Genomic DNA, 69,112 nt, shown 5'->3' with positions numbered 1-69,112 from the left:
TCAGCAGCTGTTCTTTCTGCTGAACAGTCTCTCCTCTCGCCTTCATCTCTCTCTGCAGCTGTTCTTCAAGAGCCTTGTTCTTTTTCTCCCACTCCTCTTGACTGAGCTGCATCTTGGTCTCCGTCTTGGTCTGGTTTGTCCGGCTGTCCAGGTTGGTCTGCGTGAACGCTGCCTTCTGGGCCTTGAGGCTGGTGGCTGCAGCATCCCTCTCGGCTTTGAGAAGCCTCAGCTCCTCTTTGTGTTTCTTCCGCAGAGCAGACATTTCCTCAGCCGCCCGCTTCTCTTGAGCGGCCTGGCGGTCCTCCCACTCCCTGGTGGACTCCTTCAAAGAGTTCCTCATGGACTCTATTTCTTGCTTGAGGTTCTCTGTGGTCCTCTCATATGTCCGTCGTAGAGCATCACTCTGTTCATTCATCTCCTCATTTTTTGTGGCCATCGCTGCCTTCTGGGCCTTGAGGCTGGTGGCTGCAGCATCTCTATCTGCTGTGAGGAGCCTCAGCTCGTCCTGGTGTTTCTGCCTCAGAGCAGAGATTTCCTCAGCAGCCCTCTTCTCTTGAGCAGCCTGACGGTCCTCCCACTCCCTGGTGGACTCTTTCAGGCGCATCCGCAGAGAGGCAATTTCCTGCGTGAGGTTCTCTGTGGTCCTCTCATATGTCCGTCGAAGAGCATCGCTCTGTTCATTCATCTCCTCATGCTTCGTGGCCATCGCTGCCTTCTGGGCCTTGAGGCTGGTGGCTGCAGCATCCCTGTCTGCTTTGAGGAGCCTCAGCTCGGCCTGGTGTTTCTGCCTCAGAGCAGACATTTCCTCAGCCGCCTTCTTCTGCTGTGCGGCCTGATGGTCCTCCCACTCCCTGGTGGACTCTTTCAGGCGCGTCTGCAGAGAGGCTATTTCCTGCTTGAGGTGCTGCGTGGTCTTGTCATGTCTCTGCTGGAGAGCATCTGTCTGTGCATTCGTCTCCTTGTGTTTAGTGGCGAACACTTCCTCCAGGTCAGCCTTGGATTTGTCAATCTGCCGGTTCAGTGCCTCCTTTTCATCCTGCAGCTTGTGTTTCTCCTCCTCAAGGCTCTTGAAGCGGTGCTGGAGGTCAATGTACTGCTCGACCTTCTCATTACTTAAGGTGCGGTAGTACCGTAAGGCCTCACGCAGCTCCTGTTTGATTTTAAACATGAAAAATAAAAATAAAACAATGAATAAAATGGAACTGGAAAGTTTACATGTTTGAAAAGCATAAGCTTATTACTTTCTGGTTTTCTATGAGTTTGTGTGGTCTACTACTAAATATTTTTCTTGGAATGTTTTTAAAACTGTTGCAGTAAAGAAATTACCTTAACTCCTGGGGAACTATGGCCGGTCGCCTTCATCTTTCTGTCCTCAGCTGCCCGCTTCTCCTCTGCGGCCCGGAGGTCCTCCAGCTCCCTGGTGGACTCCTTCAGGGTCATCTTCAGAGAGGCGATTTCCTGCTGGAGGTTCTCTGTGGTCGTCTCATATGTCCGTTGGAGGGCGTCTCTCAGTGCGATCAGCTCCTCATTTTTAGTGACCAACGCTGCCTTCTGGGCCGTGAAGCTGGTGGCTGCAGCATCCCTACCTGCTTTGAGGAGTCTCAGCTCCTCCTGGTGCGTCTGCTGCAGAGCATAGATTTCCTCAGCCACCCGCTTCTCTTTTGCGACCTCGCGGTCCACCCACATCCTGCTGGAGTCTTTCATGGACGTCCCCAGGGAGGCGATTTCCAGCTGGAGGTGCTCTATGGTCCTCTCATATCTCTCTTGAAGAGAACCTGTCTGTGCAATCAGCTCCTCGTTTTTGGTGACCAGCGCTGCCTTCTGGGCCATGAAGCTTGTGGCTGCAGCATCTCTCTCTGCTGTGAGGAGCTTCAGCTCGTCCTGGTGCTTCTCCTGCAGAGCAGAGATTTCTGCAGCAGCCCTCCTCTGTTCTGCAGCCTGGCGGTCCTCCCACTGCCTGGTGGACTCCTTCAGAGTCATCTTCAAGGAGGCTATTTCCTGCTTGAGGTGCTCTGTGCTCCTCTCATATCTCTGTTGGAGAGCGACCCTCTGTGCGTTCAGCTCCTCATGCTTTGTGGCTAACACTTCCTCCAGGTCAGCCTCGGATTTCTCCACACACACCTTCAAGTCTGCAACCTCCGTGCAGTTTTTACTTACCTTTGTGTGGAGGTTCATACCCTGCTTGTATTTGGAGTGGAGCACATTGGTCAGGTGGGAGAACTGCTCTTTGAGCTGGTGCAGCATGCTGTGGGCCGTTTCAGCGTCGTTCTTGTATATTTCCAACGCTGTTTTCAAGATCGGAACCTCCTCCTGCATTGCCCTGAGGAGCTGGTCCTTCTCCTCGAGCTTGGCCTCCATCTGCTCTTCTCTGGACTTAAAGGTGTTGATCTGGCAGTTCAGCGCCTCCTTTTCGTCCTGCAGCTTCTGTTTTTCCTCCTCAAGGCTCTCGAAGCGATGGTGGAGCTCAACGTACTGCTCAGCCTGCTTGTTACCGAATGTGCGGTAGTAACATAAGGCCTCCTGCAGCTCCTGTTTGATTTTGAACATGGAAAACAAAAACAAAACAATGAATAAAATGGAACTGGAAAGTTTGCATGTTTGAAAAGGAGTAGGACAAAGCATAAGCTTATTACTTTCTGGTTTTCTATGAGTTTGTGTGGTCTACTACTAAATATTTTTCTTGGAATGTTTTTAAAACTGTTGCAGTAAAGAAATTACCTTAACTGTTGACGACCTGTGGCCGGTCGCTTTCTCCTTTCCGCTCATGATGCTTGCTGTGCTATGAGCTGTGATAAACTCTGGCTGTGATAAACGCTCGCTGTGCTAAAAGCTCTCTGTGCTAAACCCTCGCTGTGCTAAAAGCTCTCTGTGCTAAACCCTCGCTGTGCTAAAAGCTCTCTGTGCTAAACTCTCGCTTTGCGCTAAACTCTCGCTGTGCTAAACTCTCGCTGTGCTAAAGGCTCGCTGTCTCGCTGTGGGAACACCTGGTTCTTCGCTCTCCTCTGTTCTGTGTCAAGACACGGACTGAGTGACATGCAGTAGAACTCAGGCCTTATATACCCTGAGTTCACTTTGATGCTGTGATGTCATCACAGCAGAAGAAGAGGCAAGTTGCTCGGTGCCATGGCAACCAGTGACATCATCACGTTGGAAACCCCAGCAGAATATCAGCCTCCATGTAAGGTAGAATTTAATTTTTCCTAATATTTTAATCTTAATCAACGTTCTAGATTATCTATCCAGCCATTCATTTTAGTATGAGGATCTTTACTGCTCTTACCAACTGATAATAAAGGTGACACAGAAAATACTTCATTCAAAATAGTTTTCCTGCTGCTAACGTTGTAGAAAAATTCTGCATAACTCAGTGTTTATGTGATCTTGATCTTTGTTCAACTCTGTAGAGAGACAGTTTGACTAAACAATAGTAGATCTAATTTTCCTGAGTGAATCATGTCAAATGGATCAAACATATCTGCAGCGCCGAACTCAATGCTGTTGGAAAGGCCTCATATTTTCAGAACAGGTTAATGTGATAACATTTCTCATGAAGGCCATCACAAGAACAAGACATATTGATGTAGAATAACATTTTGTCATTGGACAGGCTATCTATTAAAGGTGTAGAGCACAGACTCCTCTCTGACTAGTTTATTTTGAACCCTACGCAATGTAAATTGCTAGATTTTTGTATGATTATCAGATTAGATTTAACCAGAAGATGCGTCATCATGAATAAATTCAACATTCTGTCATGTCCTTGCGGAGTAATTCCGGTAAAAATAAAAGCCTGGTCGACATTGCGGCCGCCACCGCTTCACCATGAGGAACCAATCCCTTGCCTGGGTTTCGCTCCCGCTCCCTCCTTCACGTCACGGCCACGAGGCAGCAGGGCGATGAGCTGAGAGTGATGGATATCTGTATAGGAACATTTCCTTTCCCCCCACCAGCCCCCCACCAGCCCTGTGTGTGTTTAATGAAGCATTAAACACACACAGGAGAGCCTCCTGTGAGAAGCTGTGTTCTCATTTCTGCTTCCTGTAAACTTGCACATCCCATAAAATATATTCAAAACCGTCCGCAGGCTCGCGAAAGTCTGAAACCCGGATTCTCCGAGTCCCTGAAGCCAAAAACCAAAGCAGTTGACAATTAACCATAAAAATAATTATAGGGTCTCATTAATGGGAGGAAAATAAAACTTTCAACAGCATTTACCAAACAGAAAGCGAAGTTTTTACCCAGATCGCGCTGGATGTACAGCTGCAGGCTGATATATGGCTGTGAACCGCCGGCCCTTCCAAACACTCTAATTACAGTCTTGGGATTCGCTGCCAGCTGAGAAGAAATGCTTGGAAAAACGGCGCAGAATGACTTGTTGGGCCGTAAATCATGTAGTGCTTCTCACATGTGGATTTCTTTTTGACTTTTCTATTGTTGTGTGTCTGGTTGTTGTGTTACTCAGTGAAGCAGGTGAGTGAAAGCAAACATTCAGCTGAGCATTAAAGAAAGAAGCGTTTCCTCCCGCTGGCTGTCTGAGTCAACTTGCTGAACTTGAAACGCACACTGGCAGACAGGGTGGTTAAAAACACATCGACAGCGATGGTTAGAATGGCACCTGAGGCGTGCTTACCTGCCAGAGCTGCATGGACATGACCATTCCCAGCTTGGCCTCTGGCAGCAGGGTGCAGACCGGGGTCTTACTGGGCAGCTCCACCACCCGGATCTGTGGAGAACAGGGCCGTTAGGTCTGAAACGTCACTTTCCTTTCAAACTTCAAGCTTCACCTCCAAAGTGACGGAGGGATCCTGAACGCCCGTTACAAATATGTCTTCTGAGATTAGATTTGTCTTTAAAAAAGCAGCAACATAAACGTGTTGCTGTTTGCAGATCGATTGCCGGTACAGTACCATCTATTAGAGCCGGCGGCCGCCTTTCAGTGTATAATAAATCCTCCTGAGTGGAGTTTTCCTGCACACACTGGCACTGATTTGGGTAAAAACACACTCTGACTAATGAAGCCAGTGATAAAGAGTGTGTGTGTGTATGTGTGTGTACCCACAGCTCATTCCTTTCACTTCCTGTGTACTGATGATCCACATATTCATCCTCATTAGGACTCAGATTATTGGTTCCATGACCAGCGACCAGCGTTCTGCCTGCAGCTCTGAATCATACTATTGTGCTTCATGCAGGGTTTCTTGCAGGGTTTGATTGATGTGGGTGTTTCTCTCGTGTGATAAGCATCTGTCTCGGCCAGTCGTGCCTGTGGAATGGGGCGGAGAGGCCAGATGACAAACCGGGCCGCGGCCTGTTGTGGTTCGGGCCTTTTAATGGGCGTGTCGGTGTGTTTCTGTCTGTGTCTGTCGGGACAATGGCATTATTGAGGTGCTGGGAGTCACAGGCGCCCCGATGCCTGGCCCGCCGGGCCGGGGTTAGCGGAGGCACGTTGGGCTGGATCAGGTGACCGCTCTGTCCCTTTCAAGTGTGGCTCCTCCGCAGCGGAGCCAGTAACATGAATCTGGGGGCAATAAAAGATGGCTGAATAGTTGGCTGCCCTCTCCCCATCCCACCTCGCGGCTCAAACACTGCACCCACACAGAAACCGACTGAGACAGACAGAACTATGATTTCATTTCTCTGCACAATCAAAAGTGAGATTTCTCATTTTGCCCCAACATGCGATGACTAAAAGTATAAATATTCATCTTAATTTACCATCTGAAGCTGTATTAGGAGGCAGGAACATGCTTGGTGGTTTTTTGCCAAATTCAACAATCAGGCCTCATTAAAGCTGCATGTTGTTTTTAACAGACTCATTCAGTGTCACGTGTCATCACCCAGAGCCAAAACTGACTGACAAACTGCCGGTCATTGATATTTAACCCCTGTTGTTGCATGCTGACTCATGATAGCTGATTTTTGAAGGATGGCATTCAGTCAGATAGCTGTTTGACAGTTTATGACTACAAAATACATGCTTGAAGATCAGGTCGACCTGCAACACATGTCCTGATTCTACTTGACCGGATTTATTCTATCATCAGCTCAAAAGTAAGATTTTTATTCAAAATAACGCAAAAAAAAAAAAAATAAATAAATCTGGATGTTGTTGTCTGACTCATTCAAGACTAAATCTGTCCCTTCAATGATTTAATTTTTTAAACATCTTTGCAACTTTCTGACAAACTCTGGCAGGTGAAGATAACATTATTAATAACCTGTGGAGGGCGTAACCTTGCATTTGCCAACAGTGGGCTGGGATCAGCTCCAGCTGCGGGCCTAACTTGGATGAAGACAGCTCCAGAAGATGGATGGATAGATTATTAATAAGATATCAATCTCCACACTAAGTGAAATTCCTGAGGAATGACTCAAATCTTGCAATTAAGACAAACTTGGAAAATATGTCTCAGCATTCTCAACCCTTACGTACGACATGACCCCGGTGGGGATGGAGGAAGCTCAGTCTCCTCTTTGACCCACTGACCTCTTCCGTCTGTTGGCCTGGATATGCCAGCAGGGAGGCGCTCGGGCTCGTCTCCAGCACGGAGCACTGACAGAACCCAACGCTGCCGGTCCACACGGCGTCCACCGGCTCACTGCGGCCTTCGCTCAGGTCCCACAGACACACCTGCAGGTCTCGTCCCTGACTGGACCACCATCGCAGGAATAAAACAAAACGCAAGAGGAAACTGCAGCAGTTACCATGTGGAACCACACTACTGCCACCCCGAGAGTTTAATCAGATGTTATTGTTACGCTGTCAAAAATCCTGAATCAGAAAAAGTTAAGTTGAAGGTGCAGTCAAAAACAAAACATTTAAGATAATCAGGAAAATTCTGCAAAATAAAACAGCAGATTCTGCACCGAAATGAATAGGATGTCTATGGGAGTGATGCACATTAATTCAGGAGCCGGATGGGTAAAATAGTGAAAATATAACCTTTAAATGTAAACTTTCCTTTGCTGTGGCACAGAGTGTAGCTAATTAAAATACCTATATTTTCACAAAAACGAAATAATTATTACCAAAACTTACTACATGAAGTAAATTTTAATATCTTTTGGTTCAAAATACATTGAAACGTTCAAAAACCCACAATCCAAAGTCCAAAATTCTATGTTTTCTTTGAAATCTTTACATTTGCTTGGTGTTTTCACAGGCCATATTGGAGTCACTTGCGGCCCTGTTTTGGCCCACGGGCCTCGTGGTTGACACCCCCAACCTAAACCTTACAGATTGGACTTTTAATCCAAACACTTACTCATAATTAGCGTCTGTACTTTTGTATTTTGTAAGTTAAACATTGTCCATTTAATTTGTTCCGGAAGAAGGTGGAGAAGCGGGGGAGATGGGAAAAAAGGAGAATTGAGAGCTTCTTTCGGTTTTGCTTTCCATAGCCATATCCTAGCTATTTAAAGTGCTGTTTTTGTTCTAATTGTTACCACAGCCACGTGAGTATTGTTTAATTATGCAATGTGCCAATTAACTGAACCATTTTTTTTTATATATTACATTTTCTGAGAGCTTCTCTGAGCTCCAGAGACACATATTGACTGGCTTCGGTTCTACTTCTGGGATCCGTAGTTCCTGTGCTGGACCGTCCAACGGACTGTACTCAACACAGTCCTAGACTTTACTTATTGTCTCATGCTAGCTGTTGCCAAAGCTGTCCGTCCCTGGGAGAGGGATCCCTCCATACTGTGGTTCTCCCCAAGATTTCTTCTTTTCCCACTGGGTTTTTGGAGTTTCTTCTTGCCGGATGTGAGGGTCTAAGGCGGTGGTTGCTTCGTTTTGTCTCGTTATTGTGAATTTGACATATTAACATTATGCTTATTCACTGTTTTTATTTTTACCAACCAATGTAACATCTTGAAGCCCTCTGTGGCAACTGTTGTTGTGATACTGGGCTATACAAAAATAAATTGATTGATTGATATTGCAGGCCTGACTTGACTGGAACTGCAATGACTGAAGTCTTTTTTTTTAACTGCAGATTTATTGTGCTGTCTTATTAGCAAAAATATCAACTGAGAAATCTCATTGAAAATCTTTTATTAATTTGCAGTGTCACCGCAGCAAAGCCCCCCCCCCCCCCAAAAAAAAAGAACAAACACTGACCACTATGCATTAAAGGCATAATATACACACAATATAATAGAATGTGTTCTTTTTAAACGTATGTACCTTCAAATAATAATGACAGTAATTTAATGCATATTAGTAATAGCTATTTCAACTCTGGCTGGACTTTTTGGTGCAATGTGTGCATTTATTCCTCTGTTAATGGCAGATGGCTTCCAAACAGAAGAAGCACAGAGCCATGGGGGAGGAGGAGTGGGTTTCCTGCCTGCGAAGGTTTCCTGCTTCCAGCGTTTGGCTCTCTGAGGCAGGAAACAGAGCAGCACCACCAGAAAAAGTGGCATGATCTTTATGTGAAGGTAAAGTTGGACAGAATCGTCAGCATTCAGTGTGCACTTATTAAGAATAAACTTAATTAAACAAAGAGTGTGAGGCATTATAAGATAGATTCAAATTGTATTCTAGATTAAGAAATGCTCAATGCAGCTGAGGGGACGATCATCTTTGTTTGGCCAGATGCAAACATGTAGCTGCGGTTTCCGTGCAAAGAAGGTTAGTATCTCATGAAATGAATGTGTACAGGTGTTTTATTCTGTATGAATGAATTCCTTTTCCTTCCCGGTGCTCTTGCAGCCTTCCAGCAGCGTCCCGGTCACATCCCCCAGCGCTCCAGATCATCCAGGTCCGTCAGCAGCAGCATCTGGACAGACTGCTCCCACGTAGGGTTGCCAACTCCCAGAGATTGAAATAAGGGACGCCTCTCGCGGGCAGCTGAAAAAAATTGGGTTTTTTGGGGGGGGGGTGAAAAGCGCATATATAACAGCATTTTGCCACAGTTATACCTATTACAGACTACAAAAACACATTAGGAAACTGCATTACGCCTACAGTAACAAGATTGGAATAACTCATGATCACTTTGATCAGTTTGTATTTGAGGCATACAGTGAGACAGTTATTCAAGTATCATCCATCATGGACAGCAGCTCTCAGCCACTGCACCGGACGGTAGAGGAGCTCAGCAGCTCCTTCAGTGGCCGACTGAGACCCTCAGAGCAGGAAGGAGCGTCACCTCAGCTCTTTCATCCCCACCGCTGTCAGATTATACAATTCTGTGTAGAATATGTGCAATATTCAGGAATATGTAATAATCCTGGACGTTATAATATCCTGCACCCCCACCCCCTTAAGAAATTCAGCGACACTTTATCATCCATTCACTCCGCTAAAACATCCTGTACATAAATATCGTAATGTCTAATTATATATTGCATCGTATATTGCATATTTCATTGTATATATTGTATATATTATGTATATAATGTTTAATATATATTATATATAGTATATTTAAATGGTTATATTTTTAAGATTCATGTTGTACATACAGTTAGATCTTCATTGTCTTGAGCTTCTATCATCAATCCTACTATGATTTGCACTATTACTTATTAATTATTGCACCATTCATTACCTTTGCACCCCGCTGTGTTTTCTATGAGCCTATACACCTGTGAATTTCTCCACTGTGAGATTAATAAAGTCTTCTATTCTATTCTATTCTATTCTATTGTGCAAAATAGCATCAAACAAACAGCTACTGTCTCTTCTGGATTTTAACATGTTCTTTTTTCTTATTTTCAACTAAAAAAGTGCAAAATCAAAACTGAAAAACCTTCTGAACACAAAAACCAACAAGTTGCAGAATCTAAACTGAAAACCCACCACAGTCTGCAGCAGCAGACACAAATAAATGAAATAAACATAATATATCCGATATGGAAACGGCACAAACCTACATGTCTATGAACACACACACAAGCGGCAGATCAGGAGATAAAAATAGAAACGTGAACTTGAACGAACAGACAGAAACACCGGATCAAACTCGACATAGCCTCAGTATTCTTCTTCTTCTTCTTCTGACCCAAACGCAGCAGCCCTCCAGTGAGTTTCTTCTTCACTCTGCTTGGTGCGCTACTGCTCTGGTTTTAGCGCCCCTAGTGGCTGGGCCCTCGAATTACATGCCATGCTATACAGCCTTCAGAACACAGAGAGAAAAAAATATATGTACGGTATCTTGCCTTTACCCGTGCGGCCAGGACAAACAACCTCCCGTACGGAACACGCCTCTTTTGGCTCAAATACTGGACGTCCGGCCTCCCAGGCCCTCTTTGACTTTGGTATCGGTAAATATTAATGATATTACAGGTGCTGGTAATGTTAAAACTGATTAACGTTGCTGTACTGCGTGATGAAAGAGAGAACAGGAAACGGGAGCTGATTGAGGAGAAAAACTGAAGCACAAGGCAGTTTGTCTACCATATAAAAGTGGCTATGTATTTAGGCCACTGCTTCATGGAGGTGAAAAGAACTACACAGCATACAGTCAGTGAAAGAAGATGAGTTAGTCCATTAATAGTAGTTTGTCTGGGAGTTTTTGCTAAACTATGTACTAACTAACTTCTAACTAACTCAAGTGTATCTGTCTGTCGGTGTATTATTTTGAAAACCGGAAGTGGAGTGCATGTCTTCTTCCTGTTCTGTCTTCAGCGCCTCGGTTCTTCCAGTGGAAAGTGTTGCTGTTGAAATCTCTCTGGAGCTTCGGGCTTTCGCTCTGTCAGTCCGCCGAAGGAGTTTGCGCGTCGCAGCCGCAGGACCTCCGCCTTGACCCGCAGAGATGACGGAGCTGAGGCACCGCGGAGCCAAAGACGGCGAGCCGCCGCTCCAGCAGCAGCCGTCAGAGGACAAGGTGAGCCCCCCGCCGCGGCTAGGCTAGCTCTGCGCCTTCACACACCACATCCCCGGCTGTCGTTAATGGCACTGATGATTTAACTCGTTTCCACGGCGTTTAGATTTTCCAAGGCTCACTGTCGGGGGAATAGCGGCTGAAACGCGCCATACAAATTATCCGCCAAACTGCTCGGATTTTCGCCTTGATTGGCTGATGCTGAGTTACCGTCTTCCTGCGTGCGACTCGCTCCCGAAAACAACCTCGAATCGAGTGGAAAACTTCACATTTCAGCAAAATTTGTGCCAGCATTGCTCTTTAATCTATGCCGATACGTAGAATCGTTGTTATTGTATGTAAAAATCGAACTGAATCCCTATAAATTTATATTTTGTACGATAGAAAACGTCTCATTGGTAAATTTTGAGACTTTGAAGGGAATATTGGCTGGTGAGTCACATTCACGACAGATAGCATGGAGAAAAACACAAAACGTTTTCAGACGCAGCTCGTCGTGTCATCTCCGATCACACGCTGATGCGGACTTGTTCCTCGGTTCGATGTGTGTTAAATTTACTGAAGTTAGCGGTTTACATTAGGTTTTATGCAGCCACGGCGGGGTGAGCAGAGATGGGCTAGCAGCCTTAGCTCAGCCATGCTACAATAACAACAACACGGACGCGCCTGCTTGACAGACACACACATTACATTTAATCTGCCGCCAGACGGAGGAGAAACGAGTGCATTATCTGGGATGTCAATGCGGATGTGAGCGTGTGGATCCCAGGGTGCAGTCGGATCCTGGAAAGGGGCGTGGTGACGGGCTGATGGATGTGTGGATCCACGGAGGACGTGATGACCACAGAGAGCAGGAAGACGGCTAGAAGCAGATGGCAGAGACGTCGACACAAACCACACAGCAGCCAGGGAATCCCGGAGAGAGCTGTCCCTTCCTCACCCAACCATTAGCGTTCCCGTTTAGTAGTAATGCATGAGAGAACAGCGTTTGGGCTGGCCTTTGTGGGCCTGGTTTCTGGGCTGATGCCATCAGTAATAGGAAGATGAGGTGCTCTCTAGGTAATGTTCTGACTGTGCTGACACTGATACAGCTTTATCATGTGTATTTCAGTATTTTAGCAATGGTGTTCTGCAGCACTCGTCAGGCAAACAGTTGTTTGAAACAAATACTAAGCAGAGTCCAGGCCACCGGGCCATCACAGGAAGAATGTATTAACACCTGAGGGCATTTCTATAAATACATGCATTTGGACTGTGATCGGAAATCAGACTTCATAACTGACGGTTTACAACTTAAACTGGACAGTGTTTGGGGAAAGAGAAGAGTTTTCTTTTCTCATATCCAGGTGCTGATAGATGCAGTTTCAAGTGTGAAAACCTGTGATATGCATGATTAAACAAAGAGTGACACTGGGGTGGAACATTGAACGATAGAAAATTGTCAGCTTGTGCAGGAATTAGGGAGAGATGCTGAAAAGTGCTTTGCGCTGCATTTGTTTTGTATGAAAGGTGCTTTAATAATAAACACTCCGTGACTGAATCAGGTTAAGTCGGTGGTCTTGAGGTGAATCAGCCTGGAGCCACTGAGACCCTCATCTGATTGTAGGACCATTAAATGTTCGACTGCTCCATTAAAGTGGTTGTTTTTTATGTCAGATATTTATATCATGGCAGGACGATTATAACACTTTACAGAACGTAGACTGAAACAGGTACAAGACGCGTAATGATGATGTTTTAAATCCACAATGCGTTGTTCTGTTGTAAGGGATGAAAATCAAATACAAGTGTGTCTTTGAAGAGTTAGACACATTGAATATCACAGGAGAAACAAATTCAATATTTTCTTATTTGAATACTTTGCATATGGAAATATTAAAAGTGTGGCGAAGTCTCTGCAGCAGCTTTATCATCCAAACATTCGTTCACTCTCTAGATTTGATGTGTGTGATTTCACACACTCATTGAACATCAGGCTGACTTACATGTTAGATATACTTAGTCGAGACTGAAGCAAAAAGGCGTGTGTTTTTATTTCTCAATATTGGTTAACTTTCTAATCACTGTGAAACTAAATTAGAATGAAGTGAAAAATTCTCTATGAGCCTCTATTTGAGCAAACTGCACGTCTCTATTTAAGGACTTCATTTTTGCTTGTAGGCAATGTCAGATGACTCGCTCACCAGTGTGTGCGTGTGTGTGTGTTTGTGGTCTTCGGCTCATAACAGCATTTGAAGACAGTTGCTCAGAAATACTGGTGGTTGATGAACTCGCAGCCTCTCGCTTCGTTCTCCGTTCCGTTTCTGCCGATAAGAGGCTGAAAAAGCCTTGAAATCCTCCTCAGGATGCTGCACGTCTGTCACACGTGGCCGTTTCTAATAAATCAGACATGAAAAGAAAAGAAAACATCGACACTGTTGCCTCAAGTGTAGAAGACAACAGGACAGGGGAGGAGTGTTTATGTGAAAGGAGCACCTATTTTTAACTCGAGCATCCTGAATGACGGATATTGTCTCCATAGAAACCAGCAGGCGGAGTGTGTGTGTGTGTGTGTGTGTGTGTGTGTTTCCTTCATCACTCAGCTCGTGGGCCTTTGACATCGACGTGACGGAGCTCATTATTTCATACGAGCGTTTTAATTTGTTCAGAAGGGAAGGGGATGGAACGTGGCCCGTTTTAAAGCTCAGTGTGTCGGAGTTGAGTTGATCCACAGACGAAGGATCTCTGTCTGGGAAACGCCGTTCTGCTCAGAGACAGTTTGGAGAAAGAGTGAATGTTGTTGCTGTTTAAAATTTGACGCTCGAGCTCAGAATTTGACCTTGCTGAAGACGAGGCGCGCACGCAATTAGTCAGCTCATAAGTTAAATCTCATTAGCACCAGAAATATGAAACACTTGAACAGAGGAGCGTTTTATTCAAGTACAGAATGAGTTCAGCATAACAAGCTTTTTCATTTATCAGACCAGTCGACTCGTCTTCAAGTTTCTTAGTAAACTAAACAGAAAGTCTTATTTATTTTTTGTATATTTATGTGTCTCCCTCCACAGATTTTTTTTTTAAGCGTCAGGTGTTTTGGTGCAAACAATGTCAACTGAGTGCAAAAACACAGCTGATCCGAACATCTTGTGAGCCAGATTTGGCCCACAGGCCTTATGTTTGACTCCTCGATCTACCTATGAATGTAGGTCATAGTATTTTAAACCTCTTTGTTTTGAAGTTAACTGCAGTCCTTTAATTTAGCAACCATATTTAAGTTTGTAGCAAACTTCATCAGTCAGTAAATAGATTTATCAATTATTACACAAATAACTAAGAAGGATAACAAATGAACATCTAATAGTGGTCAGCGATCAGCTGTTAATTACCATGAATAATCCCTGAAAATATCTGTGTTGGTGTACTGCTATCATGTCGTACTCCTCCTTGTCATAATAAACTATTAAATAGAGAAAAATGAAGGAAAGCAGTCCGACGAACCATCTGCTGGCTGAACGTGAGCGAACGGCTCCTCCGAGCCTTATTTGGTCAACTGCAGGAGAGAGGTCAGCCAGGGGTCGGGATGAGGAGAGACCAAGGATAGATTGACCTGGAAAAAAAAAGCCTCAGATTTAAGCAGAGAGCCTGAAACTGCGTCTGCCGCTGTCTGGCGACTCCCGTCCCTCCGAGCGTGGTTTCCATGGAGGCGGGGAGCGGCGAGCTTTAAGCGGTCAGAAAACACATGGCTCTGATAAATCAACAGTGTGGAGGATTGGCAGACGGTGTTTACAGCCTCCCACACACGGAGCACCACGCCAGCAGCCCCGACGTTTACGTTGCTTTGTCTTACTGACATATGACCGGGGTGCAGCGTGCGACCGGGCGAACTGAGCCGTGTTTATATCTGAGCGGACGACACCTGGGTGGGCTTAAAGGCCAGATTTCAGAGATGTGATCATCTTTCAGATAAAACGTGTAAGCTCCTGCGATCGAAGAGCAGCGTGTTCAGGATTTAAGCAAAGCTTCCTGCGTCGGTATGGAGGTGAGGGGAGAATAACGGAAAGGTGTGACGGAGTGGGGATTGACTCCGCTGTACCTGGGAGCCGGACGTTGGACTGTTGTTCCTGTGGCCTCCACCTTCTGGATCGATCTCCTCATACTGTGTTTCAGTACTGAATCTGTTGGTGGGCTGAGGCTGAGCCGGTGATTCCAGCCTGTTTGGAGACTGAAGGGAAGCAGACAGCGTGTAGATAAGACAGTCGGCCACGTGCACACCCTGTATTAGACGCTCACTGCAGCCATATTGGTTTGTGTTGCTCCAGCATTGAATTTCATCTCCGCCTCTTCAGTAGGGCAGATTGAATCAAGGATGTCTTGATAAAATTGCTGCTTGTGTTTGATTTGAAAAGTGCAACTGATCCTGAGAGCTGTGTGTGAACTGATACTGCAGCATGTGAGTCAAAGCTGTGTGTTTGCTTTATGGCGTACAGTTTATTGCATGTGCTCCCAGTAAAAGCATGATGTGCCACCTGCTGCTTTCAGCCTATGGTCTAACATGATCTGAACTGGCTGACATGTTTATGTTCCACTCGTTTTGACTCTGCTTCACATCGGGACGTTCTTCTGTTCTCTGTTCTTGTCGGCAGGGCTCAGACAGCGAGCTGAAGGTGGAAAAAGACGGCGTGTCGGACACTGAAACCAAGGCGGACTCGGGCGTCCCAGAGGTGCCGGTCCCTGCCGATGACACCCCCGAAGTTCTGAACAAAGCCTTGTCTGGACTCTCATCAAGGTACTTCGTCTTGACTCTGCAGTTACTCAAGGAACCTCTGTCCTGTTCGTCACGTCTGGATGATTTCAGACCAACAACAAGACGGTTTTCCTGCATTTTAACATCTGGAGGTGTCGTCCCTCCTCACTCAAAAGGCCGGTTTATCAAAACGCTTCATATCAAAGCATCAGCTCTGCATTACCCAACATGCATCTTCAACAACATTGAGCTTAGTGCAGAGATACCAAGGTGTCGTTCTGCAGCCAGTGAGAATCTTCCCATATCTTCAGTCTGGAACTGAACTCGTTCGCCCCAACAGAGGAGAAATTCTCTACCAACTCCAGAACTGTGACGGCTGAAGCGGCCTGCCAGCAGTCCTGACCTCTGACCCAGTGGACTGTGGGATCAGCCTGGACTCGATGTCGGTGCCAAACGACCCGATGCTGCCACAATGGAGGACTTGTGATAAATGCTGGTTGAAGAATGAGATGCTGTCCTGCAGACGGCTGGTGGATTAACTCTTGAACTGCTGATTTATTGCGTTTCTCCAGACTTGAATTGTTTGATCCACCAGATAAGAGTTAACAGCTGACTCGGCTCTGCTGCTCTGTGATCGGACGGATCACCCGCTGAACGTTTTCTGCCCCCTGACCGATGTTTGTGTGTGTTTTCTCCAGATGGAAGAACTGGTGGGTGCGGGGGATCCTCACACTAGCCATGATCTCCTTCTTCTTCTTCATCATCTACCTGGGCCCAATGGTGCTTATGATGATTGTGAGTATGAGCAGGGATACTGATTCCGCGGTCGAGCACACGTGGTCCACATTTCACATGTTCAGACAACAGACGATCCAATATGCTTTGCTGCAGGGCTTTTTGATTCAATAAAAGACATGAATTCTTATTTTAATTTCATGTGAGTTTAGTTATCTGGCTTCATTTTCAAGCTGACTGGTAGTTAAACTCGTTCAATCAGTTGCCAGAAATTAGAACTGTTAGAATATACATCAGTGTGTACAAGGTTTTGGTCAAGTATTCAGGTTTTTTTCGCTTTCACTTGATCTCCATCACAAACACTGAGCCTCATGGATTACTGGGGATCCTGGCTCTCTGATATCATGCAGGATTTCTCCTCCTGTCTTCTGGGAATTGCCTGGAAATAGGCCGGGCAGCCATTTTGTGTCAGTAGGACGCACCAGTTTTCATGCCCAGTAGTATTTATTTCTTTTTGTTTGTTTTCTGTGGTAATCGGGTGTTTCTCCTCGCAGGTCCTCTGTGTTCAGATCAAGTGCTTCCAAGAGATCATCACCATCGGCTACAGTGTGTACCACTCGTACCACCTGCCCTGGTTCAGGACGCTGAGCTGGTGAGGACAGACTCGAGAAACAGACGGCTCGCTTCTGGCAGACCTTCACGTTCACTGCTTTCTCACTGTGCTATCCGGTGTTTCATTTTGTTTCAGGCGTCCTGAGGTTTGTTCTCCGGTCTTCGCTGTTTATTAGTGTTTTAATCCAATCAGCAGATAGTGTCAGAAATCCTCGATCAGTTCCGTCTGATTTTAGCCGTAGCTTTCTGTCCTGTAGTGCGATCAGTAGCAGAGTCCCGACATTCCTTATCCCACGAGTGTTGAAAAGCCTGATTTAAAAAAAGAACAATGGATCGTATTGAGTCAGTGAGTTTACCCCGACTGTTTGAGCCTGGCTGGTTTTTCTGCAGCTGTATTGAATTCAGAGCACCGCGAGACCTGTGCGTAACGTCTGAACCCTCCGCCTGGCAGGTACTTCCTCCTGTGTGTCAACTACTTCTTCTACGGCGAGACGGTGACGGATTACTTCTTCACGCTGGTGCAGAGAGAAGAGCCGCTCCGCATCCTCAGCAAATACCACCGCTTCATCTCCTTCGCCCTCTACCTCACAGGTACAGAGCAGAGCTGTGCTTCTGGACAGCGGGAGGAAACTGGAGGACCTACAGAAAACCCCACGTCTGCAAACTCCCACTGCATCAATGAGTTTAATCATCAAATTAAATAAAAATCCTCATTAGTCCGTGTCTAATGATCAGCCTCCAGCTGGTTTGCAGCTTTAAATCCAACATGTAGAGCATCTGTTGATTGTGTAAAAGGCTCCGAGCCTCTAAAACAGAGAATCTCTGTTATACTTGAACTGTTATTTTCTAAAACAAGAAGATAGTTTTACATAATTCAGCATAAAAACCAAAAGGTCTGCTCCACCTCCTCACAGCCTCTTTACAGTTTTTACAGTTTTCACCGTTTGTGGTTTGTCCGGTGTGGACTCTGCGCTGAGCGGTTTGTTGCAGAAGCGAACGCGTCTCCGTCTCGGGGGACTGAAGTGTCTCATTGATCTGCAGCAGGAAGTTGCCAATCAGTGTGAGGGAACGGATCTTTCTGCCCCACCTGCAGTACAGCTGACCCACATCCGGCCTCACCGAGAGAAACCATACACCAACACACAGAGAGAGAGAGAGAGGCCATCAGCCCGTAGCGCAGTGTCCCGTTAAGCCCGGTGACCCGCCAGCTGTGTGGGGCGTTGAGGGGAAAACCCTGCACTTTGATCACTTTCATTTTGTAAAAGCATCACATCATCCTGTGGATGGACGACCCAGACGTCTCTCATTCAGTCTGTCCAGCGGTGTCAGAGCGAGGTGGAACGCTGCTGTTCGCTCTGCTCCAGCAGGGTCACTGACCTCTCCAGGTTTCTTCCAGACTCTCATATGATGTCCTGCTTGTGTGTATTCTCAGGTGAGGCTGATATTGGGCTATTTCAGGCAGCGTGCAGCCAGGAGACGCTTCCTGTGCTGCAGTCTCTTACTTAGCAGAGATGCGTCTTCGCTTTAGCTTCTTGCTGATGCCAAACAGGATGTGGGGAGGAAGGAAGCCGCTCCTCTTAAGAGTCGAGGTGAAACGTAATGGCCCAGCTTCACCGCTTAGGGTTGAAAAGAGAGGCTTTGCTTTTTGTCACTTCTGGAGATGCTTCATTGAATGGATGAGTTTTAATTTTGTTTCCCTCTGTTATGAATTTTCTGTTATGTAGAAAACTGTTCTGAAAACCGTCAGCCAACGACATGCTCATCTCTACCCAATCACAGAATGTCTGAAAAATGATGCACAAATTTGAAAGCTTTGCTTGTAAATCCTGCCTCGGTTCTTATATTTCACACTTAGCAGATACAGATCAACCTTTCAGTACGTCAGGTGGTTTGACTGAAATAAAAAGAGTCACTTCCTGCTGGAAAATATCCCCCCTCCCTCAGTCATGTGTGAAATAGCTGCAGCAGTCCCGAGCTCCTCTCTCCACATTAAACTGCTCTTTGTTTGAAATAGGTCGAGCTAAATTTAGTCAGACTTTGACCAAAGATGACCTGGATTCTGTAGTACTACACATCCTCCTTCCCCGAGGCGCCGGCTCACTGCGATCCCGTCTCTTTCCGCAGGTTTCTGCATGTTCGTGCTGAGTCTGGTGAAGAAACATTACCGCCTGCAGTTCTACATGGTGAGCCCAGACTAAACCCCCCCCACCCCCGCCCCCGCCTCCTCTTGGCATCCTGCCTCATGACTGCCGGGTTATTGATGAACCTGGTTAACGTCCCGGCCCTCGAGTAAACGCAGAAATGGGCTAAAGACGGGAATGTCTGGCGCCGAGTTTCATCCTGAATCATTACATCCGCGGTGAAGAACGCGGTCGTCTCCTCACACCAGAGAAAATGTGTTAACTCATCAAATAATGGACGGATTACTCTCGGTTCAGCCACGCTATTCACGGCACGACACGGCATTACGAAATAAATCAAGCTGTTATCTCAGGGAGTGTCAAACATAAGGCACACAGGTCAAAACCAGCCCACAAGAGGCTCCAATCCGGCCTCGCCAAACCACCAAGCAAATGGTCTTCAACAAATTTCTAAAGAATAGTACACAACACTGAATTTAAATTCTGAGAAACGGCTGTTAAATCTGTTCTCACATCAGCTAAAGCTACCAGAAAGCAGGACTAGAGCCGAGGATCCGTGTGCTCATCATTCCGGTTGGCCTGATTGACGTCTTGTCTTGTGTTGACAGTTCGGTTGGACTCATGTGACCCTCCTGATCGTGGTGACTCAGTCTCACCTCATCATTCACAACCTGTTTGAGGGGATGATCTGGTGAGTAAAGACTCCTTCATCTCCTCTCCCACTGCTCCGTTCAGCTCATGTCTGCCTAAGACGTGAAATCTAACTCCGGTTCCTCTCATGATCCGTTACAGTAACTTAAGCAGGGACCGATAAAGACGCTTCTTTGTGTGTGAACAGGTTCATCGTTCCCATTTCCTGTGTGATCTGTAACGATATCATGGCCTACATGTTCGGTTTCTTCTTTGGCCGAACTCCTCTCATTAAGGTTGGTTGGCTGCACTCTGTCACTTTTCAGTGTTTCCCTGCCTTCTCTGAAGCGTTCTGTTGCTCCCTGATCAGTTTCAGAATCGGTAACATGTCGACTCTTTGGTTTTTGCAGCTCTCCCCTAAGAAGACGTGGGAAGGTTTCATTGGCGGATTCTTTTCGACTATTGTGTTTGGCATCATAGTAAGAAGATTTTCACCTCATCAGCTGTAGCTGTGATCGTGTTTTAGCTTTTTGAAATGGGTGAAACGGTGAAAGAAGAGTGTCTGGATTCAGGATTATTCTTCTCCTTGCAGCTGTCCTACTTCATGGCCGGCTACCGCTACTTCGTGTGTCCGGTGGAGTTCAACAACGACTCCAACAGCTTCCAGGTGGACTGTGAGCCGTCGGACCTCTTTCAGCTGCAGGACTACGCTCTGCCCAGCGTGCTGGAGTCCGTCACCGGCTGGGTGAGAGCACTACCGATCGTCCAAACTCACACTGGATATAAAACACACGTACTGTTCAGAAACGGACATTCTGGGATATTTACCACTTTCCAGTTGCTTGTAAATATTTTGAAGAGTTTTACTGATGAATTCTTCAAACGATCGAGCAGCGTTGGTTTGATTTTATCGTCGTAACTCTTTTGCTCTGTCGCCGCAGACCACGGTGCGTCTGTACCCCTTCCAAATCCACAGCATCGCTCTCTCCTCCTTCGCCTCCATCGTCGGACCCTTCGGGGGCTTCTTCGCCAGCGGCTTCAAGAGGGCGTTCAAGATCAAGGTACGGAGGATCGGGAGCAGCCGGAGTGTCACTTTCTCTTCATCCACAGAGAAATGTCTGTTATGTTGCTCTAGCTGTCTTTATCTACGCTCTCCAGTCGCCTCCTCCTCCAGCATTTCTGCTCGGTGTGAGTCTGCATGTTGTTTTCTGTCCTCAGGACTTTGCCAACACGATCCCGGGTCACGGAGGCATCATGGACCGGTTCGACTGCCAGTACCTCATGGCCACCTTCGTCAACGTCTACATCGCCAGCTTCATCAGGTAGACGGGGGGAAAGCCGGCCCTCCATCTTTAATCCAGTTTGATATCGAGTTTCGTTGAAGGCGTGTTGAACGGAGGTGGTGTGTTTGGGTTCTCCCTCAGGGGGCCGAACCCCAGCAAGGTGATCCAGCAGCTGCTGGCCCTGCGCGCCGACCAGCAGCTCCACATCTTCAACTCCCTGAAGGCCCACCTGGTGGAGAAAGGCCTGCTGCCGGCGCTGGAGGAGGCCGCCGCCTAGAGGCCAGCTCGGGGACGGCGGGAGGGGAGGGGGGACCGACGGAACGCCCCGCCCCGCCTCGCCTCGCCCCGCCTCGCTCTAGCCAGAACACATCCACCGTTACGAGGAGAAAAGCAGAAACATGGCCGCCTTCGGCCGCTCCGGTTCGCCCGGGTGTGTGTTCATGTTCCCGACGTCGGTGTGTCGGATTACTGTAGCGTCACACATTTCCATCGTCTGTCGATCAACACTGTCCGCCTGTTGTTCCGCTGTACATTTCCTCCTGGCAGCAGGATTCTATATACCCAGTAATGTGCTTTTTTGGTTGGATGCACTGATCTCAGCCCTGTTACTGTACTGTTACGTCACCTCCACCACCCCACTCACACACACACACACACACACACACACACACACACACACACACACACAGCCCCACCTCCACCCCCAACTCTCACTTTTCATTTACTTTGTTCTGATTGTTCCTATTTATATGTGGAAGGTTTTTACATTTGAATATGTTGGATTATATCTTACTGTTGTCTCTTTCATTCACGGCTGAATTCACCTTCTTTGCCATCTGCTACATGCGTTTTTTTTTTTTTTTTTTAATTTGAAATCCTGCCATGCTTGGCCGACTCATCCTCTACTGAGCTCTCGTTTAAGGCACAAGTTACTCTGATTTATTTCAGTTTGATGCCAAATCCATTCAGAAGCGTTACGAGGTTTTGGACAGAGTGGATCTTTTTCACGGAGCCTTGACACGAGCTCATTACTGCAGAAAAATGACAAAGATCTGTTGTTCTGTCGCAGACGCAGAAGCATTTTCCATGCATGTTTCACTCAATCACTTGAACTCCTTTCAGTTTTTTAAAATCTGTTACTTGTGTTGCTGAGGTGGGACTGTGTAGAACGGCACGGCTGACGCTTTCCCCACTGGCCACCGACACAAAGTCCCTGACTGAACCTTTTGTTGGACGAATTCAATATTTTTGACAGTTCAGTCTCTAGTTTACTTGAACGGACGCTAAAAATGTCAAGATGTCAACTCTTTCCAGAAACGAATGACGGGTGTTTCTGAAATGCGTTGTGGGAAACGTAGTCTCCACTAAATGTCTCAGCCTTTACTGCCATAAACCGAAGGACCTGGAGATCACTACCATGTCCCGACGCAGCGTTAAACACTGAAGAGCTCTTTTAAACTGCCAAAGGCTTCGCTTTAGGAAAGCATTTCCAGAAACTCAGACCTCTGATTAAGTTTCCAGGTTTAGAAAAGCAGTTTTATTTGAATCTCATTGAAATCCTCCGAATGATTTGGCTGTAATCCCTCAACCTCCCCGGTTTAATCACCAGTGAGCGTCGTGTTTGTGCAGGCTTGTTGTTTTGTTCGGGTCTATTTACACGGAAAAGGTGTGTTTATCCTCTCCGGTGAAGGTTAAGTGTGTTGCTGTCGGTGTTCGCGGCAGCGTCGTATCTGCCAAACAGCAATATGAACATTTCTACAGTAGTTGGTGTAGCAGGGATGTTAAAGGTCAGTACTGAGTGTTTACCGTGCATATTAACCATCAGTCATTCTGTGGAAAGGAAACAAATTCACATGGAGTTATTTTTCAGTTTATTCTCATCTGATTTTTTTCCTGGAGGGAAGCCAAAAACATCTAAATATTTATGAGAAAAAAACATTTTTTGGGAAGTGATTTCTTTGTTTTCTTGGAAGAAATGACATCCCTCAAATGCATGTTCCTTATAAAGGTGAGGCTTTCCAACCGTGAGAATCTTTGAGGCCGCAGAAATAATCTCCCAAACAGTTATTTATTTTTTGTGTGAAACTTTTTTCTTGTTTTGTGCGTCGGATCGATCAAAAAGCCGACCTTCACTGTACAAACCACCGTTTCCTCCACGCCTGAATGTCATTTCTATTCTCATTTCTCATCCATCGATGCTTTCTTGGCTCGTTGTGCGCCATCCGGCTCGTCTTAAGTTTCTCTTTCTGAAAGTATTTATTTTAAATCAAACCTTTTAAAAGATATTATCTTGTACATTTATTCAAACAAAAACAAAAAAAGATGTTTAGAAACACATTGATGTTCTTTATTAGTATTTTTGGTTAGGAGAATATTGAAAGTCTTATTGCCATATTGAAAGAGTATTGCGATAGCAGAGAAGTATTTCCTCCCCGTCTTTTCCTGCCGTGACGTTGTGCAGTTGGGTGTTTCTTCGGCTCTTTTCCTCCTGGTAGCTGCAGGTTTGGTCACGTGTGGATTATTGGGCTGGTGTCTCGGTACATATCTGACCTCTCACAGGTTTTTTTATTTCCCCCTCTGTGCTGGACTGATGTCCGAGGTTGAGCTTGTTTCAGCCCTGACAGCTCTTTACTGCCGTTCCTCAGCCCGGAGTTCCAGTTTGGCCACTAGATAGAGCTGGAGCTCCTGAGTCCGGCCGAGGAGGGAAGTTTGAACTCATACATTCCAGCAAACCTAAGATTTTCTCATGAATAGGCAAAACAAACATAAGATAACAGAATCCTTGACTATATTTTTTATTCCAAGGTACCAAGGATGGACTGGGCCCACTCTACCCGACGCAGTGCCACTTTTCGCCCTGTGATAGGAATGTATGGCAGTTGCTGTGTAGGCTCCTCCTCTGTGGACTTTCGGTCTTTACTTCTGTGCTTTTAGATTTCTCTTTTCAAAGACGGTTGGTTTCACTATATTATTCTTGAACTGTGCAATGGTTTGTGTTCAGTTGTACATTGTCTAGAGAAACAAAGTTGTACTGTTTGATGCTGAAATGTGCTTCGCCTTGGTTTCAAAGATAAATAAAGGTATATATATCTATAAAAAAAGACAGTCATGTGGTTGGCTGTGTCACTGGATTCTTCCCCATTTTGTAAATACCTGCAGTGGATTTCGGTGCCGCCTGAAGCGACAAACTCGAGCCTGGAGGTGAAAAACCATTTCCTCTCAGAAGAAACCCCTCCGTGGTTTTTCTAGAGACTGCATTAGTCACTTGAAGTCTGTCTCTCTCACTTCATGAAGCATCTTGAAATGAATCAGACTCGCCGCCGTCCAAGCAGCGACTGCTGATCAGAACAAGTATGAACATGGAAGTAAAGGGACGCAGAGTGAAGAGCTGAAAAAGAAGAAGAGAGCTGAACACAGGAAGGAGGAAGTCTGAGCGGCACTCTGTTTTTCTGCTGCAGTGTGTGTGTGTGTATTTATGTCTGAGTGCGTGTATTATGTGTGTGAAGTGATATCCTGACCTGGGAGTTGAGGATCATGTCTTTGAAACTACCTCGGAACTGGGACTTCAGCACCTTCAAGGCAGAGACGGCTCGGATAGGTAAGCTGTGCTGCGTTCACTGACACTCCACTCTTTCTCCAGTTTGCAGGTCTGCTGATGCTCTCGTGTGAACGGATGCAGCCTGCCTGACTCGTTCACCGTCAGATCAGAGAGCAAAACACTTTAAAACACTGTCTGGTTATGACTTTCAAGTTGTTGTGAGTACAGTTTGATAAGTTTCTGGTCAACAGGAAAAAAAAAAAAGTGGAGTAGTGGGTCTGAAATAGCTCCTGGTGTGGCTTCATGAGCACACTGGTGGTTGTGCTCTGTGAAGAAGTTGACCAACATAGTTTCCAGACCGTTTTTTTTTTTCAACACAAATCACAACAGAGTGGTTCTGTATTTAAAGTGTGAAAGTTTCAGTCGGAGGTTCACCGGCCAGCGAGCCGATTCCGCACAGGGGCCAGCCTGGTGGTCCCAGCTGCCAATCAGTGCAACACACTGCCCTGTTTCCTCCGCACAACAGCAGGTTTACCCACAAGCAGCCAGATAAATTCAACCTGCACGCGATGTGCGTTTCATCTAGCCATGTCCCAATCATCTGAGTGAGGAGAGGCGTGGTGTCCTCAGCCGGGGACGGACGGCGTCTCACCCTCAGATGTTTGGCCGAGTGTCAAACAGAGGATCTCTGAAGGAACGATGGAGGTTTTCAGCAGGAAGCTGTTGCAAGAGTTTCTTCAGAGCTTCGAGTCTGTGGCTGCTTGCGTGTGCGCTTGCCAACGTACTGTGTGTGTGTGTGTGTGTGTGTGTGTGTGTGTGTGTGTGTGTGTGTGTGTGCGCCTGTGTGTGTGTGTGTGTGTCTGTACAGTCATCCTGCATTCGTCCTGAAAGACTTTGTGGTCGACCTTATGGAGGAGTAACTGACGCCAGGCTTCTCGGTAACAGTCTCTCGTTTGCCACTCAATCTGAAGTGACGGAGCCTCCAAAATAAACTTCTCTTCGTTGGGATGAGAATGAAGATACAGCCTCAGATCTTCTTCCACTCGCTGAACTGAAGGCTTGGTGAATCCCAGACGAGGCATCTAGCAAAGCATTACTGTACATGAGCAGGTTTTTCAGATGTCTGTGCTTGACCTTTTACTTTTATATCCTACACTTTAGGATAACTATCTTGTAATATTAATGATGGCTAAGATTCCTAAAGTCCAACCATTTTATGACTTAGATTTTACAGATATGGAGGCAGCTGCCATGCAGCGCTCTGTCCATCCATGAAGCAGTTTGGGGTTCAGTGCAGTGATTTGCTGAACCGTCCCGTTCCTGGCTGTGATCGTTTCTGGTCCTTTATACCTTTTGGTTGTTCTGGTGTGAGAACGTTGGTAAAGATAAAGAGCATTACGGAAACAGTGCATAGACTCTTGCTATCTAACATGTTGCAATCATGAAAGGATGTGAGCAGAACTGCAGATAAGTTGTGTGTGTAATAAAACGCCTATATGTCCTCTGAGCAGAGTTATAAAACCTGCTACGGTAGAAATGATCTTTTCAAGTAAATTGATCCTCCCTGCACGTCTGACTGTGCAAAACAGCTTCCTGCCTCCTTACTTAAGTTCCCCTCAAAGGATTTAGTTTATGTAAGGTTAAAGAGATTTAACTGATAGCTGAGTCATTTTTATCAGCTCTCTTCACCATAGAAGGAGAAGCGAGGATTGTCTCTGAAGGTAAACTCAGTTCATGTAGCATGCAGATTAGCATGTGGTCTGCTTTGAATGTAGAATGACTAACAGCTGCTCGGTTAGTTCTGCATCAAACGTAAAAGCAGAATAGTTTATACTTCTGTACAAGAACAGCTTGTAGATCAGAGTTACTGTCGGTTGTTTATAACACAAAAACATCGCAAGGGTGGCAGCAAATCCTTTCCACATCTTAAGATATCAAGCTGTGAAATTACTTCTGACGTGACGGATGCCATCCCCAAACAGCGGGAGCTTCTGATTAACATTTTGCTCGTGCTTCAGAGGTGTTGCAGTTTGCGGTCTTGCCTGTTTGATTTGAGTCATGCTGGGGTCGGGGATCTTCCTGTAGAGTCTGCATGCCTTCCCCTCTTGTGGGATTTCTGCAGGTACTCTGGTTTTTTTCCCACACTCCAAAAAGATGCATTTAATGCTGATGAGTGAGTCTAAACTGAATGTGTGTGTTTACCCCGTGAGGGACTGGCCACCTGTCCGGGGTGTACCCTGCATCTGACCATCGTCAGCTGGGATCAGCTCCGGCGCTCCTGTGGCCTGAAGGTCTTCAAGTTGTACAGATGATGGATGGATTGTGCATCTTGTTCATCCATCATCGGAATATAATGATACAGACAGTAGGAAACACGTGATGCATGCGGGTCCCCCATTCTGAGGTGTGTTTTCTGTGTTTGCTGTAGACTCATGTCTGTTTATGGTCCTTTCAGGGCTTTCCTCAGGGTTTTACATGAGATGCATCAGTTCCTGAAGGGATCTGACGTCTTGATTTATCTTGGAATTCATTTAACGCCACATTTCTAAGATCATCTATGTCTTTTTGTGTTTGTTTCAAGGGACTCTGACCTTTTGCTGACCTTCAGTTCATACTTCTATGGAGGAGTTTGTGTCTAGTGTTCATTTTGCATAAATCTGCAATTGCATCTGTTTTTATTCATGTAAACATTTCTATAGATAGCTATGCAACCTTGAACCTGTGTATTGTTTGTGCTCGTTCTCCAGTTCTCCGCTCGGTGGATCTTGTCTAAATGTCTTTCGGTTGTGTTTCCATCTTGACGCGATGGCGGCCATCAGCGCCGCGTCTGGTTTGAAGAACCAGGTCAGGGTGTGGTGTGTGACACCGGCCTCTGTGTGTGGCCTCACGGTTCCTCCGCAGCCTTTCAACTTTCCACTAATCAAGGGCGGGTGGCTGCTGTCACAAATTAGCCCACAGGGTTCTCCGGCTTGTAGGTGGAGACCTTCAAAGTGTACCGGGCCTCCGGCGATGATGCGGCGGCTTCCTGTTTACCCCGCTGTGGCCCTTCTTCTTCTTTTCTCCTCTGTCATCTTGCCTCACAAGACTCGGTGAATTTAAGAAGAACAGAGAAAGTGGGCTCAGTCTCGGTCCAGCCATCTGTGCAGGCCCACCACCCAGTGTCTTGCTGCGTCGTCTGCGCGCCACGTACGCCGCCGCCTCTGAGCTTTCATCCCATCAATAAACCACCACCGAAAAAAAAAAAAAAAAAAAAAAAAAAAAAAAAAAAATCAAATCTCTAGTGACAACTTTCAGGCTTGGCTGAGCTTTTCGGTCTAAAAATAAGACTGACTCACTTTCAGTTCAACTGGAGGTCATATAAAATGAGACCTTTGACCTTTTCTATGTTCTTATGAGCTGCCCATCGCAGGCAGGCCGCTCTGATTCAGAGAATCATAATCACAGCCGCGTTGATGCACGTTCTGCAGGAAACTGGTCGGCTCAGACCGGCAGTTTCCTTTCAGTCTGAAACTGTGTAGGTCAGAATAAAAATAGTCTGCCGCGGGCCGGCTCCCGGGCCCTGATAGGTGGATGCTCGGTCATGTCGAAAGGAGGAAGTGCTCTGCTGAACATGTCGCTGATGTTTTGGCGATATCTCGCAGTGTCGGCTGTCACACTGGAGGTTCACGCTTCACACTTTCACCGACCGCTGCTCTGTGGTGTCTTTTAGCTCGGTCCAAGAGCGTGTTCCCCGGAGAGGGAGGCTCCGGCCCGGGCTCGCCACGCTCCCCCAGGTCCATGGAGCGGCCGCTGAAGGCCGGCTGGCTGAAGAAGCAGCAGAGGTCCCTGGTGAAGAACTGGCAGCAGCGCTACTTCGTGCTGAGGGGGAGCACCCTGACCTATCACAAAGACGACAAGGAGAGCACCGTGCAGGTGAGGCCCTGCCGAGTCGGAGGATTTCACTCTTTGATTTTCCTGCACGTCATCGCCAAAGCAATTCTTAGAAATTCTGAGAGTAATCCGTTCTAAGTGAGGGGTGACTTCCACGTTGTGCAGATGATCTACTGCTTTATCGTCATTTAACAAAACCCTCCTACAGTATTCAGTATCTACAGTATTTAGTCACGCAGTGTTAGTATTTAATAGTAGAAGTCACAGGTTACTGAGAAATGTGATCTTTATCTTTACAGTCCGCAGCATCGACGCTCTGCTAGCTGCTAATGTTGCACACTTCCTGAACACAATCTGTTGAACATCACAGCTGATTTCATCAACTCTGAAAGTTTATCATTTCTTAAAATGTTTTATAAGTCCTCATTCTTTATGTATGTTTTTGATTCTGGGGTGCTAATTTGCTATGTGGTCTTTTCGTGCTAATCTATTTTTCCACTTTTTATTGCAGTGAAACTGATCTTTCCCTGCAGAGTGATTAAAATTAGCCGGCAGATCTGAATGAAGTAGTGAATCTAATGTCTCAGAGCTCACACTCATTTCCTTTACTATGATAAGAAATGCATTTTGGTGGAGTTTTGGATTTCCTTTATGGTAGTCAAAGCTAGTTAAAGACTTTTAGTTGAAAAAATAAATTGGAGTAATTCTCTGCTGCCAGAGCCCCAGAGGGGAACATTCTAAACAAAAAGATACCTGAACTGCACTGAGCAGAATTGATGTATTCTACGCCACACCTGCAGGGAATCGCCCCTCTGTAAAAACACGCAGAATGCAGCAGCTACAGGCGTTTGTTGGACATTTCTCTGGATTTTGCAACTGAAGGTTTCATTAAACTTGACTTGATGTTGAGATTGGAGACATTTTTCCTATTATTTGTCTGGTTTTGCAAAAGCATTGACATTTTCTTTATGTATACTCTTTAACTAAAGTTTAAATCCAGAGGTTTTTATGGCGCCGTTTGACAATTTCAGCCCACTCACGGTGACATTGGACAGCAGTTAAAATCTGTTTGATATCCCTGAGTAACACCGACGCTAATGCAAACCATTCGGTGTCGTCTGAAGTCCAGTGACTGGTTCACCGCATGAATTTCAACATTAGGTTAGGTTCCTCTCTGTTTCTGTCTGAACTCATATTTCCTTCTGCAGGGTGTCATCCAGCTACGCTTCAGTAAAGTGAACGAACTCCCCCAGAGCTCCGATGACCCTGGGAAATACCTCTTCGAGATCATACCACGTAAGCTTTGAGCAGACTCTTCGAACTCATGAAATATTCACACACATCTGTTCCACCAGTGAGATTCCAGGACTTTAGTGTGTCGGGGGGGGGGGTTGAGGTTTAACGTTCACATACTTCATGCATCCCGGTGGGAGCATTATTTCTGTGAACCTAATGCGTCCTGTTCCTAGTTCACCTGGGATACATGTACATGTGGGCGGCTGAGGTCGCTCTTCTTTCTCGCTCCTGGTGACGGCGGTGAATCTTCCTCTTGATAAAACCTTTTCCAGGCACAACCGGAGACAGAGAGCGATGCCCGTATGTCTTCATGGCCAACTCCCAGAGCGACATGGAGGAGTGGGTCCGCACCCTGCGCAGAGTCATCGGAGTGCCGACCAGTGGAGGTTCGCTCAAGCCTCACACTTGAAAACATGCTTTACTGTTTCACTCCCGATGTTCATGACCGACACGAACCCGCCGGCTAACCTCCCGTTGCCTCCCTGCAGTGTTTGGAAAGAGTCTGATGGACACGGTGACGTACGAGCAGCGCTCCGGCTGCCACATGGTGCCCATCCTGGTGCAGAAGTGTGTGGAGTTCATCAAGGAGCACGGGCTGGACGAGGAGGGGATCTTCCGCCTGCCCGGTCAGGACAACGCTGTCAAACAGTTCCGAGACGCCTTCGACGCCGGAGAGAGGCCCTCCTTCCCCAGGTGATCCTTAAAACGCAGAATCAGAGTGAAACATTCCCACAGTGATTTACAGCCTCACACCGAAAACAACCACCAGCAGCTCTAAAAGGAGAGGAACATCATAAACCTCAGTTAATAGACAGCATCAGCTTCTTTTTGTAGTCAAAAAGAGAAACTTCCGTCTGCTCTGCGCTGACGGCGACACCACATCCTGTTCTGACAGGCATATGAGAGGACGGCTTCCTTACCCAACAGCACAAACTGCTGAAAACCCGCGTTCTTAACCTCACCGATCTGTGAAACACACTTCAGTTTCCTCTGTTTCAGCTGTGTTTTCAGCACAGTGTGTGTGAACACAAATACAAAATGTTCATCCAGAACTCCGAAGTGGATTCCACTTGTGTTAGACTGAACATCTAACACACGTTTGTTCTTTTAAAAAGGAGAAGTGCAGATGTAATTTTAGATGAAGCAGTTCCTGTTGTGTCCTGAGTCCCTGCCTGCCGTCCACAGAGACACAGACGTCCACACGGTGGCGTCGCTGCTCAAGCTGTACCTGAGGGAGCTGCCGGAGCCGGTGGTGCCCTGGACGCAGTACCAAGACTTCCTGGACTGCACCAACCTGCTGGACACCAGCAGCCGGGAGGAGGTGAGTTAGTGAAGCAACACCTGCTTGGATATTTCCAGTGCACGTCCCATTTAATTTGTTGCTTTTTGCCTTTTTCAGGGGTGGAAAAAGTTGGAGAAGCAAATCTCTCTGCTCCCGAGGATCAACTACAACCTTCTTAGTTATGTGTGCCGGTGAGTCTGTTCCCGCTCTTCTGGGTTTACTGGCCGCTTTTCATCATTTTGGGGTCATTTTATTCCTTTATCTTGTTGATTTATGCCTCTTTGTGCCTTTCATATGAAATCCTCCACCCGGGAAGCTCAGAACACGTTTTCAGGTGTGTGAACTGATGTCAGCCTCTCGTTTGCAGCTTTTTGTTCGAGGTGCAGCAGCACTCCGCAGTGAACAAGATGAACGTGGAGAACCTGGCGACGGTGATGGGGATCAACCTGCTGAAGCCTCAGATAGAAGACCCCATCACTGTTATGAAAGGTGGGTCCCTGGACCGACTCATGTGATGGAGTAAGCTGGTACCAGGGTCAGCAAGATCCTTCTTATTCAGAATGTTCACAGTGAGTGTTTTTACTTTTCACCAGCTTTTGTTTGTGTCTCCACAGCCACACCTCAGATCCAGAAGCTGATGACGGTGATGATCCGGCAGCACGAGGCTCTGTTTCCTGTCTCCAAAGACGTCCTTCCCGCCTCTCCCTCCAAAAAAGCCCAGAGCCAGAAGAAGGCCCCTCGCAGATTTGTGGGCTGGGAGTCTGCAGAGGTAAGGAAGGCGGACCGCCACTCTCATCTTCTCATCTCACACGCAAATAAGAAATTTATCAATAATATTTAATGTTTTTACACCTTAAACAGGCTCCACCCACATGACTTTGTCCATCTGAATACTGCTGTCTGTAGCTTATTGTTCTCTCATATTGAAAACAGCACCCACTAGTGGCCCAACCAGGGGATTACATTGTGTTCAGCGTGTCTGACATTGACACTGTTTTCAAAATGTTGCCGTGTAAATGCAAAACCTTTCTGAAGTGAAACTGCAGAAACTTGGTGTCTGAAAGCGGTCAGGTCAGTCCACTCGAGGCGAGAAACGCTTAAACCATGTGGCGTAAATGTGGTCTGAAACCACCGCAACAGAACTTCTATCTGTTGTTAAAATGTCAAAATCAAAGAGACTAATCGGTTCAATTTGCTGATATCTGCCTTTTATAGATGACATTTCTGTTTTAATGTCTGAGAAACATTAACTGTCTTACTGGGAGCTGGATGATACGATGCCTACAGAGGATGACTGGTTAATATTAGCGCAGAAACTTAATTAAAGTGAAATCTTCATCTGAATGTGGTCAAATTTATTGAAACAAAAATTATGTACCATGTCCCAAGAGGTGTCAGGAGAAATTTATTTGAGTTTTTTTTTCAACAGATTGAGACAGATGTTGGATTCTATTTGCATGTTTACTGCTACGAAGTTTGACTCGAGCTGAGATATCGGTGATGCTGTCATGAATACGAGAAAACTAGCCGCGGTGTCAGAGTAAAAACACCCATAATGCAACAGTTTCAGGAAACCTTTTTTTTTGCATTTTACTTTATTTTACACAAGGAGTTTTCTTTAAAATTGGCTTTTTGTTGAGATTTTACTCCTTTTGTGTAAAAAAAAAAAAAAAAAAATGTGTTGTGAAAATATAGATATTTTCATCAGGTATTCTCTGCACCCCCTCAAAGGAAATCTTTCAAGTTTAAAATTAAAGCTTATTATGGTTCTATTTTACGGTCCACGTGAAATTTGACTGCATGAGGAAACTGAACTAGTGTGTTTGATGCCCCTGTTTGTGTGTTTGAGCTTTTATTACTGTGATGAAGATGGAAACAAGGACTGAAAGCAATCCTCTTATATTAGCAATTATTTTTGACTGAAATTAAACACTGAAATTTAGAGATGTAGCTAATAGAAACAGCAGATTCAGACTTTTTTAAAAATCCTTTCTTCTCTTGGAATCTGTGTTGAGATGGCCTGAAGACTTACTATATTTACTATATTTTAGATTTAGTTGATGTTTTGTCACAAACGCTTTGTGCTTCCTTCAGATGGGCGATGCTTCTCTGTCTGAATCCCCCGAGGAGGAGGAGGACGCCGACAGTCCGGGCCCAGACAGAGGAACCTTCGGCCCCCAGACCTCCCTGCAGGAGCCCCCCTCCTCTTCCGCAGACGACTGGTCTGGGAGCCCCCGAAAACGCACCCAGACCCTCCCCACCTTCAACTGCCCCCTCAGCGGCATGGCGGCCAAGGCCGAGGCCATCAGCAGGTGGAGCCGCATCCAGGAGGTCGGCGAGGAGAAGGGCGGGACTTTCTCCGAGGACATTTTCAAAATCCTGGATCTGCGGAGCTCGGGCTCGTTTTTCGGGAGTTCTCCTCTAACAAAGAGCCAAAAAGAGGAAGAGGACAGGTTGAAGATGCGCAGGGGAAGTGACAATACGTGCTGCTCTTCCAGCGGCTTGCAGAAAGCTGGCAGTGACTCGCAGCCCGCCCAGCCCGCCCAGCCGGCCCAGCCCGCCCGGGCGCCGTCCCTTCAGAAGAGTCTAGACACGCCCACGGCGAGCGCCTCGGGTCAGCAGGTCAACAGCAAACCGGACGAGAAGAAAGAGGAGCAGGCGCTGGTGGACAGGTAAACCCAGCAGACTCTCATCAACACACACTCCACGGTGCGTTCACTGTCAGGGAAAGTCGCCCTGCAGGCGGTGGAGAGGCCGGGCTCGCTCCCAGACAGTCACTCTGGAATGTGACGCCTGCACGGCTCATGATGAAACACTCAGAGCTGTGTTTTTGTGACGTGGCTGTGATTCAGCTGAGCTGTCAGCACCGTGACGGAGTCACCCGTCAGGTTAACGCAGGATGAGTTCAGGCTCGTCTTCCTGTTTCTAACTGTTTATCCCTCTTTGGCCTTTGACCCAGTTTGACATGTTGGCTCACATCGCCTCCTCTTTTAAAATCATTCTGTCTCGCGTTCTGTTTGTCCTCGTGTCTTTTGAGTTGAAGAAGATGTTTTAGCTTTTTATCTGCAAAATGTTTTAGTTTTTGAAAGAAAATGAGGTTCAGCGTCTTGCTTAGGGACACTTCAACAGGAGGGGATGGGGAATCGAACTTGCAACATTCCAACTGAGAGACAGCCACTCTAACTCTACCAGTGGAGCCACAGCTGCCATGATAAATGATGCTAAGTTATGCTAATTTAGTCATCAAGAAGAATTACTTTACAGTGTGAGTCAGTGAACGCATCACAACTGATGCGCTCCTCTAGAGAACAGGAGGTCGGTGAAATAGCAACATGAGATAGTAATAGAGCTCCCCCTGTTGGAGGAAAGGGTTTTGGATCTTGCTGATGTGAGAGACAGCAGCTCTGAAACTCTTTCATGAGTAAGAATGTAGTGAACGCTTCAGTAAGGCGAGTAGCCAGTGTGTTATAGCAGTGATGCTACTTCACATCAAGCCTGGATTGTAACCAGGTTTTGAAAATTGCGTTGTTAATAAATATTTGCAACTCCAGCTGCTCGGTGGATCCCAGCAGCTTCTCAAAAAGAAAACTGCAACGGATCACATGAAGCTTTCTTCCCAGAAACTCCTAAAACAAGTTGATTTGCACGTTAAACAAATGCAATGTGCTCTGACAAAGTGCTAACATGTTTCTGTGGTGAGAAACACCAGGAGATAATTGTTTCCAGAGCAGGGTGGGGGGGTGGAGGGTGTGGGGGTGTGGGGCCCTCCGTTTCCCTCCACCGACTCCCTTCTCCTGCATGTGCCAGACTAGCATTGTGAGTCCTCCGTCTGAGGCCTGTGTGTGTCTTTCGCAGCCTGCAGAAGGAGAACCGGGAGCTGAAGGCCACCGTGGCAGAGCTGCGGTCCGCGCTGGAGGCAGAGCGCCGCCGTGCGGCCGCCATGGAGATCTGCCTGAAGAACGCCGAGCGCAGCAGGGACGAGGCCCAGAGACGCAACGACGAGCTGCAAAGAGACGTTCAGCAGTTTCTCACCAAAGGGAAACAAGGCCCCGCCTAACCGTCCTCCTCCGACTCACTCCTACGAGAATCTTTGAAGCTTCACATCAGCAGCTGATGGAAAACACCTCCAGGGACGCTGGACCGTTTCCAGCGTGTTCAGTTCTGAGGTTATAAATTATTGGCTCATTTGTATGTGTGTGCTAAAAAGGTCTGTCAGAAAGGAACATCTAACACCAGCGTTGGGATGAGAAACTTTAAGAACAAGTGTGTCATTTCACTGTGGATGAACTGCTTTAGCGTTGCTGTCATTCAGGATGTGGCGAGAGCCTCACCGGAAGAGACCAGATTCTTTACATTAACCGTTCAGGATGTTAGATCGGAATGAGTCGGAGATTTGTGTGAGCGCCACAGAAGGCCGCTGCAACCTGGCTGCTCTCCATTTGGCCGTCCGTTGCCACGCAGACTCCGGTTTCCCACGCTCAAGGTCAGGAATTGACCCGACGCACCAGCGGCGAGGACAAAACCTCCGGTCAGGATTACGAGAGTATATTATTATCGGTGGACGATGGTCTGCAAATACTGTGTGTCAGCGATGAATCAATAAATCTGCAGACATTTTCAAGTGTTTTTCTTTTCCAGCACATTACTGATGTCGGCTTGAGCTATGAAACATCTCGACACAGGTGAACAGATTACATAACGGAGCCAAAAACTGCTTAATGAGGAAAAGGATGAAATCTTATTTTCTTGGTCCTTTTTGCAGTCTGAAGCAATAATAAACGAAATCATCAAAATTTAAAAAGTCATTGAAATCCAGACATTTTTGTATCAGCTGTGTGTTTTTCCCGGGAGAGATAAGAGAAAACCCGAAACGTCTGCTGCGTTTCAGGCACCTGTTCACACGACAGCGGTGCCTGCCGCCTGTTTCCGGTCTGTTTCCACTCCGATGGACGTCGGATGTGTTCAGGGAACATCCCGAGTTCACCAGTAGCTCCCATCAGCTGGAGTCCCATGTGACCCTCAGCTGGATAAATCAATACCAAAGAGGGAAAACAGATGTTTTTCCTTCCAAGGTCTTTCATGAACAGATGTGAGGAGTGTTTTTCACGTTAACGGCGTCGTGTTTGAAGAGAGCCGCCAGTCCGTTTATGTCTCTGGAGGCAAACTAGGTATATTTGAAAAGAAAATGCTTCCTGAGTTTGACACTCCATGAACTTGATATTCTTAATCAGTCGATGGCTCTCCCTAATCTATTCTTTGACGATCGAACTGTTTGAGTTCATTTTGCTGGTCAGACCCACTCCAAATCCAAACGACCCCGGTGTGACCCTTGGACTAAAATAAGTTTGACATCCCGGTTTCAAAATGTACTGACGTTTGAAGTGGAAGAAAAACTTTTTCAATACCAGAAAAAGTTTCTCGGATAAGATTTTGAAGATCAGAAACAGGAATTGAAGTAAATCCAGATGTTTTTCTTGTATGTGCTCGACATGTTTAGGTTCTTTTAAACAAGTGAAGTCTCAAACGGTACCACAACAACTCTGCTGGCCCCCTGCAGCTAAAAATAAACACCCTCCCGCTGTGGTTAGGTCCATACTGTCTTTGGGGGGAGTTCGGATTGGTTTTCCAATACATTTTTGTTCTGAAGACACAACACTGTGAAGCAAACAAATGAAAACGACTACATTTTGAAGTTGGACGTCAGCCTCGTCTACAGTCGATTCCGTCCAAAAATAGAAACAATGGGCCCCATAAATCCACATTTGCTGCACCCTGAACCCCATAATGAATTCCATACGCAGAGGCCCGGCTTTGACTGTGTGTGTGTGTGTGCGTGGGAGAAAAGGAGTGTATGCGAGTGCAAAAAGGACACGGCTGCTATCAAGCCTTCTCGAGACCATCAGGAAGATGTGATAGTCCGCTGCAGCAGCAGTTCAACAAAGCGACAGATAACACCGCCGTCTGTCAAATGTCCGCCTGGCAGATGAGTGGCAGAGGCAGGAAGACCTCATTCCTTCCCATCTCAGTGACGCACCACAATCAGGAGTGTATCTGCGGGTCACACGAAGAAGCTCAGGAATGGAGCGCGGCCGTGCCGTGGGACGGGAGCGCAGGTGACGAACGGCGGAGTTATTTAGCGTCATCGTAGCCCCGGGGGCCGCTGAGCCCCGCCAGCCAGCGTCACCCAGATGTTTACCAGCCCCGATTTGTTCAGTGGAGGACGTGTTCTTCATGACTCAACCAGTCTCTTCCACTGCATTCTTTCACTTTTGCTGGTTTATTTTTGAGACTCAGTGTCTGATTTCTCTTAGTCATTTTTACCTGGACGCCCTATCTGGGGTGTTCGCTGTTATTTTGCACTGGAAATTGGAACGATTGTTCGGTGCAATCTCCGAGTGAGCAGACAGAGCGTCTCTCACCGTCCGCCATCAGCCCCTCACACCTCATTGCATTTCAATTTCATTTGGACAATTCTTGCCTCATAAATGTATCCTGTTACATTCAGCGATATCAACAGACCCGCAGAGTATTTTCTCAAAAAGAAATAGTCAATGAAGCCCACACGGCCGCTCGCAGAACTCCACCATTTGCAAAGCAAATAAACAAATGAGGAATATCAGCTCTGGAGCACCCACCCAAACAAAATAGCTCTTCCACTAGGAAAAGGCCACAGGACAGTGTTTACAAAACCCTCATTAAGGAAGTTGTGAGATAACACTCATGTGCGCCACACAAAGTTGAAGGGAACACACGCACGCACAAACACACACACACACACACACACACACACACAGCAAAGAGCCCATAAGCCCTGAGCAATGCAGAGCCCACCATATCATAGATAAGGGACAGAAAGAAAGAGCTGGGAAAAGAGCGCAGAGCGCAGAGAGAGACTGACACCGGAGCGGACACAACAGAGATGAGTCGGACCGAGCGGGACGAGCCCCGGCCACCCTGCCACCGGAACCGCAGCCACGTCGCAAAGGACACCGAGAGTTGTGCATGAGAATAAATGCTGTGAGGTCTGGAGGAGAGCATTCATGCCTGCAGAGAGGCTGGCGCTGGTCAATGCAAGAGTCAACCGCCTGAAGTGTCTCCGGCCACAGATGAACTGAGCACAGACTTGATCGTCCGTTGGATTAAACATCCACTCATTTTCTCTCATTCCTGCATGCGATCACCTTTTATCATCCTCAGTGGGCAGAACATTTACGCGCTGAAGATTGTTTCTCCCATGGCGAGCTCTTGGGTCTCTCAACCGGGAACCATTTGCAGCTCCAAGACTTTGTTCTTGCTGTCCTCCGTTCTGGTGCTGCTGCCACAGGGGCCTCTCCGAGCAGCCAGCAGCCCCATCTCCAGCAGCCATCAGAGGCATCGCCCGGCCCCGGGGCTGGGAGACGGGCATGGGGGAGTGGTGGATCTGTCGCAGCTGGAGCAGGACAGCGGTGTGGATGTACAGAGTGTGGTGGAGAGTCTGAAAGAACAGTTTCTGCGGACTTTCAACCTGTCTGGACTGGGTCCCCCCGCCTTGCCTGCTGGAAGTATGCGAGAGGAGCCGCCTGAGTACATGATGGAGCTTTACAACCGCTTTGCAAATGACCGCACGTCCATGCCCACTTCCAACATCATCCGCAGCTTCAAAAACGAAGGTACGGCTTTCTGTTGGCTTTGTTTTGCACAGTGAGTAAATTCAGAGACGCAGATGTGAAAGCTTCACGTGTTTCTTCCTCTGGTCTCTGAGGCCTGGAGGTGGTGAAACTGGTAACGATGGCACCTTTGTGCAGTTCTGATGAACCACAGTATCTGTTTATTCGTTTACACTTTTTGCTGAGTCTGCTCCATTCAAAAGGCCGCTTTTACTCTGCCATGTCATAGTTGACACCCATCCATCATCCTTTATCTATTTTAGGGTTATTGGGGCTCAAGTGGACCTCATCTGACTCACATTCACAGTTCTGGGCAATTTAAGTCACCAATTAATCTCTAACAATCATGAGAAGAAACTGGAGAACCCAGAAAAAAAATCCAGTTCACATCTCAGTATAAACAGACTGAAAAACAGGCAGGAATTCATGTTTTAACGTCTGGCTGTTTCCTCCTTTGGCTCAGATTCGTCTCCCAGCGTTGTGGACGTTGGCGGGGTGAGGCGTCACCCCCTCCTCTTCAACGTGTCGGTCCCCCATCATGAGCGCATCACCGCCGCCGAGCTTCGCCTCTACACCCTGGTCCAGACGGACCGCCACCTCTACGCCGGCGTCGACCGAAAGGTCACCATCTACGAACTGGAATCCCGTGACGGGGATGGCAACGTGACGGACGTGAACGCCGTGAGAGGAGACGGGTTCAGAGAGGGAGGAGCGCGAGACGCGCTGGTGGAACTGGCTTCGCGGCAGGTTTACGGCACAGATAACGGCTGGGAGGCTTTCGACCTCATCTCTGCCGTTCAGCGCTGGCGCAAATCCGACCGCGGCACCACGCATCGGCTGGAGGTGCACATTGTCAGCATCGCTAACGACGAAGACATTCAAGCCATGAAAGAAGACGGCAAGCGTGAGAGTCCGCCGGAAGGGGACATGAAGATCGACACCAGCACAGAAGAGAAACACAAACCGCTGCTGATCGTCTTCTCCGACGATCAAAGCAGCGATCACCGGGAAGACAAGCGCGAGCTGAAGGAGATGATCGACCACGAGACCTCAAACGTTCTGCAGAACGATTTGGGGGCCGGACTGAACGGGCTGTGGGGGGAGCTGGGAGCGGAGAGGGAAGAAGGAGACGACGAAGGAGAGCCGGACGAAGAGGACCTCATCCAGATGCGCTCCAACCTGATCTACGACACCGCCTCACGAATCCGCCGCAACGCCAAGGGGAACCACTGCAAGAAGAAGTCCCTGTACGTCGAGTTCAAAGACATCGGGTGGGACAGCTGGATTCTGGCGCCCACCGGCTACGACGCCTTCGAGTGCAGCGGCGTTTGTTCCTTCCCCCTGACGAAGCATGTCACCCCCACCAAGCACGCCATCGTGCAAACGCTGGTCAACATCAACAGTCCCCAGAGGGCGGCGCCGGCGTGCTGCGTGCCCACCAAGCTGGACCCCATCTCCCTGCTGTACCTGGACGACACGGGCGTGGTCACCTACAAGTACAAATTCGAAGGCATGGTGGTGGCCGAGTGCGGCTGCAGATAGTCCGGACTGTCAGAGAGGACGCCTCTTTGTCGAAGTCTTAGAGCCAGAGGGAGGACGGAACACTAAGCTAACGAGCGAGACGAGCCAAGAGAAGAGACAGACGCTCATCGGCCTCTTCGCAAAAAGTCACTCACTGTGACTGGAACATGATTTCTGTATTCATAGAACGACGGGCGCTCCGAGAGAAGGAGTGTGGACAAGTCCAACTCTGCAACCATAAGACAGAAACAAGTATTTCATCTTGTACGGCCGAGGAACGAGCGCCAGCTACACCAGGCGGCAGGAAGAAGCGGTGAGGTGCAGCGGATCGCCCCCACAGAAAGGTGGAAGTTTTCCTAAAGAGCGCAGCCCGTGCAGCAGTCCGTGCGGCCTGGTGGGAACTAGTGGGCCAGTTCCCCCTCCCTCTCCTTTCCCCTGACATCTGTCTTCCTCTCCACTTATCTCTGGCCTCCCCGCAAACACTAATCAGCACTTCATGTGCCTTGGCTCGGTGAAATGACCTCCCTGAGGCAACCTGACAAGACATGAACTCTCCAGGCCCGCCTCCCGCCTCCTGCAGCCCCCTGATACGTGGGCACTGTGCAGGGGTCCCTCTGCCGGGGTTATCTGCCCTGGTCCTGTTTCCCCACTTCACATGCCTCTTTTCCACTCCCCCGGGACACTGCGATAGCGAGGTGTCGTGGTTGAGAAACATGTACGCCACGGCTGAGACTCGGGGAACCCGAAGCCGTTCCGGGCATATTCTGAATGTGATGGGACGAGGGGGGTGGGGGTGTCAACCACATTCCAACTCAACAAACAGTCCCGGCCTTGCACCACAACATGCCGAGCCATTCATCATTTTTCCAGTAAAAACTGCCTTTCTGGGACATTTCTGCCTGCTTCGGATACACAGAGGAAAAGCAGTTCTTTTCTCTTGTTATCAGCCTTTTGATACCTCTGCTGCTTGTCACGGAAAATACTATTTATTGTTCTAATTTATTGATTTTTACAACAGAGTAGATAACTATATATATGTAAATTTGTAAGTTGGTGCAGTGCAGATTTTGTAACCAGACATTTGCAGTGCAAAGTTATATTTGTTGGGATCACCGATCCTTGTTTCAGAAAGTTTGCACATTGTGACTAAATGCCCTCTGGAATAAATCATAGCAAGATAACCATCGTTATTTGGATTGAAAATTGCCACGCTGACATTGCTTTTCACTGTTGAGTTTCCACCACATGACAATTATCAGTTAAAGCGTTTGGGCCGTCAGCTCTTCGTTCCTTTATTCTCTGAGGAAGCTGCGAGACCCCTGACACAACAAAACGCATTGCTGACATTCAGATCATTTGGTCCAACAGTATCAGCTCCCAGGTCAAAGTTCATGCGCCACACACAAACAAAGAGTCATGGGAAAATGAGTGGAAGGTCTGTTAATGACGAAAACGGACGGCCAGCCGTTCGCACTGACAGCTCGGTGGCAGAAATCCAGTGTGACGGAAAACCTGCTGGTGGATTAAAACAAAACAAAAGACTGGACTCCACCGCGTCTGTCCTCAATGGATTTTATATGAATGTCAAACCAGATGGCGAGAACATTGTGTTGTTCTTTTCATGTACCAACGCACACTGAAGATGTAAATAAAGGATGCAGATGAGATTTCTGCTCTGAAATGTGTCCCACTCTGTTGTTTCTTAGTTTGGAGGAAACATTTGCCCTGTTGAAGGTCCACTTCTGGGGGTTGATCGGGCGCCTTTTGTCCTCAAACACAATGAGCAGCTTCATTTCGTCCGCCTTGTGCGATCGGTTTGGACTCGGTTAGAGGTGCTTGGATGAACACAACCACAGGTCTCCATTCAGAAGACAACTGTTTGTTTTCCCATGAAGACACATTTCAACCATCCATAACGTTATGTAACCTTCAGAAGAAACACATCCGACCTATTGCAACCCGCTGTGTGGGCTTCTCCGAAATCTAACCGCAAAGCTTTGATTCCTTGAAATCCGATGTGTTTATCTGTGACACCATCATGATTAAAGGCCAGATGACTAAAAACCTGAGCCGAAATGGCATTTCACAAAGTCTTGTTCCTTCGTTACTGTAGCTTTAGTCATTCTTTGTCGATGAAGAGGATTCAGAGTTCCAGTGACAGGGTCCAAGCAGCTGTAACAGTTCAACACATATTAAGATCATATTAAGAGGGCTCGTCAGTAATGGCTGAATGCTGTGTCTGTTTTTTTTTAAGGCCAGATTTATTATTCATTTTATAAAAGCCCATCAAATAATTACCGCTATTATTATTATTTTTAATTAAAAGAGAAACCATGAGTTAAGCTTGTATTTCCATAACTACAGTAATAATAGTTGTGATTGGACTCCCTGACTGCCTCCTGAAGAAGAGCTGCGATGGATCAGTAAAGACATTGTTTCAATACAGGGAAGAATTCATTATTAGCTGTTTAACCTTTGTGCCTGATGACAGTCTGAAGCTGTAATCACTGCATTTCTCACAGGTATCTGTACTTTTGCAAACAGGAGAAACACAGAAGATGTATTGTTTGTTAACATGTACTAACAAGACTGTTTCAGCTTCAGAAATCTTTGTTGCACCACAGAAACAGAATGAAATGACAAAAAAGATGAAAAAAACACAGACAGACATGAAACTCTGCAGACATTAAAACCTGCACAGAAGCAGAGGAGTTGCATAATGCTTGTTTTTTGTCTGCAGGTTCCTCCTCACGTGGAAGACTGTGAACATGCTGGCACTCCTCTCTCTGAGCCGAATTCATCCCTTCAGATGTGTTAATACAGTAATCGTTGTCATTAGTCACAGAAAACATGGTGTAAGTGTAAGTTATGCAATCACAAAGTGATCTCTACTGTGTTACAAAACCCCGATTATGCAATGTTCCTCCTGCATTTTACTGTCAATACGGCAGCTGAAGCGACGCTGCATGCACTTCTGCAAAGCATCCTGAAAGGAAAAGAAAAAAAAAGAGTCTGGCAGAAGCCCACTAATGACAACTGATGTTTGAGAACGCAAACCAGTCGGACATCGACTGAGCTCTCCGGTGAGACGAGAGCAGAGGTCGTCTAAAAACGGCTGCAGACCAGAGAGCAAGAACCTCGGTAACTGGGACAGCAGGCGGCCCGGCTGTGAAAAGCTCACTAATTGGATATTTACAGAGCGATAGAGGAAATATGAATCTGGCCCTTGTCACTGAATGGAGAGATGTCAGGGCCTGTGGTGAAAGAGGAACTCTCTAGTATTTGCCCCGATGATAAGAAAGAGCTGTTTCCCTCCTGTTAGGATTCAGGAGGGTCTGTCAGGAGGGGCTTCTCGCTGCTGCGCTGCAGTCGGCCTACGTGATCATAGGTCCGCGAGCTGCGTAAACACCGCCAGCGAACACTCAGTCCCGAGCGCTACACGCCCCCCAGTGTGAACGTGTGTTTTGGTGTGTGTCGCCCGGGAGTGCGTGGCTCGCCCAGGACTCTGACGTGGGGTCTGTAATAGGGCCTGATTGTTTCCGTTTTGGGTCACATGTTTATCAGTTCCATCTCGCAGCGTGTCCACCACCCACCGCTCTCAAGGCCCTGCACTTCCCAGGAAGCACTTTTCTGGAGTGCCGCTCAACATGCAGACCGCCGGAGCACGTTCCAGCGCTTCGACGGCAAACAGGGATGAACTGATGAAGAAAAGAATCGGTCCTGACACTTTCGGCCAAGTCCAGCCCCTCAAGATCATTCAGACGCCACCCACCAGCGCTTTATGGCCCTCATGGAGAAATAGCACTAATCCCATAAATCCCCACGGAGGAGAATTATGTGGTGCTATAAAAAAGTTGGCTGGTTTACTCACTTAGGTAGGCCTACTACTAAAAATGGTCTTGAGAACGACAGCAATGCACTTTCACCTCCTGATTTCTGCCACCTGAATCCAGACGATCCTTCAAGATTATCCTCTAAACTACAAGGGCTGTGCGAATAAACCTTGTTTACACGACATATTCAAGAGAAAACTGGAAACTTGTACAGCAGTTTGGATGTCTGTTCACACAATAACAGCTGACAGTCTCCTAATAACAATCCAGCTTGGTCTTCTATGTCTGTGATTTACCTCTGTTAATGTTTCCAGCTCACTGTTCTCTGCAACACGAGTCGCTTCATTGCAAAAACATCCAACAGCATCAAATCGGCTTTGAATGCTAAATAGATCCTTCCAGCGTCTGTCATTTCCATGTAAACAGAGATCATTTTCAAAACATTGTCGTGTAAATACAGAACTTTTCTGACAGGAAAATGCAAATACAGCGAGTTCTCACTTGGAACAACTGGTCTGAAAATGAAAGGGAACACATGTAGGATTTCCAGAAGAGTCTTGAATCTAAATGTGATTTACTGTTGTAGAATAGATTCAGTAGAAACACAATATTTTAATCATATCTGGAAAAAAAAATAAAAAATAAAAAAAACTGCAATCAACTGTATTCATTTAGAACAATACATGGATGTTTCATGAAATTACTTGTTTATAATGATATAAGTGTGAATTTATAAAAAATAATCAAAATATCGGACAGGAAGAAGAAAATACCGTACAGCCCCACGTGAACCCTTTAAACATTGATTACTGCACCACTGATGGTGACATCTGTTGAGCAAAACTAATCAATATTCCCCTTATGTCATGCACGACAGTTCAGTCTGATCATCTGGATAAATCTGCAAATACAGTGAAACTTTATAGTGTGTTCATACCTGCTGTTTCTAATCTGTCCACTGGGAGGCGCACTTATTCTATAAAACCAGAGGTCATAGGGCAGCACTGCCAGCCAGACAGCAGATGGCCTCAGAGCTCGTCTGGTCCTCAGACCAGTGTCACAGCAGGGGGCCTGCTCTCCTCTGAAATAACAAGTTAGCAGCAAAAACCATGAAGGTGAGATTATCAGAAAAAAAAAAAATATGCAGAAATGTTCTGAATTAACGACAGGTTAAGCTCACGTTAGTGTTGTCGTCTTGTTCTCTATGTTGCTCCTGAATCTTGAAGTCACTGCTTGAATTATCCTCATCGGGTTCCTGTTGAAGATTAGACAGTCTTTTGAATAGCGCTTGAAAAACTGACCCTAAACATGATTTACCAGTTTCATGACGAGAGCTGTTCGCACTCTCACCTCAAAGCGGGAGGTCATGAGTCTGAGGTCGGAACGTCCATATTTTTCTTAGGATGTGGGTTTCCTTCAGGTCCTCTGGTTTCTTAAAACACGCACATAAATGTCATTAGTCACCCCGAATTACCCATAGCTGCGACTGTGCGTCTGTTTTTCGGTGTTTGGGCCTCCTGTGACGGACCGGTGACTCAGGCTGCGCTGAAGGAAGCATGGCAGCACATGGACGCACGAATGTTTCTAAGTGGACCGTCTCGTCTTGTGCACACAGTCCACAGAGGTGAACTACTTTCTTGCCATTTTCCATTAAGATGCATCAGTGATGTGCAAAATGTGTTTTTAAGCTTCTGTGCTAATGAAAACAGACGTCAGGCATCGCCACACTTTCGCTAAATTCAGCAACCTTTTGCAGACCGAGTCTATATAAACATTCACCACATGATTTTTCATCAATTACTGTCAGTAACTGAAATAAAACGGGGAATTTTCCCAACGCTTATTAAAGGGTTAACGATTTGCATTTGGCGTTGCGAAACTTCAGAAAGCCCGGTGATGTAGCCAGTAATGAGAAGCAGACATGCAGAAGCTCCGGCCAAGCCATCGCACACCTCGCCGTGATTTCTCAGCAAAATGAGCTCAGTGAAAGTCCGCTTGAGCAAAAGCATTCGACTGTCATTCTTCATTAAAGCGAACGGCCTTCACTCCCTCCGAGACCCTGAAAGCATCAATAAACCGACCCGTCACGTGAGAAGAGCCTCACTCAAGAGTTTGTGCAAACAGGCTGGAGAAGCGACGTCGGCCGTTACGTAAACTGTTGCCGGAGAGCGGGCCGAGCCACACGGCGACCTTCGAGCCGCGTGTCTCTGCTTTGTTCCTTCTCCTCAAACGATGCGTTTGTGCGTCGCTGCTGATCTCAGCGCCAGCCTCGTTCCAGATGTTTCACTTCGGATCTTTTGTTGTGTTCCGGGACATTCGGTGTCTTTTCTGCTCGTCTCTCTGCTGAGCCCGTCTTTTGTTTATGTTCTGGAAGAGCTTTTCATCTCTGGTGAATGAGGCGAGGCCTCGGCGCTGTCTGCTCCACCACATCTGGACGCTGCTGGACTTTTTCCTGAATCACAGTCTTCATATAAGTTTGCAGACATTCTGAGGGCCTGTATTGTAAATCTGCTTGCTTGGTTTCTGCACACGTGACATCTGCTGCACATTTATCGGTTCTTTTGTGTGTGTGTGTGTGTGTGTGTTTTCCCTCGAGACATGTTAAAGTTTTGTGATATTGGGCCACATAAATTACCTTTTCCCGACTTGACACTGCAGTAAAATGCAGGAAACTTGAGCGATTTCAAGCTCCTCGTCCAAACAAGCGCAGCATGAGCGCCAGCGACAGAAGTCCCGATCCCAGCAGAGCCCAGCAGAAAACAAACGCAACGACGAGGCAGGATTTTATTAAACCTCAGGACAACTTCAAAAGAGGGGAAAAAAACTAGAAGTCGCCGCAGCAAACGGAGATGAAAGGTGTTTCAGCTGCTGAAACACGTGGTTTTGATTGTTGGGTCGAACCCCAGTGGACCCAGTTAGCAGAAAACACCGACAGCGTCGAGGCCTGGGGCCGAAACACCAGCCACCACAGCTGAGAGGACCCTGAACCGGGAGCAAGCTTCCTCTGCCTACATGTTTCCTCCAAACCACTCAAACACAAAGACAAACTCGCTTTAACAGATTTATTTGACTGTTTTATGTGATCTTCACAACGTATAAAAATAAAGCATAAGTTAGGTAATGTGTCACAGTAAAAAAAACACTGATTCTGGCGGATATTTACAACATGAAGGGCGTCCTCAATATTATGGCTTTCAGTGAGCAGCCTGTGCTCAGCGTGCCGTGCACGAGTATCAGTAGTGCCAGTGTTTCACTCGCACAAAGGAAAATGACATCTTGCCAAAACGAAAGAGATCTGCCACACGAAGTTAAAGCTGCCTGAGTCGACCGAAGCTCTGGAAAAGCACATAAATCCGTCCACGTCCACATCGAAAGTGCACATCGGTAGGCGGGGCTTTAGTTAATTGTCTTCACTGTCGAGCCTTCACGGAGCTGCATCCGCTGGCAGTTCAGCTCCAAAGTCTTTCTTCTGCAAACACGACGTCCGGCTCAGCTGGAATCATTGTAAGCAAAGAGATCACAGCTTTCTTTATACAGATGAAATCATACAATCATACAAGTTCGTGTTGAGGTTCATGAAATCCTCCAGCTGGACCCTCGGAGGGTCCCAGAGGACCCCTGGTCTGAAATCTCGTCCCAGTTGCTTCGAATGAGGCGCAGAAAGCGTCTCTCACTGCGTCTCCGGGTGAGGGAGTCGGCCGTCCCTTCACGCCGACGCCCGGTACGTCCCGAACAGCCGGTCCCAGTGGGTGAAGTACGGCGCGTAGTTGATGTTCTGCCGCTTGTGGTGGGACATGTGGTGGGGGGCCCCGCCCATGCCGGGCAGCAGCTTGTGCACGGCGAAGGGCAGGTCGTAGCCGCAGTGGTCCTCCACGGCCAGCCAGCTGTTGAGCAGGTGGAAGACGGCCTCGCTGAGCGGGTGGCAGCTCAGCAGCCGGGCGCTCAGCAGCGCCAGCAGCAGCAGCGACAGCAGCTCGGCCGAGCTGGCGTCCTGCGCCGCCATGGCGAAGGGGATGTGGTGCTGGTGGTGCATCCGGTGGACCCTGCGGTACAGCCACGGCACCCTGGCGAGAAACACACAGGTGAGAATACTTAACTTCTGACTGTAATGGAAAATTACATTCCAGGTATGTTGTAATTGCCAAACAGCAGGTTGGTGCAGAACTCCGACCTGCGCCACGAATACGTCACCACTATTAACGATAACGGTTTCTTAAAGGGATACATGTGGTTAACCAGGATGTAATCGCTGTCAAAGAGACATTCCAGCAGATTCACACAACTACGAATATACAACTGCATGGAGAGCACGGATCAGGTCTAAATGAAGACGACAGTAACTTCTCACAATCAATACGTTCATGTTTTTCACATGAATCAGGCTTGGAGATCAAAAGTGTGACATTTTATTCTTAACAGAGAAAGATAACTCCTGGGCTCAGCCCAGTTTGGTTTGGATCGAACTGATAGTGGAGTTTAATGATTTCCTTCCATTTTATCTTTATTTAATTTGTTCTTTATATGATAAGATATTCTTTACCTTTTGGCGTCAGGAAGTCTCTACTGACTGCTGCTGTTTGCTCTGCCTGGATATCGTTGGAATTTAGTAAATTCACTCTGCATAAAGTTATACCTCTACTCTTAAACATTCTTCATTTCTCTCATAAGCAGGAGAAATGATGCTGATCACAGCTGGATCATGATCTGTATGTTTGACTCAACTGTTTCCTCAGAATCTTTTTCCGTCTGCAGGATTCAGACACAACATCCAGTCACAATCATTATCTGTCTGTCTGTCTGTCCATCCATCCATCCATCTGAGCAGCTTTCCTAAAAACTCAATGTCTCCACTTCATTTGGTTAATACCAGCATAAAATGTTCTTTTTTGAGAATTCATATAACTGCGTTAATGAGGTTCTAATAACTTCATGAACATGATGTTGCTGACAAACATCAGTTCATTCTTTTGAGTCATTCTTTTAAATTCATGGTTAAAAAAAAAACTCAGCAGGTTCGAAATTGACTCGAATGGGTTGAATTTGGAAAATATAAATTCAATGACATGTTCATTCATATATTTAACAGAAGCTGCCAAAAAAACTGAGATTTCAGTAAACCTGCTCTATGAATCCCAGAGAAGAAAAAAAGACTTTATTTCATGGCTGAGGTGTCTTATCAATTATATCGAGTTAAAGAAATCAGGACATTCAGAACTTTGTTCACAGAAAAAGAACTCCGCCACTCAGTGCCCTAATAAAATAAAAGATACAGAAAATCGTTGCGTTATTGATCCTCTCTGAAGGTGTGGACGTCTCACCTGTGGATGCAGTAATGCCATGAGAAGAAGAAGAAGTCGAAGAGCAGAAAACACGCCGCCACCTCCAGGCTCAGCGTCCAGCAGGACGGCGCGCGCTCCGGGAGGTCGGGGCTGCGCAGCAGCTGGACCAGCGCCGTGGCGGGGAGCACGGTGCTCGCGTACTTGAACAGGACCCTCCAGAAACACTCCAGCCACTGCACGAGGGACGGCGGCGGACCCGAGCCCGCCGCGATCCTCCAGGACTGGACCCGGAGGCTGACGCTGCCCAGCGCGTCCAGCAGCAGGAACGGCGCGCACAGCGCCACGTGCGTCAGGAAGGCGCAGCACGCGGGCAGGTAGGGGGACAGCAGCAGCTGCCTCTGGCCCAGCCTCACGCCGTCCCACAGCCCCTGGAGGAGCACGGGGGCCGGGGGGGCTCCGATCTCAGCCACGGTCACGTTCATCATCACGCGTGTCTACTTGACATCTTCTCTCGCGCGCTTCGCTCCCGAGTTTTAATCCGCCCTCATCACGCACCGCGCGGGGGCGGATGTCCTTGCGCTGTTGCCCAACTGTTCGGAGGAGGCTGAAGTCTCTGCGTTTATCTGTGGAAGGTGGGCGGAGCCCCGCGCCCACTCTCACTGGGCGTGAGGAGGCGACGCGCCGGTAAATCCCCGCTTTTTACGCACAGGAGCGCGACTCCAGTGTCCACCTGGAAACACCGGGGACTTCTGCACGGCGGCGCCACGAGGCCGCAGCGTTCACTGAAGAAATCACAGACGTGATGTTATCAAGAGTGAAGAAGAGCACAGACAGTCTGGAGTCTGGACCCTGAGAGCCTGAGAGACTTTCCTTCCATCGGGGAATTTCCCACAACGCCCGCTTTCATCAGATGGACGTTAATTCTTCTCTTTAAAATTCTTCCCCAAAATAGCTCGTGATGCACTAATGTCCTGCGACCGGGACCCAAACAAAGCTGGTGAAGGATGGAATCGTCCCATCCCCTTTCCCTGCGTACCAAGACAGGATAGACGCGGAGGCAGTGAAATGTAAATGTATTTCTGATTAAAAGTGGTGTTTATTTATGGTGCTTAACAAAAACAGAATATGGTTTAACAGACCTTGTTGATCCTCGTTGCTGTCACCTGGTTTTTGTCCTGAAATCCCTCCACCACAACTTCAGATCGACTTGAAATCATCGTCTCTTTTTTATATGATGAAAATTTCATCAAATTAGGTTGTTTATTTTATTTAGTTTCTGAATGCTACTTGGACAGCATTCATGGGGATAACCTGGATAATGAAAATCTGAAAAAGGAAAGCAGTTCTTGTGAGAGGCGATCACATCTCAACGGACTGGAGGGACTGATGCTTAATAAAACACTCATGAACTTCAGGAGAAACTCAAAAAAACACTGCTTTCAGGAAAAGAAAACTGAAATTTGATTAAGATCACTACACATATACAGTCACCGCAGTACAAGTAACTTTAAAAGAAACACTCATCCTTGTCTTTGTGCACATCGCTCTGTTACTGTCTGATTAAACTCAGCTGGATTTCAGTTATTAGGGGGAAGATGCTCTATAACTGATGATTAAAAATTGATTTATGAAGTGATAAATGCAGAGACGCAGCAGAAAACAAACCAGATCGCAGCATGAACTGCAGAAATCAGTAGTTAAATCATAACGACGAGCTTATTCTTGCCCTCAAAGAGGAACTGAGTGAAATAAAAGGTGTTTCTATCATTGAAAATATTGCATTAATAGAAAAGGACTTTTGTTGAAATTGAAAACAGACGCAGACAGAAGGGTCTGGAGACTTGAAAATTAGAATTTAACATAAGATTTGTTCAATAATTTTGGAAAATTATCATAAAATTATTCATGTTTTTAGAAAAAGTGATTGAGGACGTTTATTAAAGCTCAGACTCATATCGGCTTGTTTTCTGAGGAATATAAGGTGTTTTGTTTACTTGCATGTCACGTCTTCATGCTGCTCGATTTGCCTCTCGGAATAGAAAATTGAAGGCTCACTAAGCAGGTACAGGGTATAAAGACGAGAAGAACATCTGATGAGTTAAAACTGGAGCGGTGGGCAGACTGATCAATTTCCAGCTGAAGTCTTTAATGAGAATTAGTCGAAGCGAGTCATTTTCCAGGAATCCAGTTTCCCTTCATTTCATCCTTTCTCCCACCTCTGGAATGACTCACTGGGGAAACGTCTCGCTGTCCGGTCAGTGAGGAGCCTGATTTAGCTCTGCTTATACCCAGAAGCCACCCCTGCTTCCTCGGAAGCGCGTTACGAGTCGACTGCCGTCTTATCACAGAAACTTCTGACGCAGTTTACAGCCGGCGGCCTGAAGGCGAGGGAAGCGGGCTCCGGGCCAGGGAAATCCCATCATTCCCTCAGACCACAGCGGGGGGCGGCTTCTTTTCGGAAAATCATAACTCCAGAAGACTTTCATGTGAAAACGGAAGGAAATGAACTCACTCCACGTGGAGCGGTGAGTAAGACGGGCTGAGATAGTTCTGATATGAATGGATGACGTATTAAAAGCCACCACCGTGGCCCCGTCAATACAATAAAACCGCCAGGTTTCATCAGCAGGGCTGTAAAAGTTGGGCCAAAACAAACATGGAGGTCATTCAGTCATCCTGGAGGTAAAACACATTCCTCAGAACAACAGAAACCGTGACATCAGCCGCCACGAGCAGATAAAGCAGCATCGACGCCGATCAAACACAGCTTTACCCAACGTGTTGAGATACTTTCAATTTTATTGAGTTTAAAAACACTTTCATACCTTTCCATCAATAATAAGAAACATTGTTGACAACACAGTGCACCTTTAAATAAAATCTCTTCATAATGCCATTGGTCTCTTTAAAGAATAAAACAGTACTGGTTGTCCGGAGACAACGTGGTGATTGTACATTCACAACTGGAATCAGTGCAACGAGGTTTGCCTGTGAAGTCAGTTTCTGTCTGGTGGAATGAAACATACAGCAGGACGCTTCCAGAAGCCAGGCGCTCCACCGTCAGAGCCTGGAGGTTCGTACCAGGAGTTTTTCCAACAAGCTGAAGCTAAATTAGGTCAAGATTTAATCACAGTGGCTCTGATGAACAGAAAAGAAGAAGGAACGCGTCAGGCGTCAGGACTTGAAGCCTGAACATGTCGAACAACACATCTCATCCAAATTCCCTTCCCCTGGAGCTACAGATACTCAGTGAGTCGCTTCTTAAGGCTCAAACAAGTCTTTGGAGGACTTAATTTGGTCATTTATCAATTTGCCTGCGTTCGGCGCGATGTAGAAACCAAAAGCGAGAAACAAGTCGTCACAAACACAGAACAACGGCGCTCACACACACACACACACACACACACACACACACACACTGAACAGGCGGATTTTTGGTCCCGGGTCATGTTGAGATTTAATAAAAATGTGTGTTTGTTCACTCTGAATGAAGCCCCTCAGATTTCACTGCTTTGGATTTCATGACTTTCTTCCTCCTCCGGGGAGAATCGCCCACTGCTTACATTGTGTGAAGGGCCGCGGAGTTTTTATTAAAAACAGGTGGAAGCTGTCACAATAGAAACGTGTATGGTTTGGACTGAAATCCGCAGTTAAGAAAAAGCAGATTCTTCAAATTTCCACTGCCTTAAAAATCAGTGAAAGTAAAGAAGTGCTACAGACAGACAGAGAAACCTCACACGGCGTTATATTCAGGAGATCCTGCAGGTTTTCCAAAACATTAGAGCACATTCATCCTCCCAGCGTTTGTCCACAGCTGTTATCAAGGGCCTGTATTTACCAAGCAAGTCAGAATTAAACAAAACACAAAACCCATCCCAGCTAGCCTGACGTCCTCAGAGGTGCAGCGACTTCCTCTAAACTGAAGCGTAATCAGCCGAGTTCCCTGACGGATGGAAACCTCTCGTGGTGTGACTGCTGGTCAAACTGTCACACGTCAGAAGAGTGAAGAGTCGGAAACCTTTTCCAACGCACGTATGTCTGCTGACGTCGGCTGTGAAAATGAGCTAAGCAGTAGAAGAAGTGAACTCCGCGGCGCCTGCTGTCTCCCTGTCTTTCCATCTGAAACATGTTCTGAAGCGAGCCGTCGGTGGAGGTGAGTGTGTGTGTGTGTGTGTGTGTGTGTGTGTGTGTGTCTGGTTGGAGGTTTCGTCATCGGCGAGCTGATGGCAGTCGGTGAGTTTGCGTCAGCGGCACACGACCGGGAAAACACCTACAATCCCAGTCCGACCTGTTGCTTCAGGAGCTTTTCAGTCCATTCAGAAAATAATAATAATAATAATAAAAACCTCTTCTGCAGCTTGAATGGAAAATGAAATGGCAGCACCGTGCAGGAGGAGGCAGGTGTGTGAGTGGAAACTATTGAGAGACAGCGCTGAGCTGTTCAGGTGGCTTTTCGTCCTACGGCAGGGTGTGTGACCATCAGGCTGTCTGAGGAGGGAAAACCAGCCTGCACGGCGGCGCTGACCGGGCGGCGGCCGCTCACACCAGCCCAGCTCGTCCTGCTTCAGAGCAGCTTCACAGGTTCTTCTCAAGAGGAAGGGACAAACTGTGACAATCCTCCCAACTGCCAAGTCGTTCCTCGCTCACTTGGAAGAAGCTTCGTCCTCCGTGATACAAACTGAAGCAATCACCCACCAACTGAGAGGTGTGTGTGTGTGTGTGTGACAGATGGAGAACAGGGAGTGAACAACATGAGAACAATTCAGCTGAAGTAGTGTTGCTTCAGTTGCGGCTGAGTCATTAGTGGTTATCACAGATGTTTGAGGCCGCGGCGTCGTTTCCAGACTCCTGATCTTGGGTGAGCAGCGGCGGAGTCTTGAGACTGCGGCGCAGCTTAAAGGAGGCCATCATTCACCCACAGACGGTGCTATTCTTTATTTCATTTGCAGTCGGTCCTTTCGGGGACGCAACTCTTCATCGGGACAAAAGTGAAGGACGGCGAAGCTTTAAAAAACTCAAGCTGTCTCTTCTGAGAATTTCACCGCAGTGAAACTTCCAGTGTGACTTCTTATAGTTTGGATTCTCTGAGTCGTTTGGGAAATACAGGCCGGCGCGGGCAGGCCTCCCTTCAGGGGACGCAGCCGGCCGTCCAGCCGGTCGGCCGTCCAGCCGGTCGGCCCTCGCCGGGCTCCTGTGTGTGCAGAAGAACGTCCCCCCCCCCCCCCCCCCACCGGGTCCCACTCACTAATCCACGTCCAGGATCTGCTCGGTGACCATGTCCACGGCGGCGGAGGCCTTGACGGGGCTCCCTGCGGAGTCCACGAACATGTGGGGGATGTCGTTCCCGAAGTAGATCTTGCTGTTGGCGGCGATGGCCTTGTACTTCATCAGCTGCAGGTACTCCGGGGTCAGTTTGAGCTGAAAGGCCGGCGGAGAGACTCGGGTCATGATCCAGGAGTCTGTGTGTGTGTGTGTGTGTGTGTGTGTGTGTGTGTGTGTGCGCTGAGGTGTGTTCACCTTGTTGGCCTCGGCGGTTCTCTGCGCCGTGTAGAACTCTGCGTCTGCTTTGGCTTTCTGCCGGGCCAGGAACGCTCCGTCTGACACACAGACACACACTCTATCAAGATCAACGAAGAAAAACCCACAAATCCGTTCCACCACACATTCACATGTGGGTTGAATGAGGACTGGCGACTCACTAGACCAGTTTTTACTTTTCACCCGCGGTGACGCAGCTCCACCCCCACACGGTGAAAACCCTCGTCAGTCAAGCCAGGAGCAGCGGCGCTCTAATGCTTTCTGCCAGTGAATCACTGCGCCGGGCCGGGCAGCGAGGACAGCGCGTTCACACACACTCTGACGCTGCTCACGTCTTCACAACACACTCCGGCGTGTGAAGACGTGCCCAGCGCCGAATGTCTGAGGGTTAAAACGCCCACGTGAAAAGGAAAAAGAAAAAAGACGAGGGACAAATGGAATCACTGGAAAACTCAGAAGCGTCCCCCGGTTGTGGCTCCTGGTGTCACTGCGTTTCAGCTGAACTGGGCTGGAGGTTCCTGGACGGCAGGAACGGCTCATGACTCACAGGAGAAGGTTTTATGGGGCGTTCAGCCGAGAACAGCTTCCCTTCAGGACGGGCCTCGTCCCTCGCCCTCGGGGTACCAACCTTCGATCTCTGAGATCTTCTTTTCCGTTTCTTTTTCCATCACTTTCTGCCCGAACTTGATCTCTGCCACTTGAGCCACTTTTTCAGCCTCTGCCAAAACAAAGGAGTTTGATGAAAGACGCCCCGCTGCTCGTTCCCACTCCCACCGCTCCTCCCTTCACCCACCGATCACGGCCTTTATCCTCTCCGTCTCCGCTTCCTTCTCCACCACCTTCTGCGTCTGCTGGGAGATGAGCAGCTTCGTCTTCTCGCTCTCCCTGCAAACACAGACGCACCGTTTCAAACGGACGATTCTCCCGTCCACGCAAACAACCTAAAACCTGTCTGTATAAAACCGCACAGCGTCAGGTGTGGTAAAACACATTTTAATCATTTGACAGGGTGCAAACTAAACTGATAAACTAAATGAGGTGTGATGCGAGTAAAAAAATGGGTTTCTCGGAATGTATTTTCATGCAGACGCAGCTTACTGGAACTCCTGCATGTGTACGCATGCTCACAAACCGTGATTGATCGTGTGAAAGCAGAAAGTCATTTCTATTCGGACAGTTCGTCGACGCTTGGCTTGTGATCTGTAGGTTCAGTTGGATCTATAGGACAAGTTGACCTGAAACCTACATTCCTGCACGAACTGAATATTCAATCAGTGACACAGATAAATCAGAGCTTTGAGATAAATGCAAATGATAACCAGCGGCGGTTACATAACGCTGGGGTGGACGGGTTGTCGCTGGAGCATGCTGGGGCTTCACAGCGGTTTGCCATCTTTCCTGGTGGTGAATTCGGTTTGGGTTTGGGTGATTGGGAGCATCCTTCTCTCCTCGCTATTGTTTGGGTTTCCTCAACAAGCTCAGGTTTTCTCCCACAGTCCAAAATCGTGCACTTAAGAGTAATTGACAAATGCGTGCAGGGTTTCTCCTGCTGGGATCAATCCAGGCCCCCCCGGCAGTCAGATGAACAGCGATGCCAGAGCGCTGTGCTCTCTCTCACATTTTTCAGGTTATGTAACCAGGAACTGAGGGTGATTGTCCTCCTAAAGCTCTGCAGGCTGATAGAAGGTGCGTAGGCAGCAACAAGCCACGGCGAACCTTTTAAAAGCGCCCGACCGAGCCCTGAAGCAGGGAACTGGGAAACGGGCCTGAGCCCTTCCAGAAGCTTCCATCCAGTCCACGGTCTGAACTCTGGACCGAAAACACTCCAGCTCACAGCCCAGACCTCAGAGCTTTAAAAAACACAAACCCTGTCACCAAACAAAACAAGGCGCTCCGCCCGCAGCAGCTTCTCATCCTGAGGATAATCCTCTTCAAATTAAATTTTGATTTAATTTCTTGAGGAAGCAGAGACACATGTCCATGAGGACGCCGGTGTTGCAGCCTTCACTCATTCTGACCTGCTGCTTTTACAGTGACGTGTGGCGTTTACGCTTCATCCTGCCAGAGCCGATAACAAAGAGCTTCCAGATGGATTTAAAAGTAAAAACAGTGGCTTAAATAAAACGGTCATGACTGAGAAGTTGATGGACGACATGGATTTCTAGGCTCTGTGGAATTAAGGCCCTGATTACAAGACAGTTCAAGTGAAAACAGTCACGTTTTTATTTTCACGTTGAGCCACTAGAGGGTGCTGTTGGCTGTTTTTGCAATGAAATCGCACAGAGAAAGTCGCGTTCTGCATCGTTAGTCCTCATCGAGTGTTGCTCTGTGCAGGCAGGCGTGAGAGGCTTCAGTACAAAAACACCCAGCAGCACCCACTAGTGGCCTCACAGGCTTACTACACCTTTTTCAGGTGTTCCTGCCGTTTCGGTTTCCAAATGATGCTGTAAACATGAAACTTCTGTGATGCGAAAAATAAAAACAGCATATTTTGCTGTCGTGTAAAGAGGGCCTTAGTCATGAGGAGCCGGAAGACATGAGAGATGGTGATTCAATCAGTACTGAAATGAAAGTAAAACAGTCGTAAAAACAATCTAGGAAACAAAGAATAAATTATAGTGTGATAAGATATTTGTGTCCATTGACAATAAATGAAGGGGGTCTAAGGAAAAGGACAAAGGCGAGAGTTCGGAGGTTTCTTCACAAAGTGAAGGAAGGTTTTGGATTGCAAAATTTTCTGGATCAGCTTCACAGTTCAAAACACACAGTGAGAGTTTTGTTTCACAGCCACAGTGAAGTACTTTCTATGGCTGCCGCGCAGACAATAAGACGGGCTGAGATCATTTCCTCAGTGCACATGCACAAGCACGCCCACACACAGCAGGCTAACTCGGGAATTCGAAAGAGAAACTAAATGTTTCCTCAAATTCTCTCTGTGCTATAATAAGAAAACCAAAAAGTCAGGAGAGTCAATGAAAAGTTCTGGAGAAATTCACAGGGTCAGTAAAACAGAGCAAACAGGCTTAAAACAAAATACAAACCGATTAAACAAAAAACTAGAAATGTGGAAAAATCCAGTAGAAAGCTATTTTCTTCACCAGGTGAGACATGCTGGTAAAAAGCAAGTGATGAAAAAAGATCTTCTGTTGACGGTTTGACTGATGAGGAATCATGAATCCGGTGGAAATGAGTCATAAGTGATCAACAGATGAGCTTCCAGGTCAAAGTGTCAACCTGACGACATCTGTGGGACTTCTCCTGAATCTGACTCCATTTCTTTAAAATCTGAGTCCTGTGACTTTGTGACGTGCTGGTCTGCTTGGAGAGGAGGGTTGGGTCTACCTATGACCTTTCACCTCTTTGATACTGGTGTAATGAAACACATTTAGCGAAGTGGAAGGAGTTTGAGTCCAGTCTGTCAACTCAGTTCCCAATCCAGGGCTTCATAAGTCATTTAGAAAAGGCGGGGAAACCCCGGCCGGCCCGCTGTCTGCAGGCTTGGCAGAAGGTGATTAACACATAGAATGCTGAGTGTTGAGATGGTTTACTTATGACTCAGATTTCATCCCCAGCAGACACAAATCCAGCTTTAAATCATGGACAATGTTTCCTTTTGAAACACCGAGCACAGCTTTGAGGCCTTGCGGGATAAACATGGCGTGGCACGGATTGCACGGAAACCTGCAGTTACGCTTCTAAGTTGATCATGAATGCAAACTGACCAACTTTTCAATTTTACCACATTCTGCCAAATGCTATGACCGCATCCTTCTAAATCCATCTCTAGACCGTACACAGCTCTTCCCAACATTTTCTACAATAAAGATAAATGAGAGAGGGAATCAGAGGCTTGGGGCAACGTATGGTCCTTCCAGTGGACAGCATCCAGCTCCATGGACTGGAGAGAGCTCTGCTGAAGATTACAATGAGACATTTAGAAGTGTAAAGGTGCAACGACGCCATGGTGGAGGCTCCGTGGTTGACCTTCTGGGAGTGTTCCAGGTTAACGGTCTTCAGGAGGGGGATCCGGGCTCAAACAGTTTCTAATATTCAATTACGTCTGAGCTTTGATGTACTGGCAAAGTGTACTGGCATAGTGGCAACAAGCAAGAAATGAATTCCAAGAGGATGGTTTACCTCTATTCTGACCTACCGAAGAATATAAATGGATAAATTTTACCAAATCTGAAACGACAGGGTTTCATTCATAGTCCCCATGAGAGCAGGCATTATTTGACCTCACTGGTTATGCTGCTTTGTGACTTATTCACTCGATGTGTGACTGTTTGTTGACGATTTCTTTTGTGGCGGCAGTTATGGGAAAATTTAAAAAAACAAAACTCATTGACTCCTGCTGTCTGGACTCTTTTCTCCGGAGTCATCGTTCTGACGGGCTGAGCGGTGGTGAAGGGCTCATGGTTGTGGATTTGAGGCAAAGCTGAATTTACCAGCTGATTTTTAGATTCACTGCATCACAACTAATTTAGAAGCTTTGTACGGGAACATAAATTCTTATATATCGTGTAGTACTTTTTTTTTGGGCTCTCCTGAATGCATTCAGCTGTAACATCTTCCATCGCAGCTCTTGCACGGTCCGTGTGCAACATGTTGATGTTCTGCTTACCAGAAATGACCGGCTGCTGTTGGTGTCTGAATGCTGAGCTGTTTTTTTCCCTTTAACTGTTAATTATGACAGCGTTGCTCTTGTGGATAAATAAAGCCAGTGATGAGCTGAAGAGCAGACAGACCTTTCAGATCCGCGTTCTGCTCTCAGCCTGCAGGCAACGAGAACCGACTGATGAAGAAACGCTTGCTGCAGATAACAGATCTAAACTCTGACTAAGTGACCGTTTGAGTGTTTTTTTTTGCAAAGCTGCTGCAGCGTCTCTGAAAGCTCTCAGTTTATTTTGTCTCCTTATCGCAGAGGATTAGATGAAGTGAGTGCTGCTGATTCACAAGGCTGAAGGAAGACGTTTCAGGCGGACATGAAGCAGCAGCTACAGGACTTGGCGGGATGAGCTGGAAGCACTTCAGCTCCTTTCATTTGGGTGGAAAAACAAACACACAATGCAGGCTTTGAGGGGAAGGGAACATTCCTTGTTGGGCATGAATTATTTAAAAAAAAAAAGAAAGAAAGAAAAAAGAAAAAGCTCACATGAGTTCGTAGTTCCTGCGAATGCTCTCTGGGATGTTTGGCTTTGTGACGCGAACCGCCTGAAAGAAGCAAACACTCAAGTCAGATCAAGATGGAAGAAGAAAGTCAGAAAGAGCATGAGTACAAAAAGAAGCTTTTACCACCAGGGGAGTCGTTAAAAAAAAAAAGAAAAAGGAAACTGGAGACGAGCCCAGAAACAAAAGTGTCCTGTAAAAAAAAAAAAAGGGACTGTCTGGAGTCGAAACAGGATTTCTCAGAAAGAGCCGCAATTATTATTTCAACTGGGCCCAGAGACTTACAGGAAACCTCAGGCTGGAGTGTGAAAGCTCACTCAAGTGTGTGTGTGTGTGTGTGTGTGTGTGTGTGTGTGTGTGTGTGTGTGTGTACACACTCAGGAATGAAATGTTTGTATCTCTGAGGTTGAACTGAAAGGCCGAATAAAACTGAGGATTAAAACAAACTCCACTCTCGCTGCCTTCAAAGTCTCTCATAATATTGCTCAACAGTCAACATTCCTGAAGAAACAATGTCCTCTGTTGTACTCGCTGCTCCTGGAGAGCAGATTTATGGAGGGAAAGTCAAAGATTCAATAAAAACCGGCGTTTCTTTTCTTTAAACTGTTGAACTGTCTGATCAGAAAGGCAACTTGTTACCAACTCAAACTGCTTGACTCCCGATAAAGCAAACAATCAGCAGGTTACAACCGAAACCCATGAACGGCCCGGTACAGCAGAGCGTCTGTTATACGGCTGTTCTGAGCTGGAACTCGCCGGCGTGAAGCATGAGTATAATTTACAGTGAAAAACAACAAAGACCGGCGCTTCAATTAGAGCTTTTCAAGTAATTACTGCTGATCCTTCCTCTCAATCACAAGGATTTACTCATAGATGTTAGCTACAGTATCGGCCTAAGGGAAAGCGCTGAACCGTCACACCTGAGGAAGCCTTTTCCTTCACCTTCAGGGTCAGATTATATCAGGTATGGTGGTGGCTGCACAGACGCATGAACTTCAAAAGCAGCTTTGAATTGCTTCTTTTATAAATCTTGTAGGTAGATATTACAGGCCGCTATCTTCCATTCATGGTGGCGTGATTTAAAAGTCTGATGACTTCAACGATAAGACAGCCAAACAACCTGCCTGCATCGGAGCACCCGTGGAGCTGTTTTTCTAACCTGTCAGTGAAATCAGAAGCATCGAGGCTGCAGTTTATTTGGGAAAAAAAGTGATTGTGCAAACTAAATCAAAGCTGCCGTGTTTTTTGGAGTTTTTGAAATGACGTGAGATGAATGTGAGATGACCGGCTCCCAAGTCTCACGCGAGCTTTATCTGTAAAAATATATCAATTCATTTTTGCATGGATCGCATGACTCAAGCGGTTTTCACTCTGACGCAGCAGCCAATCACATCGTGTGGAACAGAGTCAAGGTCAGTTTATGGTGACGCATCTCGGCGGCAGTGAAGTGAAACCTGAGTCACCGCAAACCACGTCCAGAAAGAGCGATAAAGGCCGCAAGAGCCGTGACTGCTACGCTCTGCTGCGCTAATTCTTTGCATCGACTGGTTCCAAGGAAGAACACAACGATGAAACATCTGCGTTACATCCATTTCCTCTTCAATAGTTCGCCCCCTAGTGTTAGGACAGCTAATTACTCGCTGCATATACGGCCTCGCTTTCTGTAGGAAGCAGGTTTTACGGGAGCGCGTTATTAGCCAACCGCTCAACCCTAAAACCTGGAGCCAGGAGGTCACCCTTCATCGGGCCTCCGACCTTTGACCTCTTCGTAGTGGGTGATCCTACCAGGAGTAGAATGTTATGGCTGACATATCTGTAGAGGTCATAGAGAACCTAACGAGCGTGGGGATGGGTCAAGAGGACCCTTGAGTAGAACCAACAGAAGTGCAAGAGAGGGAGACCCTAACAGATCTGGAGATGTAGGAGAACCTCAGAGAGCGGGGGGGGGGCAATGTGGCAAAACCTACTGTACAGATACAGTCAGGCGGTGAATGCTGGTAGCAGACCTACGTTCCACCTGGAGTGCAGTACATACAGCCTCGATGCAGAACTTTGAAAGGTCTCTGACGGCGTAGTTTGTCAACAGAGAAGCGTAAGGTCTACTTCTGCTCAAACTGATCAGCAGCTACACGAACCACCGACACGGTAAAAGCTGACTCGGCTCGATTGCATTACAAAATTGTCACTATAATACACCACTGTTGTCAAACATAACCACTAATAAGAAGTACAACACTGTATTTAAGTACAGAGTAAATATGGTGCTGAACTGGCACGGTGTCAAAAGAGCTGCAGCTAATCTCGGAGGACGACATTATTTGGGGAAGTTACAGCAGGACCGTGACGTTACTTTGTTCCCGTCACTGTTTCCCTGCTTTGATGAGGATGTCACAACTTTGTAAATCTGCCCTGCAGCTAAATCTGTCCAAAGAGGAAGTGTCCCACGACTCTGATCTTGAAGGATGACAAAGACAATCTGAAACTGAAGGGTCCTTTTGACAGACCACCAGAGGAAGTGCAGACTAACAGTCTTTAAACGGCTCAGACAGTGAAGGACACTGTCAGACATGTGAACAGCCGCCTTCCTCAATTCTGAACAGCAGCTGTCACTTTCACTACTGCTTGACAAACGTGGCATTTTCGGCAACAGTAGCTTTTAAAATGTATTTATAAGGCATTAGTCATTTCATGCTCAACATAGGAAAGTCCAAACCTGTAATAAAACGATGACTTCCATTCTTGAGCGAGTGAAGAGGCAAATTTAGGAACAGGTAGAGTTAATGTAAAGCGGCGGCACCATCAAAAGTCTGACTCTTCAGGTTAGGAAGAGTTCAGACTGACTGTATTTGATGTGACACCCAAAACACACAGGAATACTTACATAACACAGCACTGTTGAACTGAGTGTATGAATTTACAAGAAACAAATAGGCCTTACAATAACACAACTGGACCTGTGGATGACCTGATCAGACAAAACAAGACCACATGTGTTATTCGACTGAACTTTCATTTTCCAGAAGAGCTCTGCTTCTTGTTTCTTTCCTGAGAAATGTTGCAATAGCCCTGCAGCTCCCAATGCAAATATAATTTGACCAAACACAAAAACAGTTTAGTTTCTAAAACAGCAAAACTGGATGAGAAGTTGGATAGAAATAAAGTTTGATAACAATACTGAAAGATGTGACTCGGTGCTTTAGGTGACGTCTGAGTAAAACCACACCAGGGACGACCGACGGCAGCCTGCAGCCTGAGGACAATTATCTAATTATGTGTGATTAACTGAACAAATAACTACATGCTGGAACACATTATTACATACATCATTTGGTGCATTACCAGTCAATCTTTGCCTCTGCACAAAACATACATGTACAGGCTTCCTTAACCTTTAGATCACCACAGAATCCAAATACAGATTTTAGTTAACATCAGTGTCAGGCACACTTTCCCCTGACATAGCTTCATACGCATTTAGCATATTTGTGTAATTGTGCATGCAGCTAATTCATACCTGAAGAGAAACAAGCGTTTCTAAATGAAATGTAACGAGATGCTTTAATAGTTTCCAGCCTGGACTCAGAGGGACGGAAGACGGATGGTTGTGAGGATGAAGTGTTTTAACGGCTGCACCAGTGAAATTAAACCAAGGAGACTGACTGGAGTAAAATGTTGTTCACCACTGGACTGAATTTACCTGGATGATGAGGCCCGGGGCCATGGAGGTGAGGTCCTCCTGCAGCGTCAGCTTCAGGTTTTCATCGATCTGGTCTGCAGGCGGGAAAAGCACCAAGAGAGTGGGAGACATGAGGCCGATTCCTGGGTAAGCTTTACCAATTTATCATGTTACTTTTACTTGGTGCTGGTGCGAACGTTTGACTGTTTCTAAAATCTCAGATTTTCATGACTGTGAGATCTGTTAATTTGTGTAAAAGCAAAAATGCTGCACCAGAACATGGATTACTTACCTACTCTGAACATAGAAAAATGCTTTAAGTCAACTGTTAATGTGCACGTAGATAATGTCATTACTGCCACGATATCAACATTCCTGATTAGATAACACACAGAGTGCACAGAGTGCATCAAATGTGCTTTCACCTCTTTTCTCAAGGCGGTTCACACTGTTCCTTACATTCCTCCATTAAAACAGTAATGAATGCAGAGACAAGCACAAACAGGAATCTAACCACCGACTCTGATCTGAAGACGCCCGGCTTGACAGCCTGAGCCACCGGTCCCATACGTGAGGCAGTGGCGTCTTTGAGGTGGGAAACAAGTTAAATAAACTTGGAGGCTGCTTTCAGTAGTGTGTCGGTAGCTTGCATGGCAGCGGTGTGTGAATGTGACGGATCGGACTGATTTGGTTTGTTTTTTTAATGCATCACATCATTTCCTGAACACCAGATGCTACAAACACAGATATAACTTCAGTAGCTCTCAATCACACTTGGATTGGTCTGATGCAGAAAAGTCATCATAACTGTGAGATTTAAGAGCTGGAGCAGCCAGAAGAGGCCGTTTAACTGAGGAAACAAACTCCAAAGGAAGAGGATTGTCTATGGAGTTCATTAGTTTGGGATCCTGGAGAAGCTCGACCAGCTCACGCACGTCGAATCTTCAGCGACCTTTAGAGTCGCCCACTTAATGACGGATCAGAAGAAGCAGCCATTAAAACCCGTTGTGTTTCCTTCACTGTAACAGTGATGATTAAACATGCGTCTCGACATCTGAGGCAGACTGTGCGGACATTCCAGCAGCGTCCATATGCAGGGCAGCTGCGGCGTAACGAGTCGAGCTATAACCTCGAGGCGCAGCGAAGCCGCAGCTGCAGGACGGCTTCACGCTGCTCACGCTGCCGATGAGTAGTTCGTTTACGGCAGAGCTGCCAACACATAACTCCCGACTCGCTGTCACGCCATACGTGCTTCTTCTCATGTAACTGAACTTTGTAGCTCGATAGTGAATTTCATGTTTCACAATAAAAGACGACAGGCTGGGAATCCTGATGTAAAACGGCTGCAGACATAAACGCTCTGTGGACACTTTTATTTGGAAAGTGTTTACATTTATCTGAAACATTTACTATGTGTAGCAATCAACAATGTAATATAATAGCCTAAAACCTGATATCTGACAAGAAAAAACTGCCATTTTTTAATGTAATAAAGTCAATATGATGCTTATTATCTAGTGTAATAAGATATGTTTATTGAGGTACTGATATGGTAATTCTGCCTGCTGCTAACCTCTGGATTACCCATCATTTGTTACAAACAGGATATTTCATATGTGTCAAGCGCCTGTGAGTGAATGAGACAGTCATACGAGGAGATACACTCTGCAACACTCCGTCAGGGTTGTAAAAAAAAAAACAAACAAAAAAAACAAAAATCTATTTCATCACATTACTGGCAGCGCATTACGTTATTGGCTTTAACCAAACAGTTTAGGAGAATAAAGGAGAATAAGAAGCGACTGACCGAACAGGCCGATGTAGACCTCCTGCAGAGAGTGAACGCTGCAGAACTGGTTGAGCTCGTGGTGAACTTTGTTGAATATCAAGGCTTTGTCGTAGTCTGCGGTGAAGTTCCTCACGATGTCGTACACTGCAGGGGGAAACAGACTTCATCATTTCTGAGAGTAAATTCTATGTGATTAAGTTGGGTTGTTTTTGTTGCTGCTGGAGGACACTGGTGAGATTCTGCCGATTAGTTTTGGTGTCAGAGTGAAGCTGGATGGGTGGGCTGCCGTGTGTTTTATCTGACTCTTCTTCTGTTTTGTTAACCCGGGGAAGCAAACGTTCTCCTCTTCTTTTCATTTCCTTCTTAAGATCAGTTAGTTTTGGGGGTTAGTGATTTCTTTTTTTTTTTTTTTAACAAACTTCATAAGAGAAGCAGACACAAAAGAAAACTTGGAAATCGAGCTGATGCTTCCATGAAAGCTACGATGGCCTTAAAGTCACACTGTCAGGGTGAATTTAGAGAAGCATGCATGACACAGCAGCTACAGAGGAAGGATTCTGGGGATATTTCTCTGTATTTTACACCTGAGCTTTTCATTAAAATTTACTGCCTGTTGACCCTGCAGTCAATTCTGGTAGTAATAGTTCGATGTTATGAAACTACAGATATTTTTCTCAAGCATGCTCTGCTCTACAGCGAGATCTTTTCTTCTTTCGTTTTTTTAAATCGTAACTTTCTGCTGTAATCCCACGAGTCGTTACATCAGAGGAAACACAGAGAGGCGCAGTGACGCTGCGGCTGCACTATAAACCGCTCTCACTGGACAGAGGCCCAGTTTAAGTTACTGTCAAACTGTTGAAGGAGCTGATGCTGGTTCTGATCATTTGTTGCATAAGAGAGAAAAAAAGTTAATTTTGATATAGTTCAATCAGACTCATTATGCCTTCACTTTGTTTTCAAGTATTCCCTTCCGTTCAGGGAAGTGGGATGTTCGCAACGTTTGTTGAAAACAGAAGAAAAGCGTTTGTCTCCTTTAAGCACGAGTTTACCTGCAGAAGGAACGAGGTAGTTCACCACCTCTATGCGATCAAAGTAGATCATCACGCCTCCACTGGAACAGACAAAACAGAACATCAGCTCACTTTCCCCCGGCGCCCGGGCTGAACAGAGGCCGACGGTGTGCGAGCAGGTCCTCAGCCTCTGCTCAACGGAAGGAGAGAGGGAGCTAATGGGAGCTGAGTGAAACACGCCCCGAACGCCCACCTGGTGCCGCATGGTACGTTCTTCACCTCGTCCGTCTGCAGCGTCGTCTGCCGGACAAAAACACACAACCACAAGGTTCATTTGAGCATGACCACAGTCTGCAGGCCGACGGCTCCGTTTCGTTCTCCCGACATCGGTAGAAAAACAGCAGGTTGACGTCAGCGCAGCGGAGAGGAAGTCCATCAGCACTGCGTGAAATCAGATCGCTCCATATGTCACAGGGAGGAATGCTGGGATTCAGTGGAACCTACAGGAACAGCAGCGGCAGGAAGCACTGCTCTGCATCAAGAAATGTGATTCTGCTCCACAAAGAGCTGAAACAACATTTCAGGTTCCAACTTCTCACAGTTACGTCACATGATTGCTGCATTGGATTCTTACATTTCTACAGTGATTGTGACAGCTCCATTTTTCTTCTCCCTACAGGAAATGACTGTCGTCTCATCTCCTGCAGGTTACAAAAGCCTGGCGGCCAGAATAAACTCCACTGCAGATCTTTTTTTAGACCAACATCAAACCTCTGCAGCAAGTCTACAATGTTTAAAATGTTGCTTTAGAACCTCAACAAGAGTGCAGAGAGTGCCAAGAAAGACAGGAAGTGCTCTTCAATGCTCCTGCGGTCCATCTTTTAGACTGAATGAGGAGGATGTGAAAACTATTTATGGGCACAGCAGCCACTCAGGTTATTCTTAGTAAGACTAAATATAATTTATTATATATTTTAAAGACAGAAAACACATACATACGTGTACATACATATTGTGAAAAACTGAGGGAGCTCCCATTAACTGTGTAAGCATAAAAAACATCAGCGTCACCCGATCTAGTGTTGATTTGATCCAGCTCTACTCAACCATGCGTCCTGCTTCCTCACCTCCACCTCAGTCTTTCTGAATACACTCCTTTCCTTTAACAGGATTCATTTCCACTCGGACTTCAGTCAGACAGAACCTTCCGGCGGGTTCTACATGACCTGACGGTTTAATTCTCCTTTGCAGCCTGTTGACTGCACTTTAATTTCACAAAGTGATTTATTTGGAAGCTTTTTAGAAATGAGTGTTGACATATTGTCCCTGGGTGCTCTGGTTTCCTCCCACAGCCCAAAAGCGTTTCAGAGGTTAAGTGCTGACGAAAAATCAGACAAGTTAAAGAGTCTTTTCAGAGACTTCAGGGTGTTTTTTTTCTCCTCTTCCATCTGACAATATTCATAATAAACTGGGCATTACATTGATACGTGTATCGATTCCATCCCTGTAAAACACTCTACTAGGAATTAGGAGTAGACAGAACAATCACTATCAGTCACACTATCAGCTGACTGCACAATACAAACAGTTTGTCACACACCGACAAGACTGAAGCTAAAGAAAATAATAAATGAAGCTATCGTCATATTAAATCATGTTTGGATATGGTGGACACTTTTTCCAAAAATGATTATTCACATCCACCAGCAAGAGAAAACAAGTGACTGAAGTGACATACCTGAACGGATTTGTACGTAGTGATGAACGGAAGCATTAAATGGAAACCAGGACCACTGGTGGAGGTGAGAAGAGCCCCTCCCCTGTGAAACAAGCACAGACACACTGTGGACACGTCTTTCTTTGGGTCACAGATTTAACATTTCCTCTGATTCACGGTGCTGCCAGTTTGACTCTATAACATGAAGGCAGCCTGAGTCCGTCTGAGACGTCGGCCATTGAAGCAGGAAACGTCTTATTTCATCCAACCTGCTGTGAACTCCACTTTTTACAGCATGCCGGAGCAGGTTATAAAGATTAAAACACCCAAACCTAAGAGAGTGAAGAGACTGAAGCACACACAGCTGGTATTTTTGGAAACCTTGATAATTATGCCACCCTCTGTTTAACAGGTGAAATTTATTGCGAACATCTTTGTAGCAGATACTTTATTCTTTATAGTCTAAGTTTTACGACAAACACCAGTTACTCAACTCAAAATTAAAAACAACGCAGGCTCACCTGTAGTAAACTCCGGTGTGTCCCTCGTCGATCTTGTGCACAGAGGCTAACAGCGCAGCGCCTCCCAGAGCAGCGATTATGGAGAATATGGCACCCCACTGTGCCATCCTGGCCGGCAGAGAGTGAGAGACAGCATGTGCAGATTAACAGGCGGCAGCTTCTCTCTTTTTCTTTTTAGGCGTTTTCACAATGCCAACGCTGATTACAATCAAATGTTGAGACACTCTTGCTGCTACAAGTGAGCGGCGGGTAAACAGTCTCCGACCTGCGTAGAGCAGTAGTAACATGTTGAGTTGGCTTCTCGCTTACTGGTTTATCTCCTCTGAGCTCAGGCTTAGCCAGGCATCAGCTGGGACTGTGTGACCTTGTCACAGTTAAAGAGGATTGAGGCTAAAGTGGGCAAATGTTGCAACTTCTCTGAACATATGTGTATAAAAATACTGTCAACAGAAATAAATGCGCCTTGTTTTG

The 69,112-nt window shown here is 46.7% G+C and overlaps 6 protein-coding genes across 6 annotated transcripts in view; 3 read left to right on the top strand and 3 right to left on the bottom strand.

Annotated features, from left to right (window-relative positions):
• The window catches only part of LOC115397692 (guanine nucleotide-binding protein subunit beta-like protein 1), a 17,653-nt gene extending 10,485 nt beyond the window's left edge, over window positions 1-7,168 (bottom strand). Inside the window, exons 1-3 of the mRNA XM_030104134.1 lie at window positions 7,143-7,168; window positions 6,488-6,650; window positions 4,631-4,723 (exon numbers count right to left, since the gene is read on the bottom strand). Coding sequence (XP_029959994.1) covers window positions 4,631-4,723; window positions 6,488-6,650; window positions 7,143-7,168 — 282 coding nt within the window. The remainder of the gene's footprint in view (window positions 1-4,630; window positions 4,724-6,487; window positions 6,651-7,142) is intronic.
• A 3,472-nt stretch (window positions 7,169-10,640) lies between these two features.
• On the top strand, window positions 10,641-21,612 carry cds2 (CDP-diacylglycerol synthase (phosphatidate cytidylyltransferase) 2). The gene is made up of 13 exons (XM_030105191.1): window positions 10,641-10,835; window positions 15,455-15,597; window positions 16,254-16,350; window positions 16,845-16,942; window positions 17,354-17,493; window positions 19,027-19,085; window positions 19,652-19,734; window positions 19,882-19,969; window positions 20,084-20,152; window positions 20,266-20,418; window positions 20,615-20,734; window positions 20,892-20,995; window positions 21,098-21,612. The coding sequence occupies exons 1-13, from the start codon at window positions 10,764-10,766 to the stop codon at window positions 21,231-21,233; spliced, it is 1,362 nt and encodes a 453-aa protein (XP_029961051.1). The 5' UTR covers window positions 10,641-10,763; the 3' UTR covers window positions 21,234-21,612.
• Window positions 21,613-24,254: 2,642 nt separating this feature from the next.
• arhgap25 (Rho GTPase activating protein 25) lies at window positions 24,255-35,719 on the top strand. Its single transcript, XM_030105422.1, has 11 exons — window positions 24,255-24,554; window positions 28,204-28,406; window positions 29,573-29,660; window positions 29,933-30,046; window positions 30,149-30,353; window positions 30,846-30,981; window positions 31,060-31,133; window positions 31,310-31,431; window positions 31,557-31,711; window positions 33,037-33,614; window positions 34,798-35,719. Exons 1-11 carry the CDS (start codon window positions 24,491-24,493, stop codon window positions 34,997-34,999), a joined length of 1,941 nt encoding a protein of 646 aa, XP_029961282.1. The 5' UTR covers window positions 24,255-24,490; the 3' UTR covers window positions 35,000-35,719.
• Window positions 35,720-37,722: 2,003 nt separating this feature from the next.
• Window positions 37,723-40,373, top strand: bmp10 (bone morphogenetic protein 10). The gene is made up of 2 exons (XM_030105737.1): window positions 37,723-38,591; window positions 39,052-40,373. Exons 1-2 carry the CDS (start codon window positions 38,114-38,116, stop codon window positions 40,128-40,130), a joined length of 1,557 nt encoding a protein of 518 aa, XP_029961597.1. The 5' UTR covers window positions 37,723-38,113; the 3' UTR covers window positions 40,131-40,373.
• Window positions 40,374-46,990: 6,617 nt separating this feature from the next.
• ch25hl3 (cholesterol 25-hydroxylase like 3) lies at window positions 46,991-50,121 on the bottom strand. Its single transcript, XM_030104876.1, has 2 exons — window positions 49,261-50,121; window positions 46,991-48,006 (listed from the first exon to the last, which is right to left on the bottom strand). Exons 1-2 carry the CDS (start codon window positions 49,704-49,706, stop codon window positions 47,649-47,651), a joined length of 804 nt encoding a protein of 267 aa, XP_029960736.1. The 5' UTR covers window positions 49,707-50,121; the 3' UTR covers window positions 46,991-47,648.
• A 1,886-nt stretch (window positions 50,122-52,007) lies between these two features.
• The window catches only part of erlin2 (ER lipid raft associated 2), an 18,447-nt gene continuing 1,342 nt past the window's right edge, over window positions 52,008-69,112 (bottom strand). Inside the window, exons 2-12 of the mRNA XM_030105405.1 lie at window positions 68,642-68,749; window positions 68,142-68,223; window positions 66,657-66,703; window positions 66,443-66,504; window positions 65,412-65,537; window positions 63,626-63,699; window positions 59,915-59,973; window positions 55,553-55,644; window positions 55,388-55,477; window positions 54,739-54,818; window positions 52,008-54,639 (exon numbers count right to left, since the gene is read on the bottom strand). Coding sequence (XP_029961265.1) covers window positions 54,466-54,639; window positions 54,739-54,818; window positions 55,388-55,477; window positions 55,553-55,644; window positions 59,915-59,973; window positions 63,626-63,699; window positions 65,412-65,537; window positions 66,443-66,504; window positions 66,657-66,703; window positions 68,142-68,223; window positions 68,642-68,748 — 993 coding nt within the window. The 5' untranslated portion in view covers window position 68,749 and the 3' untranslated portion in view covers window positions 52,008-54,465. The remainder of the gene's footprint in view (window positions 54,640-54,738; window positions 54,819-55,387; window positions 55,478-55,552; window positions 55,645-59,914; window positions 59,974-63,625; window positions 63,700-65,411; window positions 65,538-66,442; window positions 66,505-66,656; window positions 66,704-68,141; window positions 68,224-68,641; window positions 68,750-69,112) is intronic.

Source organism: Salarias fasciatus, chromosome 12 (genome assembly GCF_902148845.1).
Source record: "Salarias fasciatus chromosome 12, fSalaFa1.1, whole genome shotgun sequence".
Classification (NCBI taxonomy): Eukaryota; Metazoa; Chordata; class Actinopteri; order Blenniiformes; family Blenniidae; genus Salarias; species Salarias fasciatus.
This window is presented reverse-complemented; position numbering and strand designations above follow the sequence as displayed.

What these genes read in the sequence shown, in the direction of transcription:
- cds2 (XM_030105191.1), top strand. Translation starts at nt 10,764, where the DNA reads ATGACGGAGCTGAGGCACCGCGGAGCCAAAGACGGCGAGCCGCCGCTC. An exon ending in AGCAGCCGTCAGAGGACAAG is followed by an intron (nt 10,836 to 15,454) that starts GTGAGCCCCCCG and finishes TCTTGTCGGCAG; the next exon opens with GGCTCAGACAGCGAGCTGAA. An exon ending in TTGTCTGGACTCTCATCAAG is followed by an intron (nt 15,598 to 16,253) that starts GTACTTCGTCTT and finishes TGTTTTCTCCAG; the next exon opens with ATGGAAGAACTGGTGGGTGC.
- arhgap25 (XM_030105422.1), top strand. Translation starts at nt 24,491, where the DNA reads ATGTCTTTGAAACTACCTCGGAACTGGGACTTCAGCACCTTCAAGGCA. An exon ending in CTTCTTAGTTATGTGTGCCG is followed by an intron (nt 31,134 to 31,309) that starts GTGAGTCTGTTC and finishes TCTCGTTTGCAG; the next exon opens with CTTTTTGTTCGAGGTGCAGC. An exon ending in GAGCAGGCGCTGGTGGACAG is followed by an intron (nt 33,615 to 34,797) that starts GTAAACCCAGCA and finishes TGTCTTTCGCAG; the next exon opens with CCTGCAGAAGGAGAACCGGG.
- bmp10 (XM_030105737.1), top strand. Translation starts at nt 38,114, where the DNA reads ATGCGATCACCTTTTATCATCCTCAGTGGGCAGAACATTTACGCGCTG. An exon ending in CCGCAGCTTCAAAAACGAAG is followed by an intron (nt 38,592 to 39,051) that starts GTACGGCTTTCT and finishes CCTTTGGCTCAG; the next exon opens with ATTCGTCTCCCAGCGTTGTG.
- ch25hl3 (XM_030104876.1), bottom strand. Translation starts at nt 49,706, where the DNA reads ATGATGAACGTGACCGTGGCTGAGATCGGAGCCCCCCCGGCCCCCGTG. An exon ending in TGGCATTACTGCATCCACAG is followed by an intron (nt 48,007 to 49,260) that starts GTGAGACGTCCA and finishes GTTTCTCGCCAG; the next exon opens with GGTGCCGTGGCTGTACCGCA.